Genomic DNA, 72,089 nt, shown 5'->3' on the forward strand with positions numbered 1-72,089 from the left:
CTAATGTGCCACAAACAGGACTTAAATATCACCAACCGTTCCCATGTTATTACGGTGTATCCATATAAATGGCCCACCCTGTAGTATAATAGCAATAGAGTATTAGAAAAATCATAAAAGATAAAAACAACCAGACTCAATCACCCTGATGGAAATAACTGTGTATCCCTTTTGCTAAATGATAGCCTGCAGTCATTTGTTGCAGTTTTCAACAAGAGTCACACATGCCTCCTGAGCATTCCCAATCCATTCTTCTTTGACAAAATGTCAAGCTCCTCCTGATTTGATGGACCTTGGTCTTCAGTTCACCCCACAGATTTTCAATGAAATTTAACTCAGGGCTTTGTGCATCTCAGTCTGGAGATAGTTCTTTGCCAGGAGTGACGTATGTTTTGGGTTATTATTATGTTGAAAGACTTCAGTTAGTTCTGTTTAAGTCTATGTTTCCCTATTTATGTTCCTCCCATGTCGGTGTCTTCCCTACTATGTAGGTTAGTGTTGTGTCTTCAGTGTGTCAGTCTGACCATGGGGTTGAGTGACCCAGTGACACTCAATCCCTCCGATGAGCTCCTAGAGGAAATAATCCAGACTGTGGAATCACTATGCAGTGAGTGGTTGGAGCTACCCTTCACGACCGGAAGGAAGTGAATTGCCAGTTGCATGGATGTATCTTAGGTTTTCCCTGGTTGATGGAGTCGGTACACCCCCTGGTAAGGGACTTCATATCCACCGCCTCGGCTTTCCCTCCACCGTCCACAGAGATAAGAGTCAGCTCACTGAGACTCTCCCCATTCCCAGGCTGACCTGCTGCTATGTCCATGTTACTACAGCAAAGGGACACCTTTGTCATTTTGGAATAGGCTTGGACTGCCTTGGGCCTCCCGTGATGCACTGAGCTGTTCTTCTTCACAACGTTAGTGCACTGTAGATCACTGTATTTTATCAATAGTAATTATCAAATTCAGGCTTTTCCTCCCATAGTGTGTCTTTTATTCTCTCTCTCGCTCTCTGCTCTTTTCTCTTTCCCCTCTCCCTCAACTGGTCATGGCGAATGCCTGCCCCTCCCTGAGTGTGGTTTTTCTGGCTTAACATTGCAGCTGCAGCCATGAAAGTGGATTCTTTGATCTGAGAAGTTGAAACCGTAACAATTAGGGCAGAAATCTAAGCACTATCTCTGTGGAACGACAGTCGATGCTTATGATCCGACTAGTCATGCTTACTAGTCACTACTGATCTAGATGGACAAAAACAGCAATTTCATTGAAGAAAACCTAAATCAAAGTGCACCCACCCGAAATTAGTGCACTGGTTCACTTTTTAATGTAACCAAAGCAGTCCACACAATCCAGAAGTGGCTCACCGTCTAAAAATAATTGTATTCAAACAAAAAAAACCCATAGACTACCCTTTGATCAGACTGTATGGAAGTCAATGCTGATTTGTACTAAGGGGTCAGAATTGAAAGTTTTAAGTTAGATCAGATGGATAGTTTCAGAAAAATTAAATAAAAGCTAGAAGGAAAATTACAAAGGCCAACATTTATTCTGGGCTCAGAATAAATGATGTGATGAACAACAGAGTTGTCTCCAGGCAAAGTCTTCTTTAAATTCTATCTGTTCACAAGAAGTTCATATTTTTCTTTTCGTGGCCTGGCGGCGCCAACACTGGAAGCGCACCAACATAAAGGTCTCAAGCAGCACCTCCTCTAATGATGGGAGGACAGGAGACCAATGTTAAATAAGTTGCCCTCTTTGTCTGTTGTCGCTCCTTTTATTCCTCTCCTCACCTTTTCCGTTTACATTTTCCATTCAACATCTATCTTCATCTCAGTTCACGTCTAAGTTTTCCTCAACGTGTTCTTCTTCCCAAAAACAAGCCGACCACTCCTTCACTCTACCCTTCGGTCATTTTATTACCTCTTGCCTAGCCTATTTTCTCTTTTTCAACACCTCAAACTTCCCATCTTTCAAACACAGCAGAGGGACAGAACAAATGTCCTCTGATGTCTATAATGCAAAAGTCTAATTGTATAATGATTAGATCCCCAAGCATTAACAAGTGTGGCAATGCCAAACAATGATGGTCTCTTAGACTGCTGTCTCAAAATGATAATTATAGTATAAAAGATGAAGTGAGGGGAACAGAGGAGCAAGGAGGCAAAGGGAGTAGGAAAGGAAGAGTGAAGATCTGTGTTTCTATTTAAGTGTTCTGAACATTTTAAAAGAGTAGAAGCAGCTGCTATCTGCAGGCAAAAAGAGGCAATCAGTCCAACAAAATGGATTTTGGCAGCTCAAGGTTACTCATAGGACTTTATGAACAGGTCAAGGTGGGGGCAACATAACCTCACATGAACTACACAAAAGAAAACCATTATATTAGTTTTTTTGTTCGTTTTTCAGTTTGTTTGTTTTTTGTTTTGTTTTTTTTAACTTAATTTAAAAAAGGCCTTTTTTGGAGCATTTTGGCTATTACCTTAGCAGACAGACAGAAACAAGGTAGAGGAAAAAAGGCATGCAACAAAGATAACCAGACAAACTTGGACTGGGACAGCTTAATCTCCAAGTGATTAGTATATAGCACACATAGCCACCACTGCCGAGACCAGATTAATAACTGGCTGAATCAGATAGCTGCAATTAGCCCACTGATCTGGACATTTGATTAACTGCATTTTTTTCTGTGAATTTATACAACTTAATTATAACATAAACTAATTAGTGGTACTCTGGCAGAGAGGCTCATAATTCAATGTTAATTGTTTTAGTTTACTGGAATAGGGTTTTGGGATTATAATTTAATATAATTTAACTTAATATCAGTTGAAAAAATGCTGTTGTCTGATGTCAGAAGAGAATGGCTATATGTCCAGTTGCTCAGAAACACTGGAACTTAAAGCAGATGAACTACAGTAGCAGAAGACCAAGTCCGCTAGTCCTCGGCGGTCGACCTGCCATGTCTATGTTGTGTTTGATGTCCTTCTCTCTTGGCATCTCGTTTCCTACTGTACATGTTTGTATGTGTCTGTGGTGGCATTCGCGTTTCTCTGCAACATCAAGCCAGAGAGTGTTTCCCATCTTGGAGCCATACACCTGTAGAGCAATCACACTCACCTGTTGCTGATCAACCAATAGTGTGCTACTTAACAGAGTAGCTGAGCTACGGGCAACGCTGGATCTTTGAGAAACACAGCCAGTTTTCCAGCTAGAAGGTGAAAGTGTTTTGCGTTGGCCGGTTATGTGGATTGTACTAACTGCAGTTAAAATACAGTTTATTTCTGGAAAACATTATTATTTTTAATTATTATTATGGGGTGTTGTGTGCAGAATTTTGATGTGAAAATGAATTTAATCCCGTTTCGAATGAGGCTGTAACATGACAAAATGTGGAAAATGTAAATATTTTTCAGATGCATTGTAAATTGACTCACTTTTCAGGAACATGAGAGAAATGTGAGAGCAGATAAGGTTGCAGTATTCGCCCAGGATACCCAAAATCTGCTGCAGGGAGTTTGCTTGGAGCTTCACCTAGCTACTTGGCATGAAACACTTCATATATGGATATTTCACAGAAAATACCATGGATATGTATTTTACAACATGCTTACAAGCTTACAACGTGCAAGACTAAATGTTAAGTATGTCCAGTAGTGTTTAATATAGGTCACATATATAAGAAAATGATTGAAATTCTATAATTATAAAATTGAAATCCAAACAATACTCGTGATCTGTTTTGCACAGCACAAAACTATGCTCATGACATCCATGATGGCCTCATATTTGTCCTACTATTTTTACATTAAATGACAACGTGCACATTTAAAGCAAACACTACATACCCATCAGCCAGTCAGTGGGTCTGAGAATATTCTAGTTCAGGGTGATATGATTTTCTCAAAGATATGTTTTGTGGTTGCATGCGCTCATTCAGCCTCTTTGGAAATACATAAAAGTTCGAGTAAAGTCCCTCAATGAATTCCTAGAGGAGCCAAGTGTCGCCTTGCAGAATTGCAACCTAAATATACAATATATGCTTTAAGTCATGTAGATGTAGACTTTGTCATTGGTTTTCCCCATAAAGCCTGTGGTCATAAATCTTGTATTACTTCTATATTTGACAAGAGTCTGTTCATTCCAAAGAAAGCACTGGCACTAAGCGATAGCCACTTGAAATACATACTGTACACAGTATTTGGAAGCCACAATTGCAGGTTTATGTCCATAAGAAGCTCAAGCAATGACATAGTTTCAAAAAAATACAATTTCTCAGCAGTATCGGATTATGTTTGCTGAGATTCGTTTGGAACAGATTTTTGATCATTTTCATGTAGTGATTGTTATGACTCCAACGCTTACCTCACATGGTTCAGGGGCGTTTCCAGGATTTCTGAAAATGGGAATTCACAGGGATAGGGGGCAGTCAAAGGGGGCCTATTAAATTTATTTGAATATTTGGTGAGATACAATTATTTTATGTTTCAGCAAATATACTGGTTCCATTTATTCATTGGGCAATATGGCTGCACTGCCACAATAAAAAACAAAATTAACATGGTAGTAATGGAGCTTGGAAAATAAAGGGAAAAAAGCAGATTATAACTATACTATTACTATACTATAGGCAGTTGAGACAACCACTGTGAAAAATATAACAGGAGTTGGTTTTTCAAAACTTCTAAAATGCATTGTTTCTCATCTATAAATAGCACAAGATAAATATGCACTGTCTGTGCATATTATTATATTATTTAATTTTTTAAAAGTTGTACACTGAGGATTCTAACACTGTTTTTCCCAGAAAAAAAGTTGATAAGATACCTCTGTTTGACCCATAATTTGCCAAGGTTGCATGGACTTGACAACACCATTTTAGGAGGCATAGGGGGCACATGGGAAGGCAACTAAAGTCCTTCCCATCGTAGGCCTGTGTTGGTTGGTTTTGCCTGAATTACCTTTATTTCAGTCTATTGTAACATCACAATATGATTGTTTAATGCGGGTAAAATCTCTGTGTGTGCTGAGGCATAATTATGTTCAATTTTCTTTGGCAGTGCTCTGTTTGCTTCTATCACTGTTCTTTACAATGTAATGGGGGACTAATGCATCTTTCCATTGGCCTCTTGCACTAGTGCCTATTTAAACAGTCAATAAGTCAGGCAGTTCTTATAGCCACCAAATGACCTCACCATTGTCTGTCATATTCAAACAAGATAACCAGAGCAAGGCTGCTCAATAGAGTAGTACATATGTGCCATGAACTGTTCCTTGGGGAAAAAAATTATATGACATGTCTTCAAGCTTCCTATCAATCATAAGTCACCCATGCTGAATCCAATTTAAAAGCACTTGCCCGCTGTTCTCCATGCCTAAAAACACAGAGGATTATGGGAAAAAACAGACAGGCTTCTGGAGCTTTTTACAAGTTGGGGATGTGGTCACAGCCTCTTCTTAGAGTCCCTTAAACTGTTTTCTATTTCAGAAACTCACATGAATTAGTGAGACACATCTCGCAGGTGCTCATTACAATGACCAGTGTCACCCTTTTCCTTTAACCGCACAGCTATAAGCTGCGCTCAACTGGATTTGACAAGATGCCTGTAAAAACATCAGAGCTCTTGCCTGAAAAACAAAGAAAGAAAGAAATACAGGAGACACGCTTTTCCAGCTCTTTTCAAACCAGGAGCAGGAGCAGGAAGGAGTCTGCGCACCTCCACATCATCACTCTTGTTACGCATGCACAACCTTAGTGTATGTTTAATCTGGGTGTTAATGGAGTGTTGTGGCGGCTGGACGAACAGTGAGCGGATGCAATCACGATGTCAGACACAACTTTGACTTTCTTAGTGTGTCGTCAGTGTGTTTCCATGCAGTCCAATCAGTAACTCAACTCACTCTGCAAAGAAAAAGCACAGAGAGCAGTTGTGTTTATTATGCTGTATTAGGTTTTAGTCTGAGAAGATCTAAGAGTGAGCAGGTGCTTCTGAGCACAGTGTATATTTGTTTTACTTTGTAAAAGACCCAGGCTGTGGGGAACATTTCATTTAATCCCCTTTAAGGAACAGCAATTAGGCAAGTTAATGAGACCCTGAGTATTAAGACCCTCATTTATCCTTCTTTTTCCTTCACTGTTTTCTTTTAGTCTTCCATCCGTCTTCACTAGATTTTTTTCTTCTTACTGCCTTACACACAGTTGCATGTGGTTAATGTCAGAGTTGGTGTCTGAGCTTCATTGCCTGAACCAACTCTCTAACTCAAGCAACATTGGAAGTGTTTTTAATGTACAAGCTGTCTAAATTAAAAACACTTCCAAATGTGATACCTGGAGGGCAGCAAATCATAAATCCACAACAACAACAACAGTGAGAATCCTCTCTCTTGATGCACTCTGAGGCTCTCTTCTCCTGAGAGACTCAGAGTGATTTGTTCAATTCAACTCACCCCAATGGTGTAAAAATAATTCCACTTTATTTAGGTAGGCATTGCACCAAGGCTGTAGACATGCTGGTTGGCTACCTGTCTGACAATGAAGACACAATTTGTTCCCAAAGACAGATAATTGCCCACCTATGAATCACAAATAAAGCACCCCAGGCAATGGAAAAAAATGCCTGGGGTGCTTTAAAATTTGACAAGAACAGCAGAGGTACTGTCAGTCTACACATACAAAGGTAGTATTTTATCAGAGTTCACATACCTGCATTGACAGGCATATTAATAACTTTGAGTGAATTGCGTGAACTTATTTGCTGTGCCTAAATACAGCATATCCTCTCAAATAGAATGTTTTCACTACCCAGTGTTTGCCTGCAGTACAGTGCCAAACCAGTACTGAGAGAGGAAATAGGCTCTCAAATATGCGGTCATGTGGACACTCTAAAAAGGAAAGCATACAGGGTTTTTTTTATTATTGTGACAACATTTGACTTGACATTTTAGAGTCTCTCACAATTGCAAGTCTAACTGTAAAGTTAGACTTGACACAGGTAAAGTACCACTGCTGATAGTGTACACACGCACACACACACACACACACACACACACACACACAGATATGCAAAGCTGTCCTTAGTTTGGATTTGGTAAGTTTTGACTTAGCTCATTTGCCATCATGTTTACCAGTATAGTGCAAAAAAAAATAAAAAAAAAGAGGCAGAGTAAACTGTGTCAAAACAGAAACATGCCTTTATTTGTTTTGAATGAGTCCTCATGGCCAGTCTATTATCACCAGCAAAGTTTCAAATAACGACGTCAATGTATGTAAGGCAAAAACTCAGACTTCAAACTGCACTAAATACCCAGGTTAGGACATTTTTCTACTCTTGGCTTTCTAAATATCAAAGGCCACATTCCTAATATGGACATCTAAATGAAGCTGTTATGATACCAAGCACAGTTGACTATGCACATAAAGATCAAACCTTTATAGGGGAACGTCAATCAGGAGAAAGATGGCTTGAAAGGAACCAAAATCCACACAGTCTGAACATGTAAAGACTTCAGTTCCCTTTTAAATATGGTAAATGGCCTGTATTTGTATAGCGTCTTACTAGTCCCTAAAGTCCCCAAAGCGCTTCACACTACATTCAGTCATCCACCCATTCACACACACATTCACACACTGGTGATGGCAAGCTACATTGTAGCCACAGCCACCCTGGGGCGCACTGACAGAGGCGAGGCTGCTGGACACTGGCGCCACCGGGCCCTCTGACCACCACCAGTAGGCAACGGGTGAAGTGTCTTGCCCAAGGACACAGCGACCGAGACTGTCCAAGCTGGGGTTCGAACCGGCAACCTTCCAATTACAAGGCGAACGCCCAACTCTTGAGCCACAATCGCCCCCAATATGACAGTGATATAGTTCACATGATATATTTCTAATCAGATTAATTGTTTAGAGCGAGAAGACCCTGGTTGGCGAGGCTGCCTGCATCCACGAGGTCTTAAAAGCTCTGCTATATAAGCCTGTCCATGTAGAGCTCTATGTTTTTATGCTAATAGTAGAATTTTAAAGTAGATTCTGAATTTCACAGTGAAGGGAAGCAAGGTTTAATATGTGACCGCCGGATATTTCCGTTAGCAGCCTTGCTGCTTTGTCCTGAACTAACAAGCTATGGAGGACTTTGAGATGCTCATGAAAAGTGAGGCAGGAGAAAATTAAAGTGTGTATTAAAAGTCCAAGAACACCGATTGACAGTAAAGGTTTGAATATGAAACAGCTGACCTTTATGTTTTTTTTAATGAAGGTCCACATGGGGCTCCAAACTCGGAAATGAAGAGCCATGCTGAATCTTTAAGAACCACATGCTGTTAATGTTAAGTTTTAGAGTATCCCAGACACAGCGATGGGGATATCATTGACCAGGGCTGCCCAGTGGACCATGGCCAGCTTTAGTACTGGCAAACTGGCATCCACACCAATGAATGAGTCCTTGTTGAAAGAAATCCTGCACTTTGTGGAGCGCTTTAGTTCCCAACACCCACAGGAAGCTGAACATGTGTTTGAGGAGCCACTCCAGTGGAGTACCACTTTAGTGGCGTCTGATTTCAAAACAGACTACGACATCAGGTTGGTCTAATAATGAAGCGGGCAGCTGGCTGGCTCTCAGTATTATGTGTCTGTGCAGGATTTTCTGTCACCATGGTGTCCAAATGTTTTTACCTTAGACATACTCAAAGCTGCATATGGACTGTAATTAATTGTTTTTCAGCTTCAGTAAGATTGAGAACGTTCCACTGTATTTCATCAGAATGTCTGCTCTACTTTAAGTGTGTGGTTTCCTTTGTGTCTCATAGTATGAACCTGGAAAAGTACAAAAACAAAGACTCAGATCTCCATTAAGCATTTCAGGCAATTAAAGTTTCTTTTTTGTTTTATTTCCTACTTTGTGACTCAGATGTTCAGTCCCACGAAAGAGATAGTGAGGGCCATCCACTCCTGCAGCTCTCTCCACCGACTGTTTATGTACGCAGCTTCAGCCAGCTCTCTAAACTGCTTCATCTGGCAGATGATAAGAAGTTGGCGGAGGTTCGGGCATGTCTAGAAGGTAAATTTGAGTCCAATTTGCATCCTAAGCAGTCCAACCACCAGCATTCCTCCATAACCCACAGACTTAATTTGTTTGTCCTCCTTGTTACTCTGTACAGCCAACCAATTATGCCGCCATTGGTAATTCTTTACAGATATGCATTTACTTTAGGGCCACTGCCAAGAAGAGATAAAGTAATATATATTTCTTTGACAGATGGATACATGATGAATATAGTAATACTTATTTCATACTGCCAGTGGATTTGTTATGGAGAGATAATATTAGCTTAGCTTGTAAGAAAAAACAGAGTACATTCAAGACCAGCTGTTTTGATAGATTAAAATGAATCCAACTCACCTCTTGTGTTGTCAGAAAACAGAGAGCTCGTGGTTAGGATTCTTGGTAGGAGCTTTGCCTTTGGCCTGGAGAGAGAAGCCCGTGCTGATGCAGTAAGTGTGGTAGACAGAAAGGAGGAAGGCCTAGCCAACGACTTGGGGGTCAAGGTCAAACTGTTTCTGTTGTTCCAAAACGTGGACAAACAGATCCTTGAAAACCTTCTTAAAGAAATATTTGATATTTATTTGTATTCAGTAATCAGTTATTACACAGACTATGTAAAAACATTTTTAAATATATAAATTACCCTCTCACCCCTGCGTGCAGTCTTTTATGCTTCAAGCTTGGGTCTTCTGCCGGCAGCCTGGGAGCTTGAAGTTCCCATGCAGTATCTTTGCTGTTCCTAGGACTGTGCTCTTCTGGAGAGAGATCTCAGATGTTGTTCCTGGGATCTGCTGGAGCCACTCCCCAAGCTTTGCCTCTGTGCTGTCTTTCAGTCCAGCTTTGTCCAGCCACTGGTAGGATTTCTGGATGTCAGCCACTTCCTCTAATTCATTCAGTTTTTCATTATATTAATTCATCATTGAGATTCAAACTCATCCAAGATTTTTAATAGATACATTTGTGGTATCAATTTCAAACACCTACATGGCTTCGTTCTTGAGTTATCACATCCACAAAATTGGGTGTCCGCTTAGCCCAACCACTGGTCTGATGGGGTGATGACAATACCTCAGATTTTTTTTCCCATCTGCGTTTTACAAAGGGTAAGAATAAAGCACCTAGGCATGCAGACTGCTTCTGCAAAGCAGTCTGTGAAAGAATGTGTTGCTCAGTCTTTTCCAGCATGCTACTGGATGCTATATGTGGATAGTCAACTGTGATTGGTATTATAACAAACTGGAAGCGATTGGGAATGACAACAACTCACCCATGAAGTTGCAGGGCATGTAAAATCCCAGAGTATGGTCAGAGAATGCTGAGGCACATAATGCGCAAAAGTCACCAACTTTCTGCAGAGTCAATCACTAAAGACCTCCAAAACCATATGTGGTCTTCCATTTACTTCAAGAACAGTGCGTAGAGAGCGACATGGAATGGGTTTCTATGGCTGAACAGATGCATCCAAGCACATGTTGATGCAGTGGTGTAAAGAATTTCCCCACTGGACTCTAGAACAGTGAAAACGCAATATCTGGCACAAATCAAGTGACTGGCGATTTGATAGATAAGTCTGGGTTCAGCGGTCACTGGGAGATCAGTACTTGTCTTACTGAATTGTGCCAAGTGTACAGTTTGGGGGAAGGGAGGATTCATAAAAGGAACTCTTATGCTTCAGTATACCAAAACATTTTGGACAATTTCATGCTCCCAATTTTGTGGGTACAGTTTGGGGTTGGCAGAGATGGGCAGTAACGCGTTACTTGTAACGCGTTACTGTAATCTGATTACTTTTTTCAAGTAACGAGTAAAGTAAGGGATTACTATTGCAAAATCAGTAATTAGATTACCGTTACTTTCCCGTAGGAACGCTGCGTTACTGCGTTACTAAAACCGTGATTTTTTTTGCGAGAATGTCTCATGACAGTGACGTAAGCAAGTGCGACGTTGGTGACAGCAGCTGTGTGCAGATCAACAATGGATAATATATCGAGTGCGGGAGAGAGTATGAGCGTGCAGCGTTTAAAGTGTGGAAGTACTGACCTTACTTTGAGTTTGATTCCATAAAAAGTGACAAAAACATTAGCGTCCATCGTGCGTGGGAAGAAAACTTCTTTTTACAGCGAAAAAAACCCCTAAACTTCCGAGCAAGCACCGAGTAGCTACGACGTGATGGGAAACTCACAGAGACACTCGCGCGGATTCTTCAACTGACCGCAGCACACCTGCACCAGGGTAACCCTCCGCCTACCCTGCTCCTGCTTTACAGGTGAAAATAGAGCAAAAGGACCGCTGAGTCTTTGACTTTATTTATTTTCTGCTGTGTTTTACCTGCATCTGTTTGAAAGAGTGAGTGAAAACACAAAAAATATTTTATTTTATGTGCTGGAATGTGTAGAAAATAGGTTTAAATGTTAAACTAATTTATTCAAGTCAGAGAATGTTGCATATAATTAAATGTTTTGCTTGATGCATAAAGTTAAAAGATTAAAACTGATAAAACAAGTTAAAAAAAGAGACTTTTCCATTTGATTACATTTTGTATGATGGATTATGTAGAAAAAGTAGAATTGGGCTGAAAGATCTATCACTTTATCACCTCTTCAGGTTGTAAATCGTGTTTTTAAAAAGTAACTAAGTAACTAAGTAACTAAGTAATTAATTACTTTTGAAAATAAGTAATCAGTAAAGTAACGGGATTACTTTTTTGGGGGAGTAATCAGTAATTAGTTACTGATTACTTTTTTCAAGTAACTTGACCAACACTGGAGGTTGGCCCATTCCTGTTCCAACATGGCTACCTGTGCACAAAGCAAGCTCCATAAAGACATGGATGAGTGAGTTTGGTGTGGAAGAACTTGACTGGCCTGCACAGAGTGCTGACCTCAATCTGACAGAACACCTTTGGAAGAAATTAGAGCATAAACTCTCAGTCAGGCCATCAATGTCTGATCTCACAAATACACTTCTGGAAGAATGGCCAAAAATTCTCATAAAAACTCCTAAGCTTTGTGGAAGGCCTTCTCAGAAGAACTGAATCTGTTGTTGTTCCAAATAGTGGACAGAATAGGTGTATCTGTTAGGCAATATAGGTGTATAGGTGTATCTGTTAGATTCCAGTTTTGCAAGTCATTTTTCAGTCACGCTATTTGCTTCATTGCAGCGGATTTATCATGCTCATAAAAGCATTCAGCAGCATTTATCACACACCAAGTGATAAATGCAGTCTATGTCCTGTGTTCTCTGGTTAAAGTGACACCCTCTACTTCCAAAAAAAAGTATTCTCCAAATCAGCGTTGAAAGATGATGTTGTCACTACGTGGCTTAGTTTTTTAGTGAATGATTTATATTACAAGTAAAACCATGGCTCAGCCTTGGGCTCATGCTGTTCTCCTTCTCCTCTTTAGCAGACCAAACACGTGATGATTTCACCTTTTCCTTTTCCTTCCTTCCTTGGGGACAAATCTGTTGTGAAATGATATCATGCTGCCCTTCATAACTTAAACAATTTAGTAGGAGTAGTAGGAGTTATTTTCCTGTTTATTTTTATTCATCTATTTATTTATTTATTTATTTATTTATTTTTGGTGGGGGTGGGGCTGTGGTGCACCATCTTGACAGGTGCAGGGTGAGATTTGCTACCTTGTGATTGAGCCCTGTGACAGTGCAGCACAGCTGGCACAATGTGCTAAAACTATGTTTAAAGGCATTGTGATCCACATTTTGATCTTTTATATTTCTATCCAAACCTACAACATAGTCACATTTTCACACAAAGCCAGAAAGCAAGGAAACCAATTACACAAATAACACAAAACCTTTAAATTATTTGCCTTCAGTGACTGTTGGTCAGTCTTTCACATCAGCTTGGAGGAATGAAAGTGCAGCTGTAACTCCAGGATGTTGATTGGGGGGTGGTGCGGGGTGGGGGGTGTTATATCAAATTCAAATTTTATTTGTCACGTACACAGTCATACACAGTACGATATGCAGTGAAATGCTTAGACAACTGCTCGTGACCTAAAGAAAAAAAAAAATCAACTTCTTGAAGTGTTTCCACATCATTTCTGTTGGTTAAAGATCAATACTTTGACAAAATACAAAACATTTTCTTCATCCTTCTTTGACTATTCTCTGGCAAGATGGGATTAGTGCCTAGATGCTTGACCCACTTTCTCTTTATGTGTAATTCAAGGAGAACTGTCTTAAAATTTTCCATTAGAAATCACTGATGCAATTCAGAAGATCCAAACTTTGATACTTCCACCATATTTCACAGTTACAGTGAAAGTCATTCATTGCAGTGCAGTGTTTTCCTTTCATGGAACAGAATGATTTTCATTTAAACCAGCAGGATCTATTTTGGCTTTGCATTGTTCCAGATGTCTTCTGGCTTGTCCATGTGACCTTTCAGAAACTACAGTTTCTCATTGGGGTGAAGTCGCTTTCTTCTTGTGGTCATGAAATACAAACCATTGTTGTTTAGTGTTCTCCTGATTATGGACACATGGACACTGGCCAGAGTTAAAGAGATCTTTAGCCATTTAGAAGTTACTCTGGCTTCCATTTTTACCTCCCAGTCTACCAAAACCCCCACTGTTTAAATAACCTTGGTCTGTTAACCACTTCTGTGCAATAGAAGATGGGCTTCAGTTTCTTCCATTCATACACAGACTGTCATCATCAAAACAGGGTGATCACTGACACCTGTTTGTCATCCCATTTATTGCAATTGATAATTCAAATTTTATCTTTAAATTTGCTAATTTTCCTTCTGCAAACACTGGATTTTTTTTCTGGATTTAAAAAAACTGTAATTTATAAAATCTTTGTCTCAGTTCTTCAGTTGTCTTCTATTTAACTCATTTTAGAAGTCAAGTAAAAATTCTGTGATTGGGTTGCATTTAAACAGAAATTGTCCACAAACTTTAATGCTCTATTATTATTAGACTTTCCTTTGATCTAAGCAGAAATATTTTAGTGAGTTTAAGACAAGACTGCAGAAAGTACATTATTATAGCAACAAACAAACAATGTGTGTGACACATAGCAAAAGAGCTTAGACAATATTAAGTTGGGATGTATAAGCAGTTTCTAAAACTACCAGAACAAAGCAAAGACAATAAAGAAGCAGATGCATTCAACACAAGTGCTATTTTCCACACCATTAAAAACTGACACCACCAGTAATCTCTTCTGACATTTTTAAGTCCCTCTGTACATTGTTCCAGCTGGAAGAGGCAGCATATTGCAATAAAGCACAGTGCAAACGTATAATCAGATATGAAGCACTGTGCTATGCTGCATCTTCAGACAAGGCTATTCTGTAAGAACTGATTAAGACAGAATTAAGACATTTTAAAATATATTGAATTGCTCAAGACAACAAAAAAACTTACCACTGTATTTGGATGCTGGAACTATATCTGTTATAAACACATCAATGTGCAAAGTCTTGCTCCATCCCTGACTTTTTAAAATTTTCATTATTATTACCAAGAAGTCAGACTTGTGTTTGTTTAGAGTGGCCTTGAGGAGTACTTCTCCAGCCCTTTTAAAGTTTTTCTTTGGACATTGGCTGCTTCTTTGGTCATTTTAGTCTAGTTCTTATCCCTGGCCATTTTTGAGTAATTGTGTTTTGTTTTGTGTATTGGTAGGCAGCTCGACACACCACATTCAGAAAAGTTAGGAAGGTGAGAGATGTCATTATGGAGGCAGAGAGGTATAAAAGTGAGTGTATAGACATCTTAAATAATGTACTTCCATGTATGTTTGCACAAGTTACATAGATTTCCTATGTCCTAGCAAAATATGAAGAAACTGGAGACTCTCGCACACAGGAGTCTTGCACAGTACCCTGTCTGGTGAAAATATTGACTTATTGGCCTCCCACAATGCAACTCCCTCTTATCCCGTTATTGTAAAGAGAGCTTCTTTCATGCTTTGCACTCTTTTCTATTTGAGGATTTTACATGCCGCAACACCTTTCACTCCACCAGTGACTTAGCTGACAAACTTTAAGACTCCTATTACTGTTTCTTCAACTGAAAATGGTTCACACAAGTTGAAAAAAGTCCACTCTGAAACTGAAAAGGTGACATTGATGCAAATGAAACCTCAAAGAGGAGCTTTGTCATAACCGAATTCAGCAACTTGTATGATTTTACACTTCCTCTGCTTTCAGATACTTGGAGCTTCTAGCCTTAGCTATTCCAGCTGACATGTGGGCCACATTAAAATTGTGGTTTTTAGAATTAATGAAGCTGTTTTTCACTTTGTTTTCACAGGGCATAAAACAGCAGGGGCAGGAGCATGGATATGAGTGAACAAGTGATACTTACAAAGACCTGGTAACACTTCTGAAGAGCAGATCTCCACACTTTGCTGAGAACACAAACAACCAGGTGGAGTGGAATATAAGCAATTAACATCAACACATTAAGGCTTGTCTTTTTATTTTAGCTGTGAATAATAACTCTCAAAGCAAAAATGTGTGGGTGCTGAAACGCCTCTTTGTCTTATGAACAAGCTCCTTCTCTCTAATACTTCGATTTGATTTCTGATGCTGTGTGACTCATATTCGTAAACAGATTGTGTAATCAGCGTCTGTGCTCTTCCACGCTAGTGAGCTAGTGTCTGGTTGTCACTGTGTTGAAAAATTTCTGAATTGACCTCCTCCCTGTTCCAACATCAAAACAGCAGAGCCACATCCCTCCCACCACCTACCCCCTTCACACTCACACACTCACACACACACACACACACGCACACACACACACGCACACACACTTGCTCATTTCCAGACATTGAAATCTGTGTGATTTATTCAGTAGTGCTATTTCCTGCTTTAGAAATTTGACGACATAACAAATCGCCTCAATAATGGACTCCATCTGCTCTCGAAAATCTGTTAATCATTTAAAAACATATTTTTTTTCTTGCTTGAGCTGATGTTTGTTGGAAAATGTGGCATCATCACAAGCTCATCAGGTCCTTTGAAAAGCACTTACTGCTTACTGTCTGCTTTGCATGGATATCAGGTCTGTTTGAGGTATTTCATCACTGTCTAGTTTTTTGTTTGTTGGCTGTCATTCTTATCCAAATAAAGTATGAGTGTAATTAAGAACAATAGTATTTGCACAGCTTTTCAAAGCAAGAATCAAAAGTAGATCAGTATGAGTAATAGCATTTACAAAAGATCAAACAGAATTGACATGTAAATGTATTTACAGTGTGGTTTTGCAGCACTGTGATACATATAAACTACATTTGAGATGAAAGCTGAAGTCATTTTAACAAAACAAAATGTTTCTTTGAATAATTTTTAATTTTTAATGTCGGGATTTATTTGGATGTTTGCTTTACATCTCATGCTTCGAACTGTCATTACCAGGTATTAATACTAATATTAGTATTGCTTCATAGAAATACTACACACTGGCAGCATGGCTCTGCGGATGTGGTGGATGTTTGTTGTCCGCCACCTCTTTCTAAATTTCCCAACGACTGTTGGACGGATTCCCTCAAAACACTTTACAGACATTAATGGTATTCATATGGATAATCCAAATATCTGCACTGACTTTAGCACAATTCTGTTCAATATTATTTATATAAAACTAACAACAGGCTTTTCAAGGTACATTATATTTATGACAAAAAGCCTACAATACTAGAGAGGAAAGTCCAACAATCAAAAAATCCCCCATAAACAAGAAGTCGGTGATAGTGGGGAGAAAGAACTACCGTTTAACAGGAAGAGACAAAACCACACCCAGGGCAACAATCTACTGTGAAACTGTGAGGGGAAATAAGGTGAACAAGGAGATGAAGAAAAACACAAACTATGGTGAAAGAAGGCAACGCGTATCAGAACCTTCAGCCTTTTATTTATCCAGTGAAAAGATGTATTTGTTGGACTGGAACAAAGTCCCATCAGGCTAAGCTCACTTTCTCATTCTCTTTGGTTTTCATCTTGCATCACATTCACGTCAAAATTCTTCTCTTTTTCAGTACTTTGTTTCAAGAACAAATACCTGCCAAATTCTTTAAATTTCCAACAGACTCTGTTGCTCTTATCGTAAATATTAGCACTGGAAGCAGATGGTTACTCTGATACACTGCATTGCCATTACCATTAAACAGCTGTTCATGTTTGTAGATTTCTAGGCTACATCGGCGCAGTATCGCAAAAAATGGACACAGTTTTAAACACAAGTTTGAAAAGTGATCTAATGTGGAAGTGTCTTAGATCTGCATTGTTTCTAGCAGCCAGCAGGAGGCAGCTCTTCTACAAGCCAGGAAATCTATGGGAAAACATTCTTTTGCTTTCTCAATTTATGACCTCACCGAACACTTTCCTGATGTATTTATGGTCTTAACTGGTAGTTTCACCTCTTACTGAATAAAATATGATGTTCATTTTGTAAATTACAATTATTGTTAGAGTCCAAATAAACGACAAAGCAGGGTATGCTTTTGGATATGACTACAGTGTGTTTGGGTGGTTATGGCATGAGCCTGCAGTGTCCCTTAGTTTGTCACATCCCACCAGGGTTTGCCACATTCAGTTTTTTGAAGTCACAAAGACAGTGATGTGACAATGCTTGACTCCTCTCTGAGGTCTCAAAACCAGACTTTGCTAATCAGTCTAGGATCTGCACTTACTCTCAGTTTACACCAGCGTGGTGTTCTCTCAGCTATTTTAGCTGATTGTCAAAGTGTGATATTTTGGGGGGCTAAAGTGCATTTTTGCCTTTAAGAGAAGAACTATATATTCAGTGTACCAGTCACTTTTCTGAACAGTCATACTTTCTTTTGTGTTGAAATGAAAATATAAGTTAAATTCTACACGTATTAGGTAAGACTCAAAATATCAATCATTTAGATAGTTTTAGTCTTCATAGCTTTCCCTTTAAAAGTAGTTTCTTCATATTTGTGGCATAGTGGTGATGTCTGTATGTTTTCATACAGTAGGCAATGTAAAGATCTAAAGTGTTCTACGAAACCCATCATAGGGTTTATGATGACTACAATAAACCAATAAGAAGTATGGGGCTGACCTGTGTGAAAGAAAAAAAATCTATAACAAAGAAAGTTATATACACATATTCAGGCTTTTATGTTTCATGAGTGCTCTGTGAAGAATGATGCCTTTAGTCTGAACGATCTAAAAATGATGGACAACAGCCGTATAAATAGCTGTGAATAAGTGTGTGGAGGCACAAATCACTGTCAAGGTCTTTTTTCTCTTGGATTCTTTAACTCCTTTGATATGTGCAGCATGCAGTGTCCTGTAACTACTTCAGCTAAACCTTTTCATGTGATGCGGCTAGAATGCATCACATTGAAATCCATTTGACTTATTGCTGACAACATCAATCAAATCTATATCATCCATACAAGATAGTGAATAATTGTAGTCCTTCTTGTCAGTCTGGCCCATTGCAGTTTTAATTTGAGAAAGCAACAGTCAGGAACACAGTCTTCCACTGCTCCGCCTCAGTTCCCTGATTGCAGAATGGAGCCCAAACCCAAAAGACGATAGCCAAAGATAACAACACCTAATCTCCAAACATATCTGCTCATTTTCAGTCTGAGGAAGCAGGTCTTTTTTAACAGTTCTATTAGATTGGACAGCCTCAATCAAATGAGCTGCAGCAGCCAACGGAGATGGTGGCTGCAACGCAGGGAGGAAGCAGACTAGCCTTCTCTGTTCAGTGTTGCGGATTCATTTTGACATCACAGCGTGATTGGAAATGGAACATGCTGTGTGTATGCATGCACAAGATGCTTACTGAAAAACACAAAATCCCTGGGTTGTCAATTGTTTTTGTTATTCACATTCTGAAATTAATACAGACTGCCTCACTGCCATAACCATTCACCAGCAGCTGCTGGAATTCTCACACTGACAGATGTTTTATGGCCACTGGCTTCACAATTTGTTGCCCTGCTGATTTTCCATCAGTATGGATAAAGTAATTAGATACAAATCTGCCCCAAACACATGTAAACATTTGGGGTTTAGGTTTTAGTAGTCGATTGCTTTATGAAAACGACAAATGAAGAAACTTGAAAAGTCCTAATGGTGTAATGTTACATGCTATAAAAATATTTTTTTAACTTCAGATTTCAGGCGTCAGCCCTGCTTAGCATTTGTCTCTGGACCTGTACTGGTTTAAGGTTTTTTTTTTACTGCAGCATGTTAAGAAATGTCGAGTGTTCCCTTCTGTGTAAGCAAATGGACTTTGTCCATTTCACATATAATGGAATTAAAGAAAGTTGGTTAGTCTAATAAAGTCAGGATGTGGGTCTCTGGTTGGGTGTATTGACTTATGTTTCCAATAGAAGGTCACTTTGTGTTTTATGAAAAACAAGTCTTTGGAAAAGTGATCAGGCAACTTGGCTCCAGTTTGTGCATGAACACAACCCAAAGAAATACGTTTTAATTCTTTTCCCCTGCCCTTAAAAATCTCAAGCTCCTAACAGCCAATGACAGACTGAGCTACTTCTGCAAAAGCAGGTGTCTGTGATTAAAAACTCTCATGCCTGCAAACCTTTCATATGTGTCTTACTGGCGTTTGTGTGTAGGTTGTAAAGTTTGGTATAAAGACCTTGAAAACTTTACCTGAATAACAGTGACACAAAGGCGTTACTTAGCCTGAGCCAAGCTGTAAGGTTTTAGGTGAATGTCGAGAAACAATGAACTTCTTGACATTGTTCAGCCATTTAACCAAGAGAGACCTCTTCTGTGCAAAGCAATGAGAGTTTGTTATTTTATTTCAATACCTCAATAAAGAATAATATTGAGAAAATAAAGATTTTTTCAAGTCTGCATAGGATTGAGAAGGGGCTTTTATGTGAATTTCATGTTTTTATTTGCCACATAGGGTTTTCTAGTATTCGCCTTCTGAGTAGCATGAGCATTTCTTTGTCTGACATAGATATGCGATGACTTTCCGATAATGAGACAAATCATTGCAAAGCGTAAGTGGAAAATACACCACATTGACTGATAAAAAGTGAAATAAATGCGAAACAGATTAATCAGAATAGCTATTTTTGTTTTAATAAGCATAAACTTGACAAATTTACAGCCAGATTACAAAGCACTTCACAATCAGATTTTGCTCATTCTGTTGCAAATTGGAAGAGGTATTTACACTCAGTCTTCAGCTTCTGGCTTTCCCCCTTACCAGCAGGATTCTGCAGTTCAAGAACTATCAACACAAAAGATTCAGCATGTGGAATCGGTTGATGGAGAGGAACAAGGCCAACCCCAGAGGTCTTACGAGCAACAGGAAAAGAATGTGCATGAGAAACTACAGCGTACACTCTACAGGGTAGACCGCGAGAAGATATATGAACCATGTCCACGATGGAGTGGACTTAGTGTCTTTTCTACATGTGGGTATGTGATAATTCCTCACGTAAGAAGTGTCCTGAATTTTTGTTGCATTGCAGAGATTCTTCTTGAATAGCAGATGAACTTTAGATGACTGTGATGCCAGGCCTTCAACACATGTGCTTAGTGCATCTGCCAGCAGTCACACATTATAAAGAGATGGTTATATGGTTTATAAATTTAAGGGCAAGTGCAAATATTCCTCATTACACAATAGTCAGAGTTAATAAATTCTCCATATAATAGAAACCCTTTCTGCTCAATTACAGATGCAAAACTTGGGAAAAAGTATGAGAAAAAATATCCCCAAAAGATCTATCACATATGGTCTTTGATTGATAAATAGATCTAGCAAGGGCTGAGCTGTTGCAGCTGTACCTTGTGATAACTGTACCCATTTGAGGAGAAACTGGCTCAAGATAAAAGTATCTCAATTGCTAAAAAAAAAAGAAAAAGAAAAAAAAAGTCTGCTGAGCCCTGTCTCGAATTGTTAAATAATGATTATGTTAGAAAAATAACCATTTTCAAAATAGAAGCAGGCATAATGACTCTTATTTTACATCATTACAGTAAAACAGAGGAAAATAAAGGCCGTAAGAGCTCTGAAGAGGATAAAAGAGTCTAGGACAAGAGGCCAAGAACAAGATGAAAACAAAATTCTCTGTGTCTTCTTCACCTGCACACATGTCCTCCCAGACATGGTAAGATAGTTCTGTTTTGTCAGAACCTATAGAGGTTCCTTCTTGCACTGCAGCTGTGGTAAATTAAACTCAGTAGAGGTTAGAAGTGCAAGGAATCTGATTGTATGTCTAATTAAAAACAAAGAGCTTAGAGATTAGTTTGAAAATACAACCAAGATAAACGTGTCTCACTGGCTAAAAAAAAAAAATCTGCTGAGGTCTTTTTTGAATTGTTAAATAAAGATTATGTTGAAAACTAACCATTGCTAAAATAGAAGCAGCCATAATGTCTCTTATTTCACAGCATTACAGTAAAACACAGGAAAGTAAATGCCATAAGAGTTCTGGAGAGGAGAAGAACATTCTGAGACAGAAAAGCCATGACCAAAATGAAAGCAGAGTTTTCTGCATCTTCTTTACCTGGACACCAGAAACTTCCTTTTTTCTGAAACTATAAGGATTCGTTTTTGCTCTGCAGCTGGGGCAAATTAAACTCAGTAAAGGTTAGAACCGTAGAAGTTCTGATTGTACGTCTAATTAAAACCAAATAGGTCAGAAGTACAGGCAACAAAATGAAACAAATGTAAGTACACCTGTTGCCATGGTAACAAAAAGGAATAACACATGTAATTTCTGATTGAGGGTAATTACAATTACGAATGGAGTTATAAAGTGACCCATGAACAGCACAGCTCTCTTATAATTGTCTAATGCAACGTGACTTACCAAGTAAGAAACCAGACTGCCATCCTTGATGCAACAACAACGGCAGGTGACTACCCAAGAGTTACATCTCTGACTCTGCAGGTCTTAGATAACATTTCTTAGATAACAGGCTGCAAGAGAAGGGCATTTCTCTCTAAGTTGAAAACACTAAAGCTTGGCCCAAATTGGTAAAGATGAGATTCTTTTAAAAATCTAAAATCTTGGCTGAATTTTTATTGTGACTTCATTCTACACTTAAATGCATTAATATTACATGTGGTCTAAGTTAAAGAATTTTGACTTATTAACCATCCGTTTGCTATTTCAATATTGACACAGTTTGTTATATAGTCATATCCCCCCTCCCCACCCCCCCAGTGAAAACTGAATTAACTGGATGTTTTTCACCATTTGTGACTTCTGCTTTAAAAACTGTCAGCTGCTAAAATTGTTCTGAACAAGAAGCTAAGTAAAAGGTTTTTCCTTGTTTGGCTTTTGGCAGGTACAGCACATAAGCCATCTCCATACTTGAATGTTGTCTGTATACAAACTGCAAGTGTAATAAATCATTAAGTCACTGACATCAATCTTTGCTGATCATCATTTTCTATACATGCAATAAAGACTCCGGGGTGCGTTCACTCAGTCACACTCATCACCTCACATCAGTGTAGGCCTGACAGCCACAGGAAGGTCTTGTTCAGTGTTTATCATACTGTGTAGTGGAAAAAACCCCATCTATCAGCCAGCCCCGTCTGATAATACGCTCCCCTGGAAATGCTATTTGCATGTACCTGGGAACTGCCTCTCAGTGGGCCCATTTGAATGTGTACCAGATTTCATTGCTCTACAGTGCCGTATTTTCATGATACATTCATCCAAGTGGCCCATGCAGCTTTAAAACACCATCTGCATTTCTGTTTGCATCAGTATACAGCAAGAACTTTGACTCTGTATGATAACGGCTCCATTCCCCTCATGATATTGACTCCAATTTTATTTTCCTGCTACTTAAATTCTGTGAAGACTTGAATTTCGGTCTTTAATGGATCTTCTTGTGTGGGATAACCAGCTTTATTTCCTGCTTAAAACACCAGACAAGAGATTTTATGATCTTATATTCCATCCCTCTATTTATCTCTATTGTCTGTCCCAAACGTTTGGTGTTGTAATCTTTAGTCCAAAGCTGGAACTTTCCAGTGAGAGCTCCACTGAGAGTGAAGAGGAAGAAGAGCAGGCATATCGCCATCCAGAGACTAACACAGACCTGCCCTATGAATACTGGCAAGTCCAGTATTCAACTGGTCAAGTATCTCAAGGTATGAGAAGTTCACTCTGCACAACAGTGTTTCCTTCCTCTCATGGATTTCATCCAAAAACAGTGAATTGAACTGAGCCACAGACATACTAGATCTTTTCCTGCTGTCTGTACAAGAATCTTGATGTTGACCTGAATCAGCATACAAATTTCCACAAACTCTCCACAATTGCATTTCAAGGAAAATAATATTTAGCCATGGATGTGCACCAGAACTTATAATGGGATATTTTCCTTTCACATAATTCCACCTGTCTGTTTTGTTCAATCACATCAAGGCACACTCAGCGACAAAAGGGATGTCAGATGAAATGAAGTGTAGGTCGCTCCCATTTAAAATGGTGCTTTGCAGGGAGATGTTTATTGAAGTGGTAGACTCGGCTCGTGGATTCCTGGTTTCTGACACAGGCCTGTTTGGTTGCACATGCGAGCCAAGTGAACAGGGGGAAAGAGCTGTCTGACGGCAGCAGCTGCATGCATCGTTTGCCCACACCGCAGAAGCATAAAAATGAAATGCACTCGTGATAGGTCTGACGGGGCATATGGTGAATATTAATGTGTCAAAACATGGAAGGAAAAGAAAAAGAGGACAGAATGACAATGGCCCAGACTGGCTGTGAATACCTCCGACCGCTTGACTTGAGCAATTACCCTGCCTCACTCAGTGGGCCCAGTTATCTGTTTATGTGCACAGCATCATTCAGACAGATGATATTCAAGGAACGTATTTTGCTGCATGCCTGTCCTTTGGTATTTAGCCGTAACAATACCTCAAATGCTGTTTCAGTTGAAAGAAAATGAGTGTTATTTCAGTGTGTAACATTAGTCTAGATTTCATATTTTTACACAGTGTGGGATTTCCTGATGTTGCTGATTTGGCTTCCGAAGCACATAGCTTGGTGCTAAATAAGATCATTCACAGTGCAAGTAAAACTTTTATAGAAAACACTGCCATAAAGTACAAGCCCTGGTGAATATTTTTAGCTTAGCTAAACAGAATATAATGGAAGGAAATTCCCACTCTAAAAGCAGGCTGTTGCTCCGTTCCAGAAAAAAGAAAAAAAAAGATGTAAACGATACGAAATTCAGATTTAAAAAAAGAAAAACAAAAAACTCTCTGGTTTTTAGATTTTGTGCTTTTCAGTGGGATTGTGGCACGAGCTTTAGGGTTGTGTGTGCAATCCTGCTTCAATACAATGCAACAATGCCGTAACCAACATGTCCCAGCTTTCTATCTGTCTGGACGCCACACAGCACAGTTATTTATGGGGTTTGTCTAGTCGTCATTTTATAATATCATTACCATCAGACACTGAAAGCTACCATGAGCCAAGTTAAATATCTGTTTTATTTTAGGAGGAGATCTTTTTTCTCCTTCTCCTTCGCACTATAGACAGCCATTTGTACTCTAGGATGTTTAACACGTTCATAAAGTGACACATGGATGTTCTGTTTTGTGTTTTAATGATATTTATGTAAGAATATTTGCCGACGTGTTTGTTTTTGTACCCGCATAACGGTGACCTGTGGCTATGCTATGGTAACATGATTGTAAGTGTGTATAGATGAAAACTTTAATTTACGCTCCTTATTCATTAGTTGTAAACTACCTGTATCATAATGTGTTTATGCTTATAAAGGCTGTGCATGCTAGGACAAGAATTCTGCGAATTATTATAAACGCACAGGCTATGGAAAAAATGCAGAGGAGTCAAAAGAAGAGCTGCTTTACTTATCGGGACTAAGCAATGTTAAACAAATACAAATACACTAGCTGCTATCAGTGATGTTAGACATGTGGCTTTCTAAACACAAAACAACAACAAAACAAACACACTCTCACAAAATATTTTGTCTCATGTAAAATATGTTACCAGTTCACACATAAACTTTGTGCTGTAAAGATTTTAATAATTGTCATTTTAAAACAAGAAAATTTGCTTTTTCGTTTTTTCTTAACTAAATGTTTTTTGTCATCAGATTTTTAAAGTTTCTAAGGTGTCACTGTTAGAGCAGACTTTCTCCTTAGCTTTAAAATACATCACATCACACACACACACACACACGCACACACACACACACAACATTGTGCTCAGCCCTCATTATGGTTTCTCCCCCTCTGCTGGGCAGTCCCAGTACTACCAGCACTACTGCCCTGTGCTCCTCTAATGACGGCCGTCCTGCTAATGGCTGCACTGAAATTCATCTCCAGTGTGCAAAATCCCAATGTCATGTCATTTTCTCAACAGCAGTGAATTTGGAGTTAATTATGTTGTACTGTGAATAATTATCTGTTCCTGATGCTGCTTTTAATAACTGCAGCACTCAGTTAAAACAATTGTGCTTTTAGTGCCTGTAATGCATTTATAGCACGCCTAATGTGGAGATTTATTTTTACAAAAAACATTGCATTGGTTCCTGAGTCAAGCAACTGTTCAGCTCAACTGGGCAAAGACCCGAGTCTTTGCAACCCAAAGACCCGAGTCTTTGGGTTGCAAAGACTCGAGTCTTTGCCCAACATGTACTGTGCTCATTTTATGACTGCCAACCCTATTAAGTGATCAGGTTTAATATTACAGGAGATCAAATATGAGTCAAGAAACAACGTGTAATCAGTCATTCTGTCCTTTTAGTACTCTTCCCATGAAAGGGATGGGTTTGTTCTCTCTATGTCTGCTGTAGACTGCACAGAGGTATGAAAACTGCTAAGTCTGAATCATTTTGTGTTACAATAATTGGTATGAAACACTCTGAGTGGCCCAAGTCCCCCTGTCTCCAATCAGGCATTGCTGAAACATTCCTATGTATTTGAGCACCATGCTTAATATGCATGTTAACCCCTGCTGAAAGGAAATATCCCACTGAGCCCCACACACACACACACACACACACACACTAGTACACAAACATACACACATACACAAAATGTCTAAATGCCTGAGGTCAACAGGCTATCATTGACAGCACTGTTAACCCCATCCCAGCTCCCACATACTCAGTGCTGTGATTTATAGACCGAGAGAGGCTCAGCCAGGGCAGTCTGTGTCTGCAGTATCTAGTCTGCTGCTCCAGAGGAAACCAGACTAGAATAAGACCTCCATTCAGTACTGTGGAGGCTGCAGCTATTTAGTAGCTCAAGGCCGAGACACCTGCAGTAAAGGAAGAGAAAAAATGTGTAAAGCATCTTTATGTGGCTGATATCAAGTTCACCATTGGAGCTTGTGAATGCAATTGGATCCTCTACTGCTTAATCCCTTCTTAACCCATTTTCTACTGCAATTCATCAGACATTATTATTATTATTACAATTATTGCTATATGATTATTAATGAAGCTTATTAATTACATGGTGACAAATCCAAAGTGTTCTTAATAGGAAAGTGGTTGGGATGTATCTGTCCCTGGTATTTTAATACATTAACTAAGCTGTACAGTATATGTAGTATGAATTTATTTGTATTATGATTTTTTTTTAATGATTTTTCCCTAGCCTCACTGTATGGCTTTAAACAACTCAATGTCAAGGCAAGTTCATTGCCAGGTTGACCAAAGAGCTGTGCAAACTAAAAAAGGCACTTTTTTCTTTCTTTTCCATAATTAATGCAGCTAAAAGGATTCACAGTAATGATACTATCAGAAGTAATTCACATGATATCGTGCTTTGATAAAGTGTTTGCCGCTCTCTGAGTTTTGTTTTTTTTTTTTTTTTTTGGGGGGGGGGGGGGGGGGTTATTTTATTCTTTGCATATTTGCATATTACAAACACGTAACCTGTCTAAATACAAAATACAGTTTTTAAATAAAGATTTAATTTATTAAGGGAAAAAAAAGTTTAAAGGGACCCAGGCCTATCTGACAAAGTATTTCACGCAACATTGCTGTAAGAGTGCATTGATGACTAATACAAAAAAAACAAAAAAAAAACAGAACGGCATGTGAAAAACTTCAGGCCTCACTGGTTTCAGTCAAGATCAGCATTCATGATTCAGCAAAGACAAAGACACTGGGCAAAATGTTCCAAGCCAAAACAGCTGAAAGGCTCATCTCACATTTAACAAAAACATCTTGAGACTTCTGGGAAAATATTCTGTGGTCTGATCAGACAGAACTTTTTGAATGGTTTATGTCCCGTGACATGTGGCATAAAACTAACAGCACTTCATAAAAACTGCATCATACCAACATTCAAACATGGAAGTGGTAGCATGATAGTCTGGGGCTGCTTTGCTGCTTCAGGACCTGTACAATTTTACGCTATTGATGGAACCATGAATTCTCCTCTCTACCAGAAAATTATGAAGGAAAATGTTGGATCATCGGTTTGTGTCTCAAAGCTCAAGAGAATTTGGGTTATGCAGCCGAACAATGACCCAACAATACACCCGCAAGTCCATCTCTGAATGGCTCAAAACACAAATTGAAGGTTTTGGAGTGGTCCAATCCAGACTTGAATCCAATAGAAATGCTTTGGCATAGCCGTAAACAGGTCGTTCATGCCTGAAAACTCTACATGACTGAATTAAATCTAGTCTGCAAAGAAGAGTGGACCAAAATTCCTCCACAGCGATGTGAAAGACTTGCCGGTTTGCCATTTATCACAAATGTTTGATTGCAGTTCTTACTGCCAAGGGTGGCACAACCTCTTGTTAGTATTAGATGTTGATTACTTACATAATGCCAGGTAGGTTTGGATAGCTTTTTTCTCTTTATAAATGAAATCATCATTTAAAAACTGCAATTTTGTGTTTACTCAAAGGCTCAGTCCTTAAAGAAGTTAAATAACTATTTGTAGCAAAGCAGCTGAGAAACATGCACAATGTTATTTCAGTCTGGTAATCACATAGAGGCAGTCCACCAAATCATTAAGCACTTAAAGTAACATTATTCAGTATAGACACTGGAAAATCACCCTTCCACAACACAAACTGTTTTGGAATTCATACAACCTCTCCCATTATTATGCAGACTCAGCACAGAGCATCATGTAAACAGATTTGTAGTCGGACACATCAATGTAGTGGCAGCCAGCCTCTTTGAGCCATGTTCAGAGTGGTAGGAATCCTATAAAATGATAGCATCCATATCAATATGCTATATTTAGAAGAAGTATAAGTAAAAATATAATGTTATAATAATTTTTATAAGAGAAAGTTGACCACAGGACAACACACTTCTTACATTTGTGAAATCCTCATCATCAATGAATGTGGGTAAAATGGAAGCTACAGCTTTATAATTTTAAATAAGCACCACTGATGTGTGTCATGAAATTACCTCAGCATCTTCTTTCTGCAGCAACAATGAAAGTTATTAGGGTAATGATAAAAGATGCTGCTAAAACACCAACACCTTTTGTGTGAGAGACTTTAACATGATATCAATCTATCCTGTACTGTCGTTAATAGGAAAATTAGGAAAGTCTAACATTTGAAGATAATTACAGAAAATAATACTAAAATAAACTATTGTTAATACTCTTAATAGTTATCTTTAGGGGTGCTCTGATAAAAAAAAAAAAAAAGGGTCTTAAATCGCCTATGGCTTCTAGTCTTTGATATTAAAGACCTTTGCAGCCTACTGGTGAATCATGTAGCAGAATTTGCGTGACGGCTGTTGTTACACATTGTTGACTCACTTGTCTTTGCCCCCTCCAAACATGCAAACACTCACCAGGCCTCATGAAACAGATATTAAACTTGCTGGAACTACTTTGAATTTCTTGTTCTGAGGTCGAATGGTGGTTGAATTTGTTCCATCTTGAGCATCTGCCTGTATCACGCTTGGAGAAAGTCAAAGATCTTTCACCATAAAAGATTGTCAGATGTTGTCGGTATTTTAAAGAATGTCGACAAAACTTCAAGACCAAAGCTACCAAGACTGAAAGCACATGATCTGTTTTTCTCCCAGCTATCACTCCTAAACACAGCTTTTTTTGTTGTTTTTACAAGGTACGAAACTCGCCCGCCGAACCCTTTGAAGAGTGAGAGTGAAGGAGACAAAGGAAGCAGTAGATCCACTGCTGTTAATGGACAAATGGTTCACATTTAGGCTCGCGTCATGATATGGGGAACACATGTGCCTGTTATCCTGCTGAGTACTGCTTTGTGAGCGAGATATGATCAAACACTACTTGAGACCATGCTATAGGCCTGACCAGATCAGCCAGCCCCTCCAACAGCTGCTTAAAACTCGCTGGCTGTTTTCTACATATATGGGTAGCTGTTAGCAGAACATGATAGATTCATGTCCTGTTTTTGCGTGAAATAACTCGTGAAGTCTCACAGTTGTTTGTGCAAAGTTTGCCTTGGAATCATAGAGGCAGCCTTGAAGTTACTATAGGAGAATCTATCAGTGCCATGTTTTAATCAGTGCAATAAAGGGAGCAATATTTGATGGTTCACTTGCCAGAATATTTTAGACTGGACGTTTCAGTGACATGCCTGACCCCCAACCCTAAGCCTCCCTGAGCCTGGTTCTGTCAGAGGTTTCTTTTGGTTAAAAGGGATTGTTTATTCCCACTCGGGCTCATCTGGCTGCTGGGGTTTTCTCTGCATTGTTGTAGGGTCTTTACCTTACAATATAAAGCGCCCTGAGGCAACTGTTGATGTGATTTGATGATATATAAATAAAGCTGAATTGAAATGAATGTCAAAGCTGAATAAAACTTTTGCATTTTTTGCTGTGAACACTCAATGTCATGATGGGAAACATTGTATGTGAACCAAGTTTGTTAAATAACTGCATGTGATTCAGACTAAACACAGTCATAAACAAGCAAAAACACCACCACTGCCTGCATTTAACCATCACAAAGCAAGAACTGTAACGCTGGTATTTCAAGTGCTGTAATGCTGTCATCATCCATCCACAGCTAGGACATTATGTGGATTTATGTAAAGAGTATATGAAAAAACCAACAAAAACTAGTATTTGGACTCTAAATTTAAGGAAAAAACAATAAAATAAAATTAAGGTTCTGCAACTGCGGCGCATGACAGCATTTGACCACACATGCACTATTTTAAGTCCGTATTGTTTCTTTCTTCTTTTTTCTTTTTTTCTGTTTTTTGTGAACACATTGAAGTTAAGTGGCAATAAAATCTAATCAGTTCCATTTCCTCTCCCGTATTTGTCGAGGGGCTTGAATTTAAATCAAAGACCAGACTTTCCTCCCTCAAACCACTTGTTGACTGAGTAGTGTTGTAGTTACTAAGTTGCTAATCACTGGTCTAAATTGATTTGTGTGTATATAGCAACTGACAAAACACACAACTTTTGAATTCTAACTTAAAATTAGTGTCAGGGTTTCAGTGTTAATACTGTCCTTTTTTGCATGAAACCAGAGCACCGTGCTCTTTGTTAGCAAATTATTTCATTCCATCAGTGTTAACCACGACAACGCTAAACACATACAGAACAAGACCATGGCATAAACAAAACAGCAGGAGTAGCATTATAAAGAGAAACAACACAATGAGTGTAAGAGGAAGGAGAAGTCCGAGGGAATGGAGGGAGGCTTTTCTTAATGTTCAGTTATTTCCTCCTCTCCTACTTTTTAATTCATTTGTGTTTGAAATTTTTGTTTCAGGATGGTGACCAGACTGTTGACACTCTTTGTGCCATGATGGACTAATTTGATGCAGGAGTCATGCCAAATGGCTATCCAGGACACAGGTGGCCTTAAAGTCCTCCTTAACTTGCTGGATACAGATGAACACAAATGCAAAGTGAGTTGCCATGACAAAGTTGGACCTGCATGGCCTGCTGGCATGAACAGAGCTGGCCATGTGTGCCAGCCTGTGTTTTAGTTTCAGAAACATGAGTGCAAGGTAGAAAGCATGCTGTTTAAAAAATGGGGTAGCAATTATTCTATAGCATTCCTAATGAGATGTGTGGGTTGGTGCTTTTCAACTGGGTTGTACTGCAACATTTTATCTACTTTTAGTGGAAATGAATATTTGGCTGCTTAAAAAGTTTCTCTGTCATAAAACAAATTTAATTTTTAACTATCCATCCATTCGCTTCCGCTTATCCTTTTCGCTGGGGCGCTGGAGCCTATCCCAGCTGTCATAGGGCGAGAGGCGGGGTACACCCTGGACAGGTCGCCAGTCTGTCGCAGGGCCAACACACAGGGACAGACAACCATTCACACCTAGTGACAATTTGGATTATCCAATTAACCTATCCCCACAAACTGCATGTCTTTGGACGGTGGGAAGAAGCCGGAGTACCCGGAGGGAACCCATGCAAACACGGGGAGAACATGCAAACTCCACACAGAAAGACCCCGGCCTGATGGTGGAATTGAACTCAGGACCTTCTTGCTGTGCGGCAACAGTGCTAACCACTGTGCCACCGTGCTGCCTAACTTTTAACTAGTCATATTTAATATTAATGTGTGTTCTTGTGATTAGATTGGATCTCTAATCCATCGGGTTATTGTTGACATGAAAGGCGTGCAGAGCATAGTGAAGATCCTGGACTCACCAGTCAAGGAACTGAAGGCCTTAGCTGCCGAGACCATCGCTAACGTGGCCAAGTTCCGCAGAGCAAGAAGAAATGTCAGGTTATATGGTGGTATCAATAAACTGGTGAGTGTAAGCACAGTAAAATGCAAGTTCAGAGTGTGACATGGCTCAAGCTCTACAATCCCATGGTGAGGAATGCAGCAGGAAAAAACACTGCAGATTTGAGCCTGATCTTTCTGTACTGGTAATAACGAAAAATGTCCAACAGTGGCAGATTTTCCTTGAAAACACAGGTCAGCTTATTTATGATGTAGTACTTTTTTGTACTAACTTCAGAAAACTTGGACACTTTTGTGAAAATATGTGTTTTATTCTGATGAAATCTATATATTAACATAGTTCAAAGGGTAAAAAAATTTTGTTGTTGTTTTAGCTTCCTTGAATCAAAGAATTATGTTCCCTTTTCACACAGTAAATGCCCGATAGTGGTCATCCAGTTTTTTTAAATTAGAAAGTGGGTGCTGGGTACCAGATAGAATGTCTCCTACATCCTCTAACCTGCATTTATGTTTGTTGATGGAGGGACCTTTGATTAAAGCCACCATGCCTTGTATATTTTCCTCAGCCCCAAATCGGATGTTCTCATGTGCAAGTTGCTCACGGAGGCAGATTAATTTCACGCTATGCTACAAGACCACCTTTGAACTGTGCAGTCCGTAATAGCTTTGCCTGGTCTGTCTTGCTGGCCAGGAACTATGGATTAGAACACAGAATGATGGCCATAAATGGTCACACTGGGCTTTTCAGACCTAACATCAACATCTATCCTGACAGTTTTCCACTCCTAGCATCTCTGGTGTTTTCATCCTCTCAGACCCAGTGGTAATAGAACTTTAATTACACCTGTAATCAGGGCCAAAAACTTGCTATTTCCATCTGGAACCATCAATTATTACCCAAATCTTGCAGACAAACTTTTCAGTTTAGTTCCTGAATTTATATCAGTCTCACTGAGTTTCCATGTAGAGATTTTACTCGGCTTTAACTGTCTATCTACATGTAAGTTTAGGGGCGTCTATATCTCCAATCAGGTGGACTGCCTTCCTAATTTAGCCAGCCTGATTCCCAACCAGGAGGACGATATAGAGGTGGCCTGTTGTGGGGCTTTAGCATTATGAACCATTTGTAAGGCTGGGGGTATCCCTCTGCTGGGACCCCAGCTCAAGTCTCCACTTCAGAAAATGCTTATTCCAGTGACTGGCAACCTACAGGAATATGCATCAGAGGTGAGAGGGGCCTATGATTGATAACAATTTGTCAAGTCATACTCTGCACAATAGTGTGATTCTATATTGAATTAACCATCTATTAAAAGTGTTAAAACATATACTGCAAAGGAAATGAGAAGGCTAACCATTTCCCTTGATTTTTTTATTGCACATACATTTATTGAAAGTCCAGAACCAACAATGAGCTGATCCTACTGACATGGATTCTATGCCCAGAGCTTAATGTTCCTAATCCCTTTATACTCCTGAGTTGCAGTGTCATCAAAAAATAATGTAAAGACCTAAGCTGCATGTGTGACTTTAACATTTAACAGAATCTCTGTACGACTCAAGTGCTCAATAATTTAGATGTGAACCAATGTGCCCCAAGTAAATCTGTCTGAATTTCACTTTGGACCAAAGTGCAGGTGTAATCATGACCTACTCTAGAAGAGGTTGTTTTTCTTTTGCAGTCAGTAGCAGTTCCACATCAAAAGCAATACTTTTGCTTCTTTGCCTGCCTATCATTAACTTGTATGGAGCATGGCATTGTTTGAACCTACCATCAGCAAACACTACTATAGCATCAGTCAGCTAACTTGGATGATGACATGCTGAGAATCTTCATAGTCCTGGCTTGCTGTAGAGACTAGGCCATCACTCTGGTATTAGCTGATTTGGGGGTAGTGCAGCAGGTGCAGCAACAAGCGCGACTCTGAAAACAAAACTTGGTGCATCTCCTGTAAATTCTGTTCTCCAGTGGTAGTTTGACAGAATTTCATCTGACATTGCGTTTGCTGTTTTGTTCATTGACTTTCTTTGAGATGATTGAACAGAGCACACAATAAGACACTTTATAAGAAAGAAAAGAAAAAGATAAAGATACAAACACACTCAATGTTCAGATTAAGTATGTATTAAGTGGTGAAATTGTCTGTCAGACGGACATGCTTCTGACATCAAGTACATCAGAAGCATGAGTCAGCAGCTTGTGTATAATAGCTCTGACTCCCGGAAGGAGAGCACAGATCTGGAATCTTCCATTTCTGTCTTTGCTTGAATTAGTAAGTGCAGGCAGTATTAAGAGACGATGATTCCATGATTGTTGGATACGGTCTTTCCATGAAGTTTTATTGATCCCCATCTAAACACATTTTTGAGACATATTAAAATACTCGGCTTTAAATAATAACTCCTGTCTGACAGGTTATTTCACAAGAAATCCCCGTTTTGTTTTTTATTTCATTAATTCTGCTTATATGTAAAGTTAATTGAAAAGTGCTCCCAGTGTGTGGTGGATGTTTCAAGTTTTCACATTACAATCAGATAAGGTGCCTTTTGGCACCTTAAAAGTTTAAACTATTGTGATTTCATTATGCTTGTACACTTTTCTTCTATTAAATGCTACACATCTAACAGTCTAGACAGTGAAACTAAAACAACCAGTGATATAAGATTAACAAATATATATGAGCTGAGCTGCGATAATGATAATAAAAGTCAAGATTAAGTTCAAAACTTAAGACCGGTGGTATCATTCATGGTTATGTGATCTGTTTATTTTTGTCTAACTACAGGAGAGCTACAGGACTGACATTCAGACTTTAGGCATGATCAAGGAAACCTAAGCAGTGACAACAATTAGTATGACTTTGACAAATCACTTGATGACCCTCAGTGGAAAAGCTGGTTGATAGCAGTAAACCATTGCATTATCCACATGTGCCCATTACTTTTGGATCATATGTTTGCCAGGAAGATGTTATTAACAGCAGTCTGTGAATACATCAATAGCAGCGATGGATATAGAGCACCAACTTGCGTGCATCAAGGATGTTATACCATCACCACATGTTATTTTTATGGGGGCTTTCACTCATTCACGACTAGCTGTGTCACTTTTTCCACTCGCATGCTGTTGTCATATCTCTCCTTTACTATTGTCTCTCCTTGAAGTCATTATTTGTATAAAATGTAAAGTTTTTGTATGGATTCTATCCGCTCTGATCTTTTATGTAAGTCTTTGCGTTTAGATTTCAGTCTTTTCCGCTGCTAACAAAGGATCAAGCGTGCGTGCTGATTTTATAGACATAAGTGATGTGTTGGTTAGGGCCTTTTAGAAATGAACCAAAAATGGGCATACTGAAAGAATCAGCTGCAGACTGACTTTCTCTGATTTTCTAATGTCAGTAGATGCAGGCTGACAGGGCCTTTAATCATTTGTCTTGATAGGCAGGGGTTTGTTTAATTGTCATCTAGCCTGGTTCCTATAGTAATGACATTTGTGCGATGGTTTTGGACTTGCACTTTAGTGTCAGATGATTTTTAAATCAGTAATTTTCCCTCTTAAATAAACAATGTCCTCAGAGCATGCCCTGGCAGCTCAACACATTTCCACTAGTACTCTCTTAAAAGAACAATTTAGTTTTATTTATTCTCTTAGTCACTGTGAGTGTGGGACTATAATATACAGCAAGCAGTGACTTAACTTGCTACCACATTAATCAATTCAGAATCAAGTCCTTTCAGTTTAGCAAAGGAGCTGATAAACTAGTCTGTTTTAATAATTGCTATGATAAAAAAAAAAGTACTATACGAAGTTGAAGTCTTTTTCCAGAGGTAAGATTATGTGAAAATCCCTTTTTTCTTATGTGTAGTTCCGATTTCAGTGGAATTCTAAAAATAACAAGAAAAAGGGTTCAGTAGCACTCACAAGGCTTTCTGCACTTCATATATCATAACTGACACAATGATATCCTGCATTTAAAGTCTAGGTTAAGTCCTCCCAACTGAAACTGGAGTGTCTGCTGCCACACTGAGTTAGCATGAATACCTTCACTTGAAGCAAAACTACGAGAATATTATCCTTTTAGAACAAGATGGACAAATCAGTATCTCCTTAACACACACTTTATACTTAATGATAGAAGCATAACTGCTAAAGAGAGAAGTTCCCTCTTCATGGAACAAAATAAGGCTTTCAGCGGACGTCTTAGTCATTTCTACACAAATAAGGCTTTAAAAAAACAACTAAAATTGGGAACCAGGCTAACTGCAGCTTGGCATGGTGATAAAACATCCTAACTGCCATGAGTAATATGGCAGCTTAATACACTTGCTGCCAGTACAGGCTCTCTGCCATACTTAATGACTTGTCACACTGTTACTATGTAAAACAGTTATCCCGCTACTGATAATAACAATAATAGAAGTAATTATAATGATGCCATTAATCTTATGTAAAGCACATTTAGTGACACTTCATTTACAAACACTAAAAAACACTTTGGTTGCCCTCACTTTAAATTTAACATGTCACAAAGGTATCTTAGTAAGAGTATCAACAGGCCGTAATATGAATAGAGTTCTCTCATTTTGTGGTTTGGTTCCCGTGTGTGTTGTGTTATATTTTGTTTTTTGGATGACATGCACAGTTGGATATGAATGAAGGTGAAATTGGCCACCTCTTCGGGAGGAAACCAGCGTGATGCACAGCAAATGTTTTTAATGCCCACTTGAATCTGTAAGTGGATCTGTTTTTTCGTACTCTCTCAGGCTTATTTGAATCACTTAAAATGTCTAGGTCAGGCAAAAGCTTGGAATGAAGCGACAGAGCCATTACTGTCAAAAAGGAAAGGCTGTTAATGGTAACAGGGTTTTAGGGGCATTTGCTCATTTCAGAATCAATCAGAGGCTGAGTGGCGTACTGAAATGAAAATCATTTTGGAATATGTTTTGTTACAGCAATAATGAGAGGCAGAGTCTGTTTTCTTCTCTTTTCTTTCATTAAGTTCATAGTCAGAGGAAACAGAGCCTGTGGCCCACTGCAAACAACAGCACTCTTAGCTACTTTTTCATTAAGTCAGCTCCCTTTTGCCTCCTGGTTGTCTTGGTCTCGTCTGTGTTATGTCACCCTCTGTCTCTCTCTCTGCTCTCTGCATCCCTTGCTCTCGATATTTAGTCAGTCTCGTCTCAGTGTTTTTTTCCCCATCTTCCTGTGCCTGAGCCATAAGCTTCCTGTTTTATTGTGACAGTCTCTTGTACTGTGTGCATTATGTTCAGTTCTATTTCCCTTTCTCGTTAGTCTGATTTGGTTCACCTGTGTTACCTTGTGTCTCCCTGATTGCCCATTGTGTTTATTCAAGCCCTCAGTTTACTTAGTTCTTTGTCACATTGTTGTTGGTCTTCCTGTCACTCTCTGTGTTCTGTTCGTAGTAATGCCCCAGTTTGTGTAGGATTCTAAGCATATGTAACTCAGCAATAAAGCTACACTCCAGTGCACATCTGTCTCCAGAGTCTTGAGATGGGGTTCTCACGCCGTCTGCCACACACCTGGATACAACACTGTGACTGATGCTTTGCATGTTCTGGACAGTAGAGAATGAGGCAGGGAGGACTTGCAATCAAGACAAGGAGCAGCACTTATTAGCCATTTTCTTGATTAATGATGGATCAAAATGAAAGATGATTGATGTCCTGAAATATAATTAAATTCATAATGTAAGTGCGTTTGGAAAAAAGCCACATTGCCATAACCTCATGTTATTCATAGGAGTACCACGATGCCTGGGTCAAAGCTATATGTATGAGGAAAACCTTAGTAGAAAGCCTGCTTGGAAACACTGCAACATTATTTTGTGCAGATTTATGGATGCATCCAGATGTGGCTCCTTGAGTCTGTATGCTGAGGTGTTATGGACACACAAAAATCCTGTAAAAAGCCTCAACAAAAGGGTGAGGGAATAACTTTGCAATGGAAAGTCACAACTGCCAAGTTGCGGACTGTGTTTGCCAGAGCAGTAATGCTCGGGGTCAAGATTGTGGGGTTCGCTTCCAATTACTGACTACCCCTCCATCTTACCTCTGTTCCAGCCCTGTGATGAGCAGACCATAATTGCCTGGCTAAATGATTCTTCTCCTTACCTCACAGACACTCTATGCTCACCTAAGTCATTCAATGCTCTACAACATTTTTTTTTAAAAATAGATTGATTTATCTGTTAATTTCAATCTCAGCAGATAACTTTCTCTAAGTTCATCATTCCTGTAATATCTTACTTTCACTTCAGCCTGCCTAAAAACTCTATAAAACATCTATAAAGCACAATTTCATCTTTCTCCACTTGGTTAGACTTGGTCACTTGGTTATGACTAGAACAGATGAATGAAAACAGGAAAAGGCAAACAATCAATCATAAAAAAAGAAAATCTGCTCCACAGAAGCTCCACTGTGATTCCTGCGTCTTCAGATAAACTTCCAGTCCTTGCAGTAAAAGCCGCTTCGGGCAGTTTTGTGTAATGTTGCTCTTGCCATCACGTGATTACTTCAGCTGGGATTGGGTTAACAGAAACAGACACAGCCTACCGTTCATTTATCAAAAGCTATGTCTGTGATTACAAGACAATTCTACTGTAGTCAAGTGCAGAAGACACTTCAGCAATGGCACAGGAAAACCATTGTTTTTTGTTATGGTGAATTTCACTGAAGTTATCTTTGGCAGCTCTTCTGTTCATTAGCTGTGTTTTCACTTGCAGGAATAGGCTGTCTGTCAGTGGACCCTGACCAAAACCAAATGACCTTGGCCATCTACAATAGCTTACAGGCCACGATGCCAGCAACCGTAACTGTGAATAAAAACAGTCGTAGAACTTAACTGTACATCAGAGGTTTGTTGAGGTTTTTGCAACCGCATTATATCCCTTTTAAATGTTTACTATAGTTTACCACTCTATAGCAGTGGCAAACAGGAAAAATCACAGCAAAAGAGGGAGGAAGTGTTTCCAAGCCGCAGCAAAGCTTTGGTTATGCAAATAATGTACAAGGGACAACTGTGAGGAACCATGGGAAAGCTGTCTGTACTGCTGAGTTACAGTAAGATATAGGACGTAGTGTGGCTGAGAGCTCTTTATGTTGATTTAGTCAAAAACAGCAGTTACAAAGGAGCAAAGATGAGGTGGGTTGCAATGTGGTTTGCAGATGCAATTAAGCCTAGGCATGCATGCCTTGTGTGGGGTAACACTTTACTCAGTCCTTAAGGACCCCAAAGCACTTTACACTATATTCAGTCATTCACCCATTCACACACACACACATTCACGCACCGGCAATGGCAAGCTACGTTGTAGCCACAGCTGCCCTGGGGCGCACTGACAGAGGCGAGGCTGCCGGGCACTGGCGCCACCAGGCCCTCTGACCACCACCAGTAGGCAAACATGGGGTTAGTATCTTGCCCAAGGATATTTGGCATGCAGCCAGGAGGCAGCGTGGGATCGAACTACCGATCTTCTGATTAGTGGCTGAGCTGCTCTGCCACCTGAGCTACAGCCACCCCGTTGGTTAAACCACTTCACACTGTGGTCTAGAAATTTCTCAGCAACTATTAAATGTATTAGAAGGTGATTGAAGAATCAAGCCTGTCAAATAAAGTGAAGTAGTCTAAAAAATCTAAAAAAAACCCAACAACAACACATCATGCCACCATCCAAAGAAACTCATAACAACCAACAGAACAGAGAAGATGATAGTGTAATGTCAGGGCCTGCTTTGCTCCTTCAGCACCTGGGCGACTTGCTATACTCAGTGAAACCATGAATTCTGCTCCCTATCAGAAAATCGTTAAGGAGAATGTCTGGCCATGATTTCATTCCCGAAGCTTAAGCACAATTGGATCATGCACCAGCACAGATTAAAATTTTACTCTTGAGATGTCTGAGGAAGGAGTACCCAGCTTTAGAAATACTCACTGGGTCCGAAGGAAGCCTGCAACCCTTATTAAAAGATATTTAAGTTTGCTTTTTTGCATGATTACATTTCATCAAATCTTGGCTGCTGGCATTACCCAATACTGCAACTCTGATTTACGTCCTCCTACAGTCAAGCGCTGCTCTGTCACTGCAGAACCACAGTTTCTCTTTGTCACTGCAGCTGACCATCTGCTCATTGCTGCTCCAACTCAGACCTGTTTCACCACAGCTGCTGCTTGTCAACCACAAAGGAGAAAAAGAGAAAAAGACATGGCTCTTGGCAGAGAAAACAAGGTCCCCAATACGTGACTTCGATAACATCACATGAACTGGTCTTCCTTTTTATCTTAAGGGTGATGCCATGTTTTAAACATGACATACTGATTTATGCATCCACTTTAGGCAATCTCACCAGCCACTGTGATTGGTTAGGATAATATGTTGTAAGGCTATGTCTCTCTCTGTACATCCAATTAGCTAACATGATCTTTAAAGTTTGCAGTATAATTTACAGACAAGACAAACAGCCTCATATGAGGTGTCTCTTAAAATGTGATATGTCTGACTCACTGTTATTACTAAATTAGGTCCAAACATACATATTCCCAACCTTGCATTGATGTCATATGGTTTTACAAAAGAATGACATCAAGTCTAGGATCTAAACACGGTATCATTAACTGGTCATGCATTGATGCTTCAAGAAATCTCCTGTTTTTAAAATTTGTAATTATGCAGGTAGGTTACCCTTTTATCCCCGGCTTAATGACAGATTTTAAAAGCTTTGTTTATTGTACCTGCTGTGTTAAATATGGTTGCGGTTTAATTCCTAGTGTTTTACTATAGGCCTGCGGTCACTGTTAGGAGCTGAGCTGGTCAGACTAACATACCTAAACCCTGCCCTGTCCAAGACTACATGAGTGAGAAAACACAGTGAAGCAGAGGCCAGAGCACTCTTTATTCTCTGCTCATTTAACCTCACCCTCAATACCGCCGAGCTTTGCGGAGCTTCCATCTGTGCCTCATTGCTTTTACGAGGCTGTTAAGGACTACAATACCCGTCTTAATTAGCAGTGGACACAAATGCAGCCTAATGTCAGAATTCCCATTGTTAGTTGGCTGTTAATGCTGTTGTGTGAACCTATTACATTTGTTTGGAGTCAAAAACCAAGGAGCTCAATAAAAAAATTGTCAGCACGATAAAATATAGCCAGTTACTGTGGTAAGTCTCACACAATGGGGAAAAATGTGTTACATTTGTTCATCACGCTCTCCATGTTTTCTCACGATGATCATATTTAGGCCAAAGTGTGGAACCTTTCTGCCTTCACACTTAGCTGTAAACAGACATTTCTTTATTTCAGCAGCCACCTTTTTATGTTCTGCAGCTATAGTTTATTTTGAGACATGTGTGAATGTGTACGGCAGTTTGCTGAGCAATTAACATAACTCACATTTGGCCATTTCTTGCTTCAACCCAACACAGCTAGCACTGTTTTTCAGATTACCAATGATAAACAGTGTTTGGCTAGCTAACACTTACGATGATATATGAATGATACCACACAGTTAGCTACAACAATCCTGTCAGTTAACATGAATTCATTATAACTAAAGAAACTTTTTCTCTAAACCCCTCTTTGGTTGATCATCACAATCATTTTCTCATCATCATTGTCGTTTAGGTCATCCATAACTACAGAAGACCCAGAACAAACATTGATTACTTTCAAGTTTTCCATGAAATACTCACATGTTTGTTTTCATTCTCAACCAGTAGGCAATGTGTGGTTAATGACATAACACTGACTCATGACTGTGTAGCAACACACAGTTCAAATCACATCATTAAATTCGCTGATGACACGACCGTGGTGGGTCTCATTAGCAAGAACGACGAGTCAGCGTACAGAGAGGAAGTGCAGAGACTAACGGACTGGTGTAAGGACAACAACCTGTCTCTGAATGTTGACAAGACAAAAGAGATGGTTGTTGACTTTAGGAGGACACGAGGCGACCACTCACCGCTGAGCATCAACGGCTCCTCTGTGGAGATCGTTGACAGCACCAAATTCCTGGGCGTACACCTGGAGAAGGACCTCGGCTGGTCCCTCAACACCAGCTCCCTGCACAAGAAAGCCCAACAGCGTCTCTTCTTTCTGAGAAGACTGAGAAAGGCCCGGCTTCCACCACCGATCCTGACCACCTTCTATAGAGGAACTATTGAGAGCATCCTGAGCGGCTGCATCACTGTCTGGTTTGGGAGCTGTGCCATATCAGACCGCAAGACCCTACAGCGGATAGTGGGAACAGCAGAGAAGATCATCGGGGTCTCTCTACCCTCTATTGAGGACATCTACACCACACGCTGCATTCGCAAAGCCACCAGCATTGTGGCTGATCGGACACACCCCTCTCACACACTCTTTACACTCCTGCCATCTGGAAAACGGTACCGAAGCATTCGGGCACGCACATCCAGCAAAAAGGGACTGACTGATAAACACGCACACACACACATACACTAACATTATCACTCAGCTTAACTCAAATACCTCAAAACATTGAGACTGGACTGACTAACCAACACAAGCGCAAACACACTGACCTACACCACCAAACCATCGCACACACCAACCTGTAAATGCTCTTTTGCACAATATTATTACTAGATATATTATATATTATTATTTTTTTTGCACTAACTTGTCTTGTAGCACCTTGGTTCCTGGAGGAACGTTGTTTCGCCTCACTGTGTATTTTTAAACTGTATATGGTTGAAGTGACAATAAAGTTGAACTTGAACTTGAACACTTCCTGAATCTTGTGTAGCTACAAGAGCGAACACACGTTGTTTTAATGCCTCCAAGGTTTGTGGTCTTCTCCTCTAATCCATCACTGTCGGCTGCAACTTCATTGCTAATCTATTTCATACCTGCTTCATGGGAAGACGGAGCAGTTTTGGCGGTCGATATGACGCTTCACTTTTGTTTTGGGGCCGGATTTAAGAGGCCCAGCAGACTCGAATCTGATGTTATGATCCCTCTAGACTGATTTATGTGCAAACGGAAGACAGATGGCGCAAGGGACGTCCCTGATGAGTGTTCACTCGTTGCCAGTCACGGAGATACTGTGATTAGGGAGTGTTTAAGTAATTATGACAACATTCAATGTCGGCCTTGTTGGTGGAAGCACACATGGGGAACACGTTACATGTTATTTATACCAGACAACGGGTGCACTGTGGCGTAATTCTTTGAGTTCTCAGACCTTGACTGCAGTTTTGAAAACAGGCATGTATACTACATGAAATACAGCTCACGCTTAAGTAAACTTCACTCAGACTGAATGAAATATAGAACGACCTGTCTCTGGCTCTGTTTGATTTGGAAAGTGCTCCTCTTTTTGGTTCTGGTTTAAAAACAAGCCACCAATGTAAAGTGTAAATTTGTCTCGGGTTCTATTTATAAATCCATGTATGAAACACTACACATAGATGTATGTGAGTTAACCTCTGGCCCTAGCATCACTGATCTTTTTCCATGGAGAATGATTTGAGTGAGCACACAGTAGAAGGGTTTCAGACCCTGGAAAGAAACCTAGATAAACTGAAGGCAAGTTGCGATGAAAAGCCACTGCTGAAATCGATTGACGCTTTGATCCTGTTTGGTTGTATTTGGATTGAGCCTGGTGCTGGCTGGGCTGATACAGCAGGGGCTCTGAGAAATAAACATGATTAAAAAGATATTATCATATATCTTTCAAGCAGAGAATTAGCTTTAGTGAAAGATCTAAATGAAATCACAATGTAACACTTTTTAAGATTTTCTATATTTGCTTGTTCATTCTTTTCTTTCATTCCCTCTTTTCTCACAACACTTTCATGTCTTTCTCTTTCTTCAGAATCATTGACCAGCTTGATGGAATCCGTCTGGTGTGGTCGCTGCTAAAAAACCCCAGTCTAGTTCAGTCTAGTGCTGCTTGGGCTCTTTGTGCGTTGAGAATGCAGAAATACAGTGAAGTGCATATTTCTTATAGTTATCCGTGACTTAAAGTTAATTGGCCTTCTGCCTCTGTCCTGTTCCTGCGAAGTGAGGCACATCACCAGCACATATTTATCCTGTAAATCAAAGAGTTCTGCAGTGTTCGTGTCATTTCAGAAGGGTTATCCTTCTCACAAAACAGAAGCCATCTTATATCATCAAGCTTGTCTCCTAAGCCCTTCCTTCAACCTGCTGCTGCTGGGAGGTTAGCAGGGGCAGAGCTGTGTCAGAAGAGGCTTACATGAACCTTGGACTAATATGAAGCAGAGAAGCTTCCTTGGCACAAAGGGATTGGTGAATTAGGAAGCAGGCGGGGAGAAAGACTGAGTAATATCCTGTGGCATGGCTTCTGATTTCCCAGCTGAAAATCTTCCCTTATCATGCTACTAGCTCCAGAGGCACACAATCCATTACATGGTTTTGAATGTTGTTCATATATGTTTAGATAGAACCATGCACAGAATAGGAATACATAATAGTTTTTAAACAGGACATGTTTCTTATAGAATATACAGCTGTAGCCACTGCGTGATGCACCTATTACAATAGCATAGCTTCTCCAGGGCTCTCCAGAGCTTTCACGAACTGAAAATATTTGGTGCATTAGTGTCACAAAGAAGACCCAGGGCTGTTGAGCTGCTGTATTGTACAAGAATGGGACATGGGAAAAGGTCAGTAATGGGTGCCCCCCCGTAAGAAAAAAAAAGAGAGGATGCTACACAGCGGTAAACATTGCTCCGTTTACCAGGTTTTCTGAGATGTGTTGCTGCCATCCAATTCAATCTAGGTTTTTTTAAGTTATAATGAGCATCTTTATGCTGTTGTTTGAGGTCTTTAGCTTACTATTACAAATCAGTGTCGTCAATCAACCTTAATTTGGGTTACATATCATCTGGTCTTTGATCTCCTGAGCAGCTGTATTGTTTCCAGCCACACCTAAAGTTGTTCTATTAGATTATAGCAGTGATTAAAAGTAAACAGCATGTCAGTAGAACTGTCTGGTTAAGTTTAAACATACTGGACCCAGGCAGGTGTCTTCGGGGGGGGGGGGAATCTTTTTTCTGGCCTAGAAGTGTACGCATGGCAGCCATGTGGAGGGTGAGGGGGAACTGCAGACCCACCGTTGAGTGCTAACAAAGTTTGACAATGTTTGTCTGGATGTCAGTGTGCCAGTTTTTAGGGAAATTCATGAACATGCTTTTTGGGTGATTTTCCTGGGACAGGAGCAATGAGAAGAGCTAAATAGCGCTCTTTACCCATTGACATGGGAAACCTGATACTGCTGCTTTGGTGCATTTGTTATTTAGATAAAAACTCCATGTGGTTTGAGTTAGCAGTTCCATAGTGGATTTATGAAAGAGCCATGGTATAAATGCATCTGCTGGATGCCCCATACGGTACTTTTGCCCCTCCAAGGACACAGACATAGACAGACACTATGCTCTGTGTCCACAGGTCTACAACTTAAGTTGATTTAGTACCATAAAAGTACTCTAAAGACTTAGAAGTGAATCATTCATTTATCTTTGTTCTTAAATCAAGGAAATACAACCTTCCCACTCACACGTAATGGGGTGTATCATTAATTTGCCTTGGATGCTGAGGCACATTTAGATGCTTGATTTATTTTTCCTTTACATAGTAGCCATGTATGCTACAGAAGTCTGATTGCTCTAGAGATGGGGTCAGGGCATGCTGCTGCCATTCTGGGCTTGGCTCACTCCCCTCAGCTTGAGATCACGCACAGCACATAATGTGTTTTCTATTTCATTTCATCCTGGGTAAGAGGAGGGGAGAGAGAGGATAGCAAGAAAGGCCTTTCCGTGTGCAGCCTCATAATGCTGTGGTTTCAAATCTGGGGGCCCGTCCAGGCCATGAAAGAGATTCTGGCTAGTCTGTCGCAGCTGGTGGCTTGAGAGAGCTTCCTCTGTCGCAAGGACTCCTGGCCAGCCATCATCAGTATTCCTGAGGAAGAGCTTCCTGTGCGTCGGGGGGTCAGCTCCTGGCTCTGGCACCCCCCTCACTGGTCTGCACTGCACACATGGTTCATCCTCTGGCACAGCATCACAGGGCCCATACACCGCATCCTGGCTTGATCTCAGCTGTGAGCTCTCTGTAAAAGAGGAGAACACAACAGTACATTAAGCTCTTCCAAAGTAGCTGTGCACTAAAACTGTAAATCAGCTCCTGCCTATTTTTCATTGCTGAATTTGATAGAATCCCATCATCAGCTCTGGATATGTAGATTGATGTCAAGACAGACTCAAAATTAAGCGTACTTTCTGATTTGCATCCAGCGATCCATAATTGTATGCTTTGGAGAAAAATTCGGTTCTATTTTCAAAGTACTGAACATTACAGACTCGGGCACCTTGATGTATTCTTCCGTGGCTTACGATATGGTGAGTTGTGATTTTAAACAGCGGTCTGATGTGCCAAACCAAACTGAAGCCGGTGTCTCTGCCAGCTCTTCCGCTGTGGTTCGCTCAGCGCTCCCCACCAGCTTTTGGTTGTTTGGTAGGCATCACCCCACAAGTCGAAGAGAGTACCGTGAACTCAAACCATGAAGCCATGAAATGTACATTGTTTCACACTGAGGGAAAGGTTTTAAATGTCACCTCTAAGCTTTAAATTCTATGTTTCTTTTTCATTATGACAAATTATGGCCGGAGTAAGGAAAAGGTTGTGAGCATCTGGCTTGCTCAACAAAAGCCAATACACAGGACAGGAAACTGGAATACGAATACACTGCATAGCATCCACCAGTGAGATTAATGACACTGAATATAGCTCTACTTCCAAAAAGGCTGGAATATGGTTCAAAATGTAAATAATAACAATGCACAAAATTAGTCTTTTACAGTGGATCCATGCTGTTGTAATACGTGTACTTGATTTAGTTTTATGTTGAGAAATGTTATTCTGTTGTTGAACCGTTTTTCCAAAGTGGTCTGAAACAGAAAGGACAGTCCTTCTGCATGCTAACTCAAGACTCGGCCTCTTTTGGGATACTTGTTTTACACTGAATCATCATCATCATCATGCAATGGCCTCATTGTTTATTAACTAATCATTTCTGAGATGTGATATTTTTTAACATTACACAACCGTTCCAGTTTTCTCTTGTTACCCATTTCTCAACTCGTGAATTAAGTTTCAGCATTTGATCATTTCTCTTTGTGTAAATGATTTGTAAATGCTTGCATTCTGTTTTTATTTAAATTTTAAAAAGGATTCATCTCTTCTTTCCTCATTCATTGGACTGCTCCCCTCTTCATCATCTTCTGTGTTTGTTTGCAGCTAATAACAGACTTTTTGACTCTAGGATGCAGGAGAAACGGCACGCTCAGTAATCGGTGGATTCCAACTGATTGTTAAATTGCTGATTTCAACAAACAATGAGGTGCTGGCAAGTATTTGTGCAAGTATTAGTATTTATTTCTGCAAAATAGCCAAAGACGAGGGGAATCTGGCAATCCTCAATGATTTCAAGGTCGTCCCATTGCTGGCCAAGCTGACTAACACAGTAAGAACACCTCACTGCTGGGGAAATTCAGTTCAATTTCATTTCATTTATACAGCACCAAAATTGTAAAAATTGCTCTCTGGGATTCAATAGAATCTTATTTCTCTCGATACTGATAACAGGTTCTGTCACCATCTTGCTGAAACATGCTCACAGCGATGACCTGCTGTGAGCATGTTTAAGTCTTTACTCAAATCACGGCAAACTTTTGGAGAGAGAAACCACAAGAGGTGCCAGAAACAGTCGATTGATGGAAGTTTCTGCCTGAATTTGAGTCACTTAGCATCATTTGGTGAGGTGGAGCTGTGGCATAGCAAAGCCATTTCACATTACTTGTTACTTTTCATAAAAGTAATGAACCGCTGGTTCCTCCATAAAATGACCTGAAATGCGTTGTCTCATAATTACCAGTTAACAATATAAACTTGAGGCTGTGATGCTGTGCCAGAGGATGAACCATGTACCTGTATATGACAAATCAAGATAAATCCCTTGGCCTGTGACTGAAGAAGCCACTTGGATGAGTCCCTTGGATGAGTGAAAACCCTAATTTTAGATGAACAGAATTAACTTGTGTGGAGGCTCAAATAGACTTTAAAGCCACAGTGAAACACAAACATACTCATCACTGCCTTCAATGCCTGTTTAAGATGAGGCTCTGGCTGCTGTTCTTGGCTAGCTTAGTGTTAGAATGCTGTCTGTGCAGATGCTTGAGAAGTTGTATTAGCAGCATAATGCTGAGTGTGCACTTTACCATTGCACATTTGTCCTTTTCTTCAATAAAAATAAAAGTCCACATGTGTGCTATAGACTGTTCCACCACTTTGCTCCTATAGCACACTTAGTAATCTGTATTTATTTAGTCTACTTTTTTATTTATTTATAAAGTTTATTTAAATTTTTAATTATGTGCAATTTTGTTTTCTTTTAGATGCAATATTGAGAGGACTCTGAGCTTAAGAATTTCATTGCCAGTAGCGGTATGCCATTGTTACCTGTATATGACAAATAAAATTTGAACTTGAAATCAGCTAATTGTAATGCAAGTATGCAGGAATAAAAAACAACTTTGTTTCATGATTTTCTTTCTTTCTATTCACCCACCATGCAGGTAACTGAAGAACCTTTGTGATGGAAGTAATAACTGTAATGTAAGTACTGAGTTCAGTACAGTAACTTGCTACATTACTGCATTACTAAAAATGTAATTTAAATACAGTAACACGTTGCTTTGTAACACATACATTTAATGTCTGTCACGTCCCTGTGTCAACTGTCCAAGTACCCCAATAACTGCATTACCATCAATGAGAAAGGAGTAGTTACAGTTACATTGCGGTTGTACCTGGATTTCTGCCTCCATATTAATGCTTTTTTGGTAGAGTCAAAAACAGTGATTACTTGTAGTTTATATGGTGTCTTTTAGTATAAATCTAGCAGGATTGCACCAAGGAAAATGTGCTTTGCTCTCCCACCGCCCTTGTTTTACTGATGTGTGAAAAACACTTGAGTAATAAACTTTGAAAAGCTGTGACTATTTTCAGAGCCTTTGACCGATGGAGCAGAAACAAAGTGGGTTTTTATTCGACGGCGGAAACATGACTCCACTTTCTAGCCGTCATGGGAATTCAGAAAAGCAAACAGCTCAGTGTGTGCCAAGTGCCATTTCTACGGTAGACCCTAGATGCCATTACAGTGCAAGTCAAAGGGCTGTAGCTGGGGGTAACTGTTGCTAAGGACTGTTCCTGGACATGAGGGTAAAATGCAGCAGCAATACGGTTCAGGCCAAAGAGTGGGGTCAGAGCTGTTCAAGACCAACAGAGAACAATGTTTTTTTTATGGTCAAGTTTTTCTCCTCTGTCAGCCTACATCCGCCAGCTTTCCTCATCGTGGCAGTTGTGTAGCACTCTTCCAAAAAGGAACAAGCATTGTTTTGTTTACCATTCGAGCCTGTCGGGCTGTTTCCATGCTCAGCTCCAAAGACTGTTTATGTTTGTCTCTGCAAGTGATGCAGAGATTCTGTATTAAGATTACACTGTAACTGATGTCTTGTCACAGATGATAATACACACATAGTTCAGTATATTGGGGAAACATTGTTAGCTTCCTCTCTAATTCAATAATGTTTCACAGAACAACTTTATATACAACTTTCACATGAGAAGTCTCCCTGTGAGTATGAGTGAGCATCCCTAAATAATAACAACTATATATATATATATATATATATATATATATATATATATATATATATATATATATATATATATATATATATATATATATATACATATTTAGTGGTAATGCTATTGCAGCCAAATATTTTTTCCCATGTTCATTAAAAGGTCTGCTTTTGCTTGATTTGCTGTTACAGTGTATGTGGTTCCACACTAGCCATAAGTGGTTTGCTGGACTCAGCAGTGGGTGTTCTGAACACGTTATGTCCAATTTGCAAAAGTCATTAAGCTGGATGCCTTTTGTAGTTAAAGCAGCGACAAAAACTGGACAAGCCCTCTTTTTTTCTGCTCTCAGTGTGTCTATATTTGACATTCTAGTGTGAGAAAATGGGTGTATGTATGTGCAAATTCAAGAAATGCCACCCTTTTTAATCTGTCTCTATGTTTGCCCTTATTAATGTACCAGTTAAGAGTTGCAACACTACTCCATAATGTATTTTTGGACTTTTAAAGAGCTTAATTACCAAAGGCCACATAACTGCACCAGCATTACATTTGTTCTTAATCTCAGACATGGAAACACAACACAGGCAGCCTCATTGTTCAGTGTGACCACGGTCTTAACCAGTCTGGACGGGGAAGGCTGATACTTACCTGAGTGACCCCGAGGAAACATTACAGTGAGGGAGCTTGTCAATCTCCAGCACTAAGTGTGCACGGCAATGCTGTGGTTCATGATATACAGACAGCTGCTAGCAAGAATGTGTTAAAATAATATTTCTAATAGTTCTGACTGAGCTGGAGAGGGTTTATCGATTTATTGGTGCAGGGCTCTGTTTTTAATTTACAGCCCTGTGTAAAATTCTGGTCTGCCTCTTGTATTATTGCAACTGTATTTCAAAGAGTTTTTCTGTGCATTTGAGAAGCTCTAAAAACATGTGCAGTGTATAGTTTCAAATAAGCAAAAGTTTCTTCTGCTATGGCCCAGTTCCTAAGATTCATGAGGGAAATTAGGCACTGAAAAGAATGTATTTCACACTGGAAAACACATTAGTGACCCGTCCTTGTCTGTTGGTGAGTCTGTCTTAACCACACAAAAAATGTTCTCTAATTTATTTACTTTGCTCTCCAAATATTAAAGATTGTAAGTAAATGAGTTTAAATGTTAGCTTTTTTATTTTTGGTGAATGTGCTGGATCAGATCAGATCTTGTTTAAGAAAAGTATTTCAGGTGCTCTCACAATTAACATAAGACGCAAGTTAGACTGAGATGAGTTTATTTGACGACCCCTCTTGGTGTCTTGCAGTTTCATATGGACGTGCTTTATTTTGTGTTGTACGCAGAATCAGTGTGCTTTCACCCTGTGCTTTACATCGCTTCCATGGGACTGGGGATTGTTTGCTGAAACCATAAATCCTTGTAGACAGCTTCAGCCAGCTATTTGTACTAAAGAGGCTCTTTCATAAGAAAAGCTTTGTGAAGTAAATTGATGAAAATTACAAAATGCGACTGGTAATTATTGGTAATTTTCAACTGAAAGCATTCCAAAGCGCAGCCTTTGCCAGGTCCTGGTATGTAGTATTTTAAGGCTTTTACTAATCTAAATGAGAAAAACGTTTGCACTTTTGTTGCCATGAGTACACTTCTTACCCGGCAGAGTGAAATCATGTTGCTCAGTGGTTGTGGAAGTGTGCAGCTTGGGTGTTTGGGGGGGGGGTTCAAATAAATCCAAGTCGCACATCACAGGTTTACTTCTGCAGTTTCTTCTGGGTTTGTGTCAAACATGCTTCTCGTGGGTGCAGTGAGCAGATGAGACGGGCACTCTGTTGCTCAACATGTTTTCGGCATCCACGGAACCTAATGTCGCCTTAAGCCGTCACGCTTCTTGTTGTGTTCTTCAGATTAAGAATTCGAAATATCTGCCCTGAAAGTTAAAAATTTGAATGGTTCCCTGCTTTTCCTCTTCCTCTTTAGAGACACAGAAAAAGCAGTTCAACAGTCTCTGGCTCACTGGAGACTACAGGGAATGTTATTTACCTTGACTTCCCTTACCCGCTTCCCCTCGGCAAAACATTGCTGCCTGTTTGTGCTTTTTGCTTCTTCAGTGGAGTCTGCAACACTGAAATGGAGGAATGGCCTGTTGGGGGATGCTGGTGAAGCTGTAAGGTCTGCTAGACCTGGCACGGGAGAATTTGAACCTCAGATCCCACAGCCAGGCACCATCCAGCAGAGCACGCTTAACACCATGACACCTCCATTGGTGACAGAATGTGCATACACGTGCAACAATATGTGCAGCCCTCCCAGACTGCATGCCTGCTCCTCCCACACCTCACCTCAGGAGGGGGAGCATGGTCCACATGTCCCTTCTTGGAAGTCAGGACTCACTGGAGCTCTCTGAAGTGCAAAAAGCTCGCGGTTCAGTTTTTAAATGTGGAACGAGTGTTCATGTTGCCACAGTCAGGGAGTAGCTAACAAGTGGAGTATTATATTCCTCGAGATCCCAGCTGGGAGAGAGAGCGAGCAAGAACAAAGGGCAGTAAAGAGAGATATGATGTCTTATCCTAGCTGTGCACTTCAGGAGACTTTATTTGGTGAAATCTGAGTAACGTGAGGTTGGCAAAACGCTGCCTCTGGCACCTCTCAGGCATCCTCTCTTCTCACAGGACAGACTTGTTTAGTGAGCGTCATGTGGATGTATGTTTGCTTTTAGAGGTCTTTTGGATGCTATTTAAAAATCACATAAAACTGGAGGGCAAATGTTTTGCACACACTCCTCGACACTGATGAGACTGCTCTTTGACTTTTTCCACAAAATAATGTGGTTATAAGTAGAAGAAGAACAGCAGTTTCTCAGATTTTAACTGGACATGTGCTGTAAGTTCACAGCCTTTTCGTGCTCATACCCATAGGCTGGCTCACTTTATCTTTCGTGTTTTCCTTTCACAGTTTGTCTTTGCCCTGAAAATCCTGGAAATGCCTTGTCTCTGCTTCTTTGCAAACCACACTGATGTGTAGAGCGGTCTTAAATTTGCATGTAAAACATAGAAAGGTCGGAAGGTGTTTCTAATGCATGCTTTGACCTGGGAGAAAAACTGGTTTTAAGTTGAACTTCCATCTGGAATTAAACGTGCTGTAAAAATGAAGCTTTGCTCGCTCAATTGAATTTTGAATAAGAGGCAGACAATGAGCAGGTGGAGATTAGCCAGAAGTAGAGTAAGACTGACTGCTTCTTGGATCATGTCCTTTGGACAGTGACAGTCTAGATATTGTCCCCTGTGCTGCTCCCGGTCAACATGGATGTGACATTGCAGCAGCGAAATGAGGGGAACAAACACACCACTTAAGCCTGCTGCTACACAGTTTGTTAAAGTCATTTTTTTTCAAAGTCCACCAGAGAGCACAGCTTTTATATGTGGACCTTAAAAGTGCATCAGACTTCTAAGCAATGTATTCATTGGGGCTTCATTATGTTCAGGAGCTGGCAGTGTTTAAGTGCTTAGCCGAGGGATGTAATGTTGCCATTGGTTCGTTATCTATATAAACAAGCCTATGTGGAAGAACTGGAAGTGTGTCACTGGAAACCTCAGTGGTACACCATTGTAATTTTACCACACAGCACACATTGTACAAATTTAGATTCATCCATTGAATCCATCCATTTACTTTTATTTTGATTCAGCCCCACAGCTGCCCACAAACATAATGTAGTGATTTGACTGCAGATACAAGAAAAAAAACATGCCACTCTGTGGTACTCCATACTCCAGTTTGTTCCTTTTTGCTTAGCTCCACATAATAATACCTCTTTGAACATACGAAAACATTTTAAATGTTCAATTTTATATTAGCAAAAAATAAACTTCCAAACTTAGAGATTTCTGGAGAGCTCAAAACTTTGTTCTGCAATAAGACCTAACGAGATCCATTATACAAGCCACTAATAGTCGGATATAATCTGACCTTTGGAGCGGCGGAAAGGCTGTCGAGTGTTGTGGTTCATGCTCAGGTTTTTAATGTCGAGCCTACCCTGCACGACTTCCATGTGAACAAACTTGCAGAAGCATGTGCGCATGCAGCTGTAACCCCTTTGCTGAGCCACGGTTTGGAAGTGGGATATACACGCATGCACACTGAATGCACACAGGGGGACACGTGCCAGTGCAGTTGGAGACAGTCGTTGCACAGCCACCGCTCTGCAGGCCCCTCTGGTCAGTGGGGGTGTGCAGTGATTCCTGCTGACACGGAAACATTAGGAGGAAGTTATTTATATAGGCACTGGATGTTTTAGTGCAGGGGTGTCAAACTCAAATACACAGTGGGCCAAAATTCAAAACTGGAACAATGTTGCGGGCTAACATTAATATTTATTGAAAAAAAATCTTTCTCCAGATATAAGAATCAATCTTTTCTTATTGACTCAAACAAGTTTTGCTGAAAAACTGAATATGGAACAAGCAAGGCTTAATACTAAACGATATATATATAGATATTAGCTGTATAATACCAGTAGGCCAGCTCTAGTAGTAATTTGGTATGGCTTCGCGGGCCAAATGTAATTACACTGCGGGCCAAATGTGGCCCACGGGCCAGAGTTTGACACCTATGTTTTAGTGGGTTTTTTTTCAAAGATGCAAAGATGTTTTTCCAAAGGTGTATAAGTTCACTAAATAGGTGTAGTAGTCCAGTGGAATTTTTTCCAAAGATGTAATAGTCACCTGGCTATGGTTGACTTAATGCTTTTCTACTGCTTCGATTCACTTTGGAGAAACTCTGCTTAGGAAATGGGATTTTATGGGTATCACACATTAAGATGTGGTGGGGAAAATGGGAGACATCACTTTGACTTGATTTAACAGCAGATGCTGTCAGTTTATTGCCTTCTAATCATTACACAAGCAGCAACTTCCAAAATGTCAACCCATCCATCCCCATCTCTCACTCATCCAAAAGTCCGCCTTCTCAATTCAAACTGGCCTTTCACAAATGTTAGGAATCACTGTGTTCATCCCTAACACAGTTCATCCCTAAGGATAGACTTTAAAGTTCTGATGCTGGCCTATAAAGCTCTGAATGGTTTAGGACCAAAATACATCAATGACCTCCTGACCCAGTATGAACCATCCAGATCCCTCAGGTCATCTGGATCCGGTCTTTTATCAGTTCCCAGAGTCAGAACCAGACACGGAGAAGCTGCATTCAGCTTTTATGCTCCTTATATCTGGAACAAACTCCCAGAAAGCCTCAGATCAGCTGAAACACTCAGTTTATTTAAATCCAGGTTGAAGACTCACCTGTTCTCAGCTGCATTTGAATAAAGCACCAAATCCACACTTTAAGCTTAAATTTCAAAACTTACATTTAACTACTGATTTTATCTACTGTTCTGATTTTATCTGTTTTGATTTTATATACTGTTGTTTGTTGTTTGTTTGTTAATTAGTTAGTTAGTTTATTTGCTTGTTTTAATCAATTTTAAATCATGCTTTTTATTTGTTCTTGTTTCTAATGTCTCTGTAAAGCACTTTGAATCACCTTGTTGTTGAATTGTGCTATACAAATAAACTTGCCTTGCCTTGCCTTGCCTAACTCCCCTATAGTGGTTCTCAAACATTGTAAAATGAGTGCTAAACACACCTCTGTGGAGCACCGCATAAACAAAATGTTTAGTTTAGGCCACTCAGGTCAAACCTCTGTGGCAAACATCTTGTCTTGCAGGTAAAGTGGACGCCCGCCTCAAATGGAGATCTTTTATAGGACGTGAGTTGGTAAGAGTAGGAGTTTGAATTTCTAGAAATTGTCAACCAATCAAACTAATTAAGTGATGTGTGGAGTTACTTGTAAATTCTGTATGTGTGAATATGATAGGTTTCCTTTATATTTCATTACTGACAAATAATTGATAATGGTGGGATTATGTGTGAAAGTTAATCTTCGTTGTTTTTCCTTCCCTCTGGAAGGATTATGTGATAGGCCAGCAATTAAAGCAGGCAAACACTTCCACAACCATCATGAGCAACATGATTGGTTCTGATGATGAGGACTGTGTGCACAACGTCTGACTACTGTGCATGGCCAGCAGGAATTATTCACTTATAGACACTGATCACAGCAGCAGGGTTATTAAATTCAGCTTGAATTGTTTAATTGCCATAAAAGAAAATATCTGCAAAAGCCCAAAATACAGTTTGACAGTAGTCAAATTAGCATTTGCGAAATATTGGTAAACATGACAAATAGCGTGATCTTTTTAGCTATTTTAGCTTTGTTTTTGATCATTAGAGGAAGAAATCCTTTGGGCTGCTACTGTTTCATAATATTTTCACTTCACACACATTAAAGCTGCTTTGTTGGCACGTTGTGTTATGGTTTAACACTAAGTAAATGTTCTGTTGTTCTGTTATAATACAGAACTGACGTGCTCATTATGTTCAGTCTCTACTAATGATACTTTAATGATCCACATCTACTGCTTCTGAAAGCTGCTTAAGGCAGTATGCAGTTTCATCCACAGCACATTCAAATGGCACATCCCCTATTTTTGCAAGTGTTCAGATTATTTTACAGCCAGTATTGTAACAAGAGAATATATTTTAAAAAAGCAAGTTTGCCTTTCATTAAGTACGAATGTCTACTGTTACTTCACATCTTCCCTGCTATAACGTTTGTACTAATACTGTTTATGTTCATGGAAATCTTTTGTCTTGTGGTTCACTGAAACTGTTGACTAAAGTGCTTAAGATACATTGTTACAAATATCAATACCGTAAGTCTTTTTAAATATGTTCTTCTGAGAAGGGTTTCAAATAAAATGCTTTACCTCGATCGATCAGGGTGTATTTGTTTGCTTTCTTGTTTCCATTGTCGCAGGGAGCTTTGATCCTGAACTCCTACCTTACATCATTCACCTCATCTGGAGCTCGAGCAACCATTTTTGGAAGCCCTCCTCGCTCTCTGACCATCTCCACAAAAATAAATCTGACTTTCTCACATTAGTTCTTTCTCCAAATTCATACGTATGTAAGAGTAAAACTCTTTGGAGTTACCTTCTCTCCACTAAGTAACTAAAAGAGACCTCGAGGTCAAAACAACATCTGCTTGCTTCTGAACACATCGTCTGTGAAGGTTCTCAGTCATCCAGGTCATCGTAGTCAAAGGAGCTTGAACTGAAGAAGCTTCTCGGATGAGAGGTGAAACGTCTTCAAGCAACTTAAAGAAGTCCAGACGCTTTTCTTTGCAAGCTCCTTTGACTTCTGAACACATCCAACCACCAAAACCTGCAACAAAGCACTGAAACAGAATAACTCACTGTTGGTCGTATGGCGTCAATGTGGAATACAGGACATCTTGAGAAATGTTCTGGATAAGTACCCTAAAACAGTCTGAACACATAAATTCAAGTGCTGTTAGCACAAGTGGATAAGAAATGTTTATAACAGTTAGGAACACAATAGTGTTTTTTCTCCACGTCAGCAACCAGCAGAGTACCAGAATTTAAATCATAATTTTCCACTGTTTACTTACAGTATTTTCAGATTTTGTAGGGCTTTTATTATAAATAGTAAAATACATTTTATAAACAAGCTCATTATTTTTCTCAGTAAAAACTAGAATGTTGTAGATTTTTGGCTAGTTAGGATCATCTCTTTACCAAAGCAGTTGCATTGGCCTGAAATCAGCAGCAGCTATAAAACAATCTAATGAAGGATTTTTGTGAAAAACACTGAGCTTTTTCCCAAAAGTAGTTTTTTGTTTGTTTTGTCTGCCTTCGTTGCTGAGTTTATTTTAAAGGTTATTTCCATAATAATAATCCAGTACTCGCCCCCCCTACACAATGCAGTAGTAGTAGATCCTTCCTTCGTCTGATCCTCCTGTTTTCTGTTCCTGTTTCTTATAAACAGCCCATGTCAGGCTCAACAGTCTTGCAGTAAAAGACTACTGGCTTCTACTGCCTCTCGCTGCCTCTCACTTGTTTCTCAGTTTCTTCTGCTCCCGCTGTCCTGGTCCCAGTTAGCTTAAATGCAAAGCACTCAACCACAAAGGGCTGCCAAAAGTTCTCACGGGGCTTCCATCATTAATATCAGCCACGTGCAAAAATTAAAAATTAGCAAAAGGCTGAAAATGTGTGGTTGAAAATTGTCATTGCCATTTAAAGATTAAGCACTCCCAGCTGTTTGTGGGGGTCACTGGAAGAGCACAGATGAAGGAGGAGTGGATGAGTGAGTTTATTACGCTGAAGAAGCGACTTCCTCCCAAAAACACAAAAAGTAGGAGCTGGAGGCAGCCACTGTCTCTAAAACAGTCAGAGCAAATAAATTCTAAGTGATTAATGGATCTTTAATTCCATGTAGTGAGATTTGTGGCTTCAGCAACATGAGCAAATGTCAAAACTCATTCTTAAGAAATGTTTAAGCGAATATCATTTAATTTTTTAAGCAAACAAAGAGGAAAATCTGTTTTCTTCTTTTGCAGCAACTTAGTGGCAACTCTGCTCACATGGATGTTTTATTTCATTAAGTTTCCATCAGCTCTCTTTCTTTTAGAAAAACAAGTTGTATAAATCTACTATTAACCAGTGATTCCACAGGATACCTCACAGACATATGTCAGACATCAGGGATTGTCTGAATTCAATCTCTCTACTGTAGCAATACGGTCAACCTCACAACCCAACTACAGAAGTTACAGACACTTTCTTTTTTGTGAAAGTTTTCCTGAATTCTCTGAAGATTTGCAAATAGCTCGGCAGAATGGTGGTGTGGTGGTTGGACCAGTTGCCTCCTGGCAATAAGGTCCTGAGTTCGACTCAACCATCTTCCCTGTTTTTGTGTGGAGTTTTCATGTTCTCTGTGGCATGTCTTTGGGGACTCCCACAGTCCAGAAACATACAGTTAATTAGCAATCCTAAGTTGCCTGTCTCTCTGTGTTAGCCCTGCAACATACTGGCAACCTGTCCAGGGTGTACCCTGCCACTCATCCTGTAGCAGCTAGAATAGGCTTCCCCTGATGTCCTTGAACTGGATAGGCCAAAGAAGATGGATGGTTGGCTGGTTTGTGAATGAAGGCCTTGATGTTAAACCTTGTGGAGCACAGTAGTTTCAGGAGCCTGGCCCTCAGCCTCATCGGTCATAAAGCCACAGCAGAATGTATTAGTTGAGCCACAAAGCCTGTGGGAAAGAAACTGCCACTTTCTTTGGCTTGCTGTCCAAAACAGCGACATTATTCAAGGGAAATGAGAGGTTACGCCTCCACACCTCAGCAGGGACAGCAATTATGTCCGACTCTGGCCTTTCTGGTCACCATTCAAGATCTCATGATTCTCATCGCTTCACCGAATGTATGGAAATAGAGGAGGGATATCTGTTATGTTGTTGCTCCTGTTTTGAGGGTGCATGTGGGCCCTGTTGTCTGCCACACCCATATATCCCAACTGTTGTGTCTCACCATTGACCTAACCTTCACCCTGTCTCCACACACTCCAACAGATGTTTCCCATAGGTGGGAGTGATGGATGGATGTCTACTTTATTCAACATTACATGAGTCTTATGGGTGGAAATATCCTCTCTGTAGCTGTGAATTTTCTCTGTCCTTATTTTGGGTGGACAGGGCAGTAAATATATAACGCTTAATTTTTAGGTCTTTGCAGTCCTTTGAGTGTTTGCCTTGTATTGTGATACGAGCTTAATTGTTTTAAAACGCAACCGCTCTTTTGAAGTTTTTTTTAGATCCCACATCTCCCCAGGCGTTCTGCTGCAATATTTCATAAAAGAAACTAATGACCAGTAAAAATTCCTTCCAAATATTAGAAGTGGCTTTCTGTCCCCTCCAGTGTCTAAAGTGTATTTTTAATATAAAAATCACAAACTGTTGCACAGCAGCGGCAGAAGTAGTGTGGTTTGCTTGCCGATGCTGCCATCAAAAACATGCATGTGCACAACAACCTCTTAGAGCTCCATCCAACAGACGGCTGTGCTCTCTGGTAGCCAAGGACTGGGGGGGTGAACACGGCTTCTGTTCTCAATCACTAAATTAGCTTTTATATTACTGCTGCTCGCTCACACCATCAGGCCCGTTGAAGCGAGTCTTGCGTGTGGTGTTAGCTCGCTGTTTGCTCACTGCCTGCTCCCTGCACCCATTTCCTTCTCACAGTTCGTTGCATGCTGTCCTCTCATGCACTTGCATTTCTCAGCGTTTTTTGAAGATGCTTTTAAAAGAGCTCTCATGCGCTCATAACGTATCAAGCTGGCACGACAACAAATAAACAGAGTAGTGAGTAGGTAAATACTATAATATCTGTGTTGTAAGTACAATGTTTTCATAAAGGTCTCAAAAAAATGCTTTTTAGGTTAATAACTGTAACTGCAGTTCATTGTAAGCATCAAGCATTTTTTACAGGAAGCTTAAAGTCTCAGCCACATGTAACTGCAAAACCTGGAAAAAAGTGAGTCACTAGTGAGTAATTGATTTTTTTTTTTTTTACTTTCAAAAATTTAATTTTATGCAAATATCCTATAAATTTGAAAAAGCAAATATTTTCTTTCTCTACTCCATAAATGAGCACACTAATCACCCCTCTCAAAGAGCATCTGAAAACCACACTTTGAGCAATTGCCTGAGGGTTTGCGGGTGCTCAAACTCAGGTTTGCTCAAATGAGTAAACCTGAGTTGCTTGCAAAGTAAGGCTTGAACTAAAAATGTCTTATTTTACTTTTACCCCAGCTTTTGTGGATAGTAGGTGAAATATAACAGGCAAAAGCTCTATAATAACAAATGGAAAATGCATTGCTAATGTGTTCAAACATGGTTTAAAATCGAATTTGTATTTTTGGTATGTGATTTGAATGTGAACACAAATAAATAAAGACTCATTAAACACATTCACCTCTGTCTGATGATCTTCGAGCAGGTGATTTGGTCCCTGGTTGGTTCCTTTCATGATGAGAATGACGGTTTCATTCTCCTCAGATAAGACGGGCTACACTGCAAACAAGACAAGCTAAAGCTACAAATTTAGCGTGTACATATTCACTCAGGAAAGTCGCAAAAACCTGAAGCAAGAAATTTGGAGGCATGACTGACAATATATTATTATTTTGACCATCTTACTGATATTCTAGCTCCTCACTGAAAGTGTGGTTTGTCTTTATTTTATAGCTAGCTTAGTTTTACTGGGAGTGATTTAGCTAGTATCAGGTGTGAATATGGTACAGTTTGTATTATTATCTTCTTCAAAGGTTCATTTCTGGCTGACTTGTAACTTTTGTACAGGTGGTCTCACTTTGTCCTCAAGTACTCTTCAGAATGATGTGGAATTCATAGTTAAATCAATGACTCTGAGCCCCCCAGTTCCTAAGGCAAAAAAAGAAACCCCAAACTTACAGATTTCTTCCAGACGTCACAGGTAGTCTCCTGAAAAGCCACATTTAGACTGTGCCTAACATGTCCTCGGTTACTGTTTCCAAACAACTCTTTCATTTGTCTGTCTAGAGCACATTTGACTCTGTGTCCTTTGACAAAGCAGTTCCCCTTCAGTGTTCCTCGTGGACAGCAAAGGCTTTTTCCTGGCACACCCTCCACATATCACATGCATGCTTTTTGTGACTGACGAAGTATGCATTTTGACACCCACAGTTTGAAGAGTTACCTTCAGATCTTCTTATAAAATTTGTAGGTTCTTGGAGACTTTTTTTGTGTCAAACAGCCTGCTGTAGTGTGGATTTTCCTGGCATGGCCAGTCCTAAACCAGCTGACAGTTGTTTAAAATCTACACCACTTGTAGATAATTTTCCTTATAGTAGAATGATTTATTTTTTCAAATAATTTGGAGATCTTTTTAAATCCCCTAGCAGACTCATAGGCATCCAAAACCCCTTTTCTGAAGGCCTTAGAGGGCTCTTTAGATCTTGGCATGATGACACCAAACACTTTAGTAGCAAAGAGAACAGCAGGCCCTGGATGTCAGAGGTTTAAATAGGACACGTTTGGGAGTCTGGAACGACTGATGATCATATTATGGATTTGAAAGTGTGATAATTATAGAGGTGTGCTTAGTTTTTCCATGTGACTGATCTGTTTGTTTGCGGCCAAGCCTTTAGAGATCAGGATCCTTATGTTATACTGTAGTAAACGGAACATTTTTTTTTTCTTGCTAAAACCCCTGACTTTTTTCTCCCGTAAATATGAGAGGAAGAACAGACTGGATGACGCTTCGTGCAGCAATCACCCTGAACTGTTACGGCACTTAACATCTAAGCATTTCTAATGAAACGCTCTTTACTCACCGGATCTGTCTGTTGTAGTCAGTGTAAAGGTAGATGAAGGGGAGGGGGGACCTGGACCAGGATATGCCTGTCAGCCACATTAACAGATCATAGCTCTTTTCCTTACCTGTCCTTGAAATCGAGGAAATTGTGAAATCTTAGAGACCAGTGCTCTGATTTGATGAAAGTTTAAATGTAGGATTCTAGTACACTGATTGGCCTCATAGGGCAACTGCAACATGCAACCCCCTTCTTTTTTTGAAATATGACGTGATAACGCTCAGCGCACTTTTCAGCTTTGTATTTGCCTCACCTAAAGCCTCTCTTCTTGTGTTAACACTAAACTGGAAAGGAGAGGATCCTGATAGCCAACAGGCAGTTATATTTATTTGCAGACAAAGGATAGTAAAGATACTCAAAAATGCCAAGTTCCCCACACGGCAGACAGTGATGAATTGGCGTGTGCTCCCAGCTGCACAGCTGTGAACCATAAGCCCAGCCAGGTTTCCCCTCACTGGATCGCGAACCAACCTGAGAGCTCCGTATGGCACCCCACCAAAAATTATATTATCCCAGAGTTTTCATCAGGCTCTTTTCATCAAACTATCACAACTCTGGACCTGAGGGGAAGACATGTAACTGAGGGGAATAGCACCAAATCAACAAATCATCAGCAAGGCATTATAGAACATCCTATTTAAATCTGTAACAGATTGCGCACCTTAAGACATGAAGACAAAGTACAAAACCATAGTAGACACCGGTGGCTTAAATTTCTTCACTGAATTAACAGTAATATTTGTAAAAGTGGTCAATTAGGCCTATACTCAAAAGTGCATTCTTCTTATTTGGCGTGTTGGCCACAACATCTCATTGATGTGGCCTCCTCTTCTATTTGACCTCTAAACTCAAACGTGTTTGTTCAACTTTAATTCTGACACTAATAAATGCCCTTTCTTTTTGCCTTATGCATAAATAACCCCTGTCCCAGTCTACCTCTTGCTGTCAGTTTGCCCAAGCACTCCCAAATACTTCAGAGCTTTGCAACTGTCTGCTCACGGAGAAAAATATCTGGAGACTCGAGAACCAAAGATAGCAGCAGCAGAATTATAGAGGTGATGACACACGAATAAGTGAAAAGTTTCACTGAAGTTTTAACAGCACTGGCATTGTAAATGAACAAGTCAAACACGTATGCTTCTTTGTTATTCCAGCATGACTGAGGACTTTTGGCAAGGCTTAAGTGTGCAAAAAAGCATGATTTGTTAATTCAGCTTGTATCGACAGTGCATGAAAATCAGAGGGTTCGGTTTGCAACAAAAGCTTGACAGATGAATCCATCACCACCATTCATGCTGGATAGTGAAGTGGTATCTCCTCCCTGTAGAGTACTATGTGCCAATTTAGTAGCCAGTCGTGTATTCTTGGAACGCCATATTTAGAGATGCAACACAGGACAGGAGGGTTAAACAGTACTGGGTGTTCCAAGTTGCAATTATTCCCCACTGTAATTTTAGGGATCAATCCCAGTGACTGCTAATGGAACTTGATTGCTTTCACTGGACATGTACAGACAGCACACGCTTCAGCTCACTGATTAGTGTCCCAAATGTCTGAAACCCCTCTTTGAAAACAGCAATTGGGTCATTTTATACAACCTGCAAATTTTCTTCTCAGTCACACTTTCCACCATAGCTGGAAAACTTTTGAGCAAATATGTTTCTGGCTTTACAAGTAGTTATACTATGTAATTGCAACATGGTTTACATGGGCCCAAGCATGGAGTGAAAACATCATCTTAAATGAGGGGCAGATGATGGGTGCAGAGGCTGCAGCTTTAAAAAATAATTTGGATTGAAATGGCGTAAGGTAATTTGGATTGAAATGGCGTAAGGTGTTGACACTGATTTTAAGTAATGGCCACTTTTCATAGCCAGATCCTTTAATGTGCACTGAATGATGAAGTAGCTCAAGGCAAAACCGGGTGTTCCCTGTTGGATCCATGACGTGTAATGAATGTCTGCTTTTTAATTTTACAATCCCTGCCTCAGAGAGGGACACTAAAAAGGAAGTCTTTAGGCCATGGCATATAGAGCTACATATCAATTTTTCTGCAGCTTCTTTACTACAGCATTTTGTTAATTAAACATAAAACACATTTGAGTCCCTCTGGAACTTTAGGGATTAGAGCTGAAGTGGAAGTTTAAGGAGAAAACAAATGTTATGAGCGAAAGTGTATAAAACTTTAACTACAAACGCCCCTCTGGCAAGCCAGACCAAACCCACATACAAATGAACTCAGTCGATGTCATATAAAACAATACAAGAGAGACTGTCATTGGTATATAAAACATACAGACACTGGATGCAAGAACAGAGTTTCCCACAATTACACTGACGTACAACATTTAAATAAATGAGTCTTGGATGGAGTGTAGGGTAAACTAATGGTTACTTTCTGGTATTGTATGAAAATGCTCCAGATGTTGTTTTACTAAGCATAAGGGATCTGATATATACTGACATGAATCTATGAACCAGTATGGATATACTGGAGTTGGTATTTTATGAGAGAACATCAGGGGTTTAGTTTTATACAAACACAAACATCAGTATGGAAAGTTGTCAGACATTTCTTGTAGTTGGTCATCAAGACCATGCACAGGAATTTTGACCCAGTCCTCTTTACAGAAACTCTCTAAATCTCTAAGTCCACTCCATGGCCTAAATGCACTTCCTCTTTAGCCTTTGTTGTCTTGGTGGTACTTTTTGGATGATTTAGATGGGTTGTGGATGGGTCTTCCAGGAAAACAATGTTCTGGCTGAGGAAAGGAGGTTCTCATCCCAGATTTTATGGTATATGGGTCCATCTGTTAGCCCCTCAATGCAGTTAAGTCATTCTCTACCCTTAGCAAAAAGCATAATGTTTCCACCTCTGTGCCTTGCTGTGGCAATGGTGTTCTTTGGGTCATACTTAGCATTACAAATGGCAAATGGCCTGCATTTGTATAGCGCTTTTCTAGTCCATAGGACCCCAAAGCGCTTTACACTACATTCAGTCATTCACCCATTCACACACACATTCACACACTGGCGATAGCAAGCTACATTGTAGCCACAGCTGCCCTGGGGCGCACTGACAGAGGCGAGGCTGCCGGACACAGGCGCCACCGGGCCCTCTGACCACCACCAGTAGGCAAACATGGGGTTAGTATCTTGCCCAAGGATATTTGGCATGCAGCCAGGATGCAGCCTGGGATCGAACCACCGACCTTCTGATTAGTGGCTGACCTGCTCTGCCACCTGAGCTACAGCCACCCCTACCCTTTCTCCAAACAAGTAGATGCTGCTCAACTTTGGTTTCATCTGCTTTCTCTTCTTGGGATGATTCACCACCTTACTCATGATCATCCTCACCACATATGGCAAGATCTTGTATGGAGCTCCAGAAGAAGTATGATTGATGATCATTTCTTGTTTCTTCTATTTCCAAATAATCAAACCAAAACTTGTCACCCTCTCATCAAGCTTCTTCCTGATAGTCTTGTTGCTCTAGTCTACAATCTTGTCCCTGATGTCCTTGGACAACTCTTTGGTCTTACCCATGGCAGTGGAGAGGTTAGAATTGAAGAAATTGATTCTGCAGACACACATGCTTTATACATGTCATGATTTGAGATCAGTCAATTAAATAACATTCGAGTACAATCTCTGGAAGCCAGAATTCTGGCTGGGTTGTAGGAGATCTAATACTTATTTCACTCAATGACTTGACTTTTTGGTTGATATTCTGTCACTCTCTCCATTACCACGAGAATACCATAAATATTAGTGACTGTTAATTTTTTTTGTGATAACGCAAACTTACAAATTCAGCAAAGCATACTTACTTAACCACTAACCACTCAAGCAGATCAATGCAAAAAATAAAGCAAAACATAAGGAACACGTGAAAGAGCCCAAGGTGTTGACCACTTCCAGCACCCTGTCCTGTGTCCTTGTCCTCCATCAAACAGTGAGAGCCTATTCACAATATAGAGCTGATGGGTTGTAGTATATGTGTTTATTTCCTTTTTCAGCAGCCCTTTAATCCTTAATATGCATGGGTCGAAGTCCAGAAAGACTGCAATACAAGCTGTTGTGACACTATGACATCATCTCTGGGGCTTGTCTGAGCTCCATGGGAGACAAAATATTATTCAACTGTTTTTACAGGCTGAGTTGTAATTACCCCTTGTGGGTCGACTAGACCAAACTGATGGACAAAATTGAGGGGGGACCCTCTAAAATCAGACAGTGAAAGTATGGTGAATTATTTTCTTTCTTAATTTTTCATCCAAAGCAGTAATGTGTTCCAGAAATGTCTAAACTGTGAGTGGAGTAAGCCTGAGTCAGGTGTCACATTCAGCATTACAAGACTTCATGAAAAATAGATTATACTGCAAAGCTTTTCAGCTGTAACCCATATCTATAGACTAGAAATATATAATCACTGGTGCCAGGTTTCAAAAAAATCGTTTATAGTTTAACTGCAACACCCAAACACATGACGAAGAATAGACAACAAAGAAAACAGATGCCGGTGTAGTTTAGGAACTCCAGCCAGAGATGAAACAGAACTGTGTACGGGGATCGCCTGCAGAGTCCCTGCCACCAATCCTTATAGAGTGGGACATGATGATTAATGTTGTGCTCCTACCTGTTGAATCGTTTTGCACGCCCACACTTGGATGACAAGCAGACAAGCTCATAAAGAGAGGTTCAGGGAGAAAAAGCAGAGGCTTTGGAGAGGGTAGATTAAGAACAAAGAGATGCCATTTACAAGCCTCAAAACTTCCCCAGTCAAGTCTGTGCTGAGCCACAAGTTTAGATAGCACTGGCAAGGTCATGGGAGGTAACATGAGTTCACATCAGGTGAGAAGTCAAACATACATATTGTGTATAATCCAAGCAAATAAACTATTCTTAATTAAAACCATTACATGACTGGGCCATTCATGGTATGTTTGCACAAGCTGTTAGTAAAAGTTAACTTCCCCCATTAAATGAAAATAAGCACAAATAAACAATAATTACACAGGGCTCGAACCCTTCATATGGCTCTTGCTGCTTAGTCACGTCCTTCGAATAACTACCTTGGATAAACCCCAAAGGAACACACAGCTGAGAACCTCAGAATCTGTGACTCATGAGCCCATAATGTGACAGGTTTATAATGAAAGTCAATGAGAGGGTGCATCAGGAGTAATCAGCAGTGGCATGGCTATATACAGTCAGATTTTTTTTCTCTTTCTTCTTTTCAGTGTTACCAAAAATAGTTTAGGATTGTGTTTTTGTGCTGAATCTGATGGAATAACTCTCATTACAAGGAAAACATACGACCTTGAAGATGGTCTGATACACTGATAGGCAGCTGTATAAAAAAGTGCACTAAGTGGTTGCTAGAAGGGGACAAAATCTCTTGACACAGGTCCATTTAGGACCCAAGTGTGATCGTGCAGGGATAAAGCATGATACACTCTTTACAAGCATCCACAACAGGTTTATTGCACTGTAAAGTGTCTGTAGCAGACAGTGGGTTTGACTCAGTCTACATCTTGCAGGAGCTAAAGAAAAGAAACCATAATGACTGACCTTGTTGCAGTATTTGGAGTTTTCTGCTGTTAGCAAAATCCCACATTTTGCAAATCCTTTGCACAGCTAGGACACTACATGTATGTGACACAGGTGCTACATTGTTACAACTGACCCAGACTCCTATAGCCATGAACTAGCTAACATTACAGCCAACGGCTAAAACATTAGCACTAAAGACCTACACAGAATATATCCCCATAGACATACAAATAACACAATTTAAGTTTGATGAGTTTAACTGCAAAGCAGATAATGCTATTAGAAATTGAAATAAAGTAGAAAAACTTACTTTTTGGCATACAAATTACTTTTTTTCGTGTTAAATTGTCTGTGTTTGACAAAATGTGCTGATTTTTCACATGTGATAGCAGAGCTGAATTGGGCATGTACAGGATGAGTCACATCATTTGAAACTTAGCCCTGATTGGAGAAATTGGAAGTGTTACAACTGACCCACGTTACAACTATCCCCGGTCTCCCCTAGTGCTTTTTCGCGCTGCTTTCACAGTTTTTGCGCTTATTTTCTGGAAAAGACTGAAGAGAATCTGTACTCAGGTCTACTAATTTATCATTCTAATTACTCCGGCTTCATTAATGACTATTTATAATATTGCTTTGCAGTATTATGTTCCAAACAGAAGGACTAAATACCAGCCAAAGGGGGTTTTCACAAGCTGACAACTCAGAGTAACATTTCAGACTCCACCGTGGATTCGTGATTTAGACAGCCTACTTTTTGCAGCGTGATGCCTCCCCTCCCTCTCCTCCCCTCTGCTGGCCCCGGCCCCAGAACAGGCGTAAGCCATCAACAGTATGTTCGCAGTCTCAGGCTGTGTACTAGGAAACATGAGCAGGGTGAAATATTCAGAGTCCCGGGCAGCGCGGCGCAGGCCACTCGATAAAGCGGAGGAGGAGACGGCGGTCCGTGCGGTTTGAGCTCAGGATCTCAGGAGGGGAACATGTGAGCAGGGAATGGGTGACTGGAAACAGGATTATTGCTCTACACAGCAGAGAGACGCAGGAGGGACCCGGGACAGGTAACTGCACTCACAGTGATTTACTGCAGCAGGAATGGAGCCGCGTTACTGAGACTCAGGACAGGGATGATGTAGAGGACAAACACGTATACAACTTTGAATGAACTGGACCGAGTTTGCATGGCTCTTTATTCTCACTTGTAACCCCATATAGAAAGCTAAATACAATAAACGTGACACAGGTTGTAACTTAAATATTACTAGTAATACTACTAGTAGTAGTAATATCGCTTTGTGTTTTATTTCAGTGCTGTTGCTGCGCAGAATTTGCGCCAGGTTAATGATGAAAGCTCAAAGGTGCTTCTCTTGTCAGGACACATTCAGTATTCGACTAGAAGTTACAAATTGAGGGTGAAAGGAGGAAAAAATAAAAATGTCACATTTTTGTGAAGGCTGTAGGTTTGTTTGTATTAGATTTAAAAAGGGAGGAGGAGTGGAAGCACCAAACAAAATAAACCATTCACGAGTTCTTGACGCGCGACCACAGAGCAGAGGACGATACTTGGAGGTGAATTCCACTTGAACACATTTTACAAACTCAAATTTAGTGTTTACCGTTCAAATCTTGCAGTACCACTCCCCTGCTGTCTCCTGCAAATAAAGTGGAAGTGCATTAAATTGAAGAGAGTGGAATTTTGTCACGTAGAAAAATCAGATAAAGAGTTAGTAAGTTTATTGCAGCGCTGCATTAACGAGTCACATAACATTTATTTACTTGTCTCATAACTGATCTGCTGTCTGCACGCATTATTCACAGTTTTATTTATGTCAATTTCCTCACGCATACCTTTGCACATCAATGGATATTTGTGCATAATGAGTCTGCACAAGTGCTTCTGTTGTTTTGTTTGTAAAGCAGCTGATGCATCAAAGCTTCGCTGTTAGGTACGATCTGCTTTAATCAGATTGATCAGCTTTTTAAATGAAGTGTAAATAAATGAGCGAGCACATTTAATAAGGTTTGGAATTTCAATTTGTCAGAGAAATTTTTAAAGTGTGTTTTAAAGTACTGGCATTATTAAGTGGTTTTTTGTTTTTTTTGTTTTTTTGTGATCCTTGTGGCCAAAGGTCAAGTTGTAATAGTTTCCCTGGCGAATTTACTTGTCATCCTCCGAGGTATTTCTGAGCACGCTTTGTGTAAAATATGTACACTTGTTCCACAGAAGAGACACTGGGACACTGTGACAACTCCGTGGATTTCCTTCCCTCCTTCTGATATTTTACGCGTCAGAGAAAAACGGTGGATTGTCTGACCAAAGATGAACACCATCGTCTTTAACAAGTTGAGCAGCCAGGTTCTGTTTGAGGAGAAAGCGAAGGAGGTGGAAATGAGCAGCAGAAATTATCTAGAAGTGATCGACGGACAGCATCCAGACCTCCTCTCCAGCAACCAGACCATCAGAGACAACCAGGCGATCAGACACCGGCGGAGCGGGTATGTGGAGCGTTCTGTTATGGTTAACGCTGCTGGTCAGCATGTGCGGAGTTGGATTAACTGGAGTTCCCCTCCGGGGTGTTACTAATGAGGAGTGCCTCTATTTCACGGTTATTTCTCCCAGCACGAGCTAACAGAACGAGAGAGAGGGAACAACAATGCTGGTTTTGTTATCAGAGCGCTGTGGTTATCGCTCCAGTTTGTGCGCAGAATTAAAGACAGCAGACCAAACACCCAAGCCAGACTTTTGGGTTCAGATCCTGTTAAAATAAATATTTAATCCATGTGTGTGCACGAGCCTCACTGAGTTGTAATACAGATGCATTTATTAACATTTGGATTTGATAAAGTACCAGCAGCAGTGCGTAATTGCGCATTTATGCACAAACATTTGAAACTTACGCCGGCCTCAATAAGCCACAATTTTGGTCGTTTATAGGTCCCAACATTATGCTCTAGATCTCCGCACTGAAAGAAAAAATAATAATAATTAGTAATAATAATAATAAAAAAGTCTAGCTTTTTTTCATGTGGATTTAATGCACCAGGATTCTAGGGCTCAGGGAATTTATATTTCCCAATCTGGCCTTTATTTTGGTGCTGATGTTCACAGCTAATCTTAGAGTTAATAAGTAGGTCAGCCTTGTTCAGTAGCGGAGGTCTCCATCTGTTTTCAATAAATAAATTCACCCTTGAGCTCTCTGTGTGGTCTAGTCAATCATGTAAGCGGCCATTGATTTTTTTAAACTATATATTTTCTACAATAGGAAGCAGGTGTAGGTGAAGATATGTCCTGATATGTCCATGTTTTTTAGTTTATATCACAGCAACCTGGGGCAAAGCAGGTATGTTAAGGAGCCTTGTGAAGAAGAAACCCTCAGTAATATTAAAAGAATTCTGTGTGAACTTATGTGAGTTGTAGGTGTTTTTTCAGGGGATGGATAAGGCTAACAAAGTACATTAAATTTTTAAACAGAGTGCGTGTGTGAGAGAGTGTGCTTAAAGCCAAAGTTCAGAACATGGAATGAAATATCCTTTAAGATGTTCATAGCGATCTGCATTACAAGGAAAATATTTGTAGAACATGAACCTCGGGTAGACTTTGAGGTTAGACTAAAGTATGTTACATCTACAGTGAGAGCAGCTTTTTGGTGAGATAAAAGGAGAAATGCAGCACAGCACCATACTGACATCTACAGGTTCATAAGACCTGGAGCTACAGGTGAGACTGAGTCCTTTACAGCTCAGGAAAAGCAGACTCAAAGAAAGACTTTCTAATATATATTTAAGAGCTCATAGAAAATTCATATATTGTCATTTTTCATCTTGTGTAATTTCACTGTAGTGATCTTTTATGAGTTGCTGTTGTAGCTGTACTCACCACTGAGTTGCTGAATTGGGATTTGAGAAAATATATTTGCGATCTTCCAGGCCACAGAGTATATTCCCTACTTTGATTTTCTGTAAGTGAAAACCAGAAGTATAATTTCAGCTTTTTGTCCGTCCCTTGTGTGATGGTTTGGCTCAAGCCGTGGCCTCTGTTACATTGTTCTTGATCCACTTTTGCTGGGTGTGAAAAGTTAATCTGGCAAATCTTTGTGCCTGAGTAGAATGTTTTTGTTTGTTTCATGTGTTGGCGGCTTGTGGGACACGCAATGAAAAATAAACTGCAAGTGGCTATTCTCTTTCTCCCCCTCACTGACTCAGTCTCTCGTTCTTTTTCTCCATCTCTACATCCCTTTAACATCTCTCGGCTTAATTGCAGTGCTTTTGGTGAGAAAATTGCACACTCTGTAGAGTTTTCACTTTATGTGTCATGACTAACAAAGTCAGGCAACTTGCCGCTCCACTTAGGACTCAACTTGCTGCTCGCATAACACCGTTTGTTCATTTCAGTATACAGCACGATCCTGATTCTGTTTCATTGCTTTAAATTCAGATTTTATCACATTTTTAAAAGCAAAACAATTTGTTTACTTTTTAGTCTTTATTCAAATAAGACAAGCATTGTGTTAACTCATAAACCCACTGTGGGCACATCTCCTATCTTACTCATAGAAGGAAGATGTGTTAAAAATTAGGCATTTAAAGAAAAGATAAAAGATTCTACAAACTCAAATACCAGATACATACTCTACCCGTTTCTTCACAGGGGTCGTCCCAGTGGTGGTAAAGTCCGACACAAACGTCAGGCCCTGCAGGACATGGCGCGGCCGCTCAAGCAGTGGCTCTACAAGCACAGGGACAATCCCTACCCCACCAAGACAGAGAAAATCCTCCTGGCACTCGGCTCCCAAATGACGCTGGTTCAGGTGAGACCACTTTCTGGTAATCCTTCAAACTTCCAGGTCAG

General features: G+C 40.0%; 1 protein-coding gene and 1 pseudogene across 1 annotated transcript in view; both read left to right on the forward strand.

The window, feature by feature from the left end:
• Positions 1 to 8,344: 8,344 nt before the first annotated feature.
• Positions 8,345 to 34,502, forward strand: LOC146701221 (outer dynein arm-docking complex subunit 2-like; annotated as a pseudogene).
• Positions 34,503 to 69,484: 34,982 nt separating this feature from the next.
• The window catches only part of mkxa (mohawk homeobox a), a 24,471-nt gene continuing 21,866 nt past the window's right edge, over positions 69,485 to 72,089 (forward strand). The window contains exons 1-2 of the mRNA XM_085467553.1: positions 69,485 to 69,736; positions 71,889 to 72,048. Coding sequence (XP_085323679.1) covers positions 69,561 to 69,736; positions 71,889 to 72,048 — 336 coding nt within the window. The 5' untranslated portion in view covers positions 69,485 to 69,560. The remainder of the gene's footprint in view (positions 69,737 to 71,888; positions 72,049 to 72,089) is intronic.

This window comes from Copadichromis virginalis, linkage group LG9 (assembly GCF_057382275.1).
Source record: "Copadichromis virginalis isolate Kocher_CV1m ecotype Utaka linkage group LG9, C_Virginalis_male_GT1.1, whole genome shotgun sequence".
Lineage (NCBI taxonomy): Eukaryota > Metazoa > Chordata > Actinopteri > Cichliformes > Cichlidae > Copadichromis > Copadichromis virginalis.